The 72089-nt window shown below is 41.8% G+C and overlaps 2 protein-coding genes across 3 annotated transcripts; both read left to right on the forward strand.

Moving 5' to 3' along the window:
* The first annotated feature begins 7369 nt into the window (after window positions 1-7369).
* On the forward strand, window positions 7370-16866 carry LOC308393861 (uncharacterized protein). Of its 2 annotated transcripts, none has more exons than XM_080877884.1 (3): window positions 7370-7440; window positions 13113-13268; window positions 13694-16866. In XM_080877884.1, the coding sequence occupies exons 1-3, from the start codon at window positions 7396-7398 to the stop codon at window positions 13925-13927; spliced, it is 435 nt and encodes a 144-aa protein (XP_080734010.1). In that variant the 5' UTR covers window positions 7370-7395; the 3' UTR covers window positions 13928-16866. The 2 variants fall into 2 exon arrangements, 1 of the variants encoding a protein (XP_080734010.1); XR_013971043.1 differs by lacking the exon at window positions 7370-7440 and adding an exon at window positions 11276-11533.
* A 4486-nt stretch (window positions 16867-21352) lies between these two features.
* Window positions 21353-36292, forward strand: rnd3a (Rho family GTPase 3a). The gene is made up of 5 exons (XM_080879120.1): window positions 21353-21648; window positions 21956-22043; window positions 31511-31620; window positions 32765-32899; window positions 33074-36292. Exons 1-5 carry the CDS (start codon window positions 21499-21501, stop codon window positions 33320-33322), a joined length of 732 nt encoding a protein of 243 aa, XP_080735246.1. The 5' UTR covers window positions 21353-21498; the 3' UTR covers window positions 33323-36292.
* Window positions 36293-72089: the final 35797 nt, after the last annotated feature.

Below are 72089 nucleotides of genomic sequence, written 5' to 3' on the forward strand. Positions count from 1 at the left end.
AACAGGCTAATAAAATACTCAGAAAATTCTTGAATGGCCAAATTAGCCTACTTTCTACTCAAATCTTTTATATACCAGGGTATAAACATGCTAGTTTCAAAGCTAAAGTTGGTCATTTTAGCATGGGAGTCTGTGGGGTTGACCTGCTTTTGGAGAGAGCCTCGTGTGGCCAATGGAGGAACTGCAGTTTTCGGCACTTTTTCATGTTGGGTTCGTTTTTTTGATTTTACATCCCCAAAGGTTGTGGCTGGGTCCTAACTAGAGATGGCACGATACCACTTTTTTATGTCCGATACCGATACCGATATCATAAATTTGGATATCTGCCGATACCGATATGAATCCAATATAGTGTTTTTTAATCAACAAAACTGTTTTTTAAATATCTTGCTGCATTTTGTATAAGTTCATACTCAAGTTTAAAACAACAACTACACTAAAGCTATTCTGTTATACCTGTATGCAAAAAAAAATATTTCATAGTTCAGCAATACTGATCAATCTAATAAACTTACAGTTTTTTACAGATGCTAGGACACATTTCCCAATACTTAGGTCACTTTTGCAAAACTCTTCACACAATCCTCCTAACTGACCGTCGGCTTGGCAAAGCAGTTCATTTCACATTCAAAATGCACTACAACTAAAAAACTCCTACGTAGAAAAAGATCCTGGAGTAGAAAGTAATATTAAATACATTCTAACAACAGCTGATCAAGCTTAAACGTGCTGCTGTTGTTCAGCCGCTGGTTTCCTCTTTCTGGTGCAAAGTGGGACAAAAACAAACAAGAGAGACGAACTCGCGACAGAAAAGCCGATCAGCTGATCATTAAGCAGTTTCATGATTGAAGTAGCAGCAAGAAGAAGCAGTCGCTCCATATATCGCTTGTTAAGCTTAACGCAGGAATGCTTTACAAACATTCAGAGATGGACTTACACACTTGCTTTACTTCTCTCGGGATAACTTTGTCGGAGATGAAATGCCGGGTTGCTAGCGAAGCTCCAAATGCTATCCAGACCACCACAGGTCCCGCATGCCACAGCCGCTCTATCACGTGATGCATACTGCTCCGACGTGCTAACGTTCTGAGGTGAGTTACGGCGTGTGGCAAGTTTTGTGAGGTGCTTTCGTGATATTTAATGGATCGGATTACATTTTTTATTTTTCTCCGATATCCGATCCAGTAATTTAGGTCAGTATCGGACCGATACCGATACGTAATATCGGATCGGTCCATCTCTAGTCCTAACCACCTGAATTTTATTTGAATAGAACTTTAATGAGCTTACCTAGCAAGTTACCAATTTATCTTTTACATAATGCTTTGTTAAATGACACGATGTAAAAATACTTGTTAGTTGGAAACTCAGCAAAGCTGCCAAGTCACCAAAATGAATTTGACATTTTAAAACAGACAACATGTTAGTTTGTCTCTTTGGAGACAGAAATCATATTCTGATCATATAATGATTGTGAAGAAAACTGGCCCATTTAATGGGTTAAACAGTTCACTTTCTGCAGTCATCATCTGCAGCTGCTCCAAAATGATTGCTTGTGCTACCATGTGGGAGATCTCAGTTAGATGCCTCATCTCTCAGCTCCATTAACAGACAAAAGGTACCAGGCATCAGAGGGAAGCGTATTTCTCAGGTGGCACAACGTGGCATCGTGTGATTTGTGGGTCTATAGATTAGTGGGGGCACTCTGTCTTGTTTTAAAGTGTATGTGGCTGTGCCCCGGAGGTCACGATTTTTCAGAAACAGGTCTGATAGTTCACATTTATGTGAAAGCCCCTGTATGGTTTAATGGCCTGGACATTTTTAAAATTGATCCCACCACAGAAAAGGCATCAGTTAGGTCCAACCCTTCCAATACAGATGCTGCACAGACCATGATAGGCTCCAACGGTGGTAATAAAATTTGTGGCATTGTGAAGAGCCAGACCGTGTAATCGCTTTTAATTACAGTGTAGAAAGAACTGCAATGAACTGGACCCCAAAAATGAGAACATTTCACTGTCTATGCCACCCGAAATGAAAATCCAAGAGGTCTCCTTTGATAATTTAAAGATTTACATAACTATACAGACAGCAGATTATGTAAAATGAATCCATGTATAATTAATTAATGTCCATTGCCCTGATTCTTTCTACCCACACCAGAGCTATCAAACAGTTTTGGGTACCTCTGTATTAGAAAGACAATGAATAAATGGATAAGAGAGAGGTGACACCTTATGAGAAAAGGCTGTGGATACATCAGGAGCCTGAAGCAGTAGGAGATGTCAGCATGGGCGTGTTTGCTCCCGCAGGTGTGTGCGAGACAGAGAGAGATGAGAGCATTTGTATTCAGCAGGCATCAGAGATCAGTGGGGAAGATATATGGCACTTGCACATGCGAAATGTAAAGCTTAGACAAAGGACCAAGATTTATCGAAAGTCCACCTCAAGAGAAAACAAATCAGATAAACTAATATGACAGTGAGGTGAAATGTGGTCATAACAACAGGAGAGATGACAGCTAAATATACCAAGATATAAGCTTTTTATATTATTTGATCCCAAAATTCATGGCTTTTTAAAAAAAAATCACCATCACAATAATAATTTTGCAGGAGTTTTCTTACTTGTAATGAAAGCCAATGATTCCCACAGTTAATTGGTTGTGTATTTTACACTAATATTGTCTATCAATCAAATTCAGTTCAATTCAGTTTTATTTCTACAGCACCAAATCACGACAATCGTCATCTCAAGACCCAACAATAATAGAGAGATGACCCCAACAATTAGACAACCACTATGTGCAAGCACTGGAGACAGTGGGAAGGAAAAACTACTGTTTAACAGGAAGAAACCAGCAGCAGAGCCAGGGTCAGGGAGCCACCATTTGCAGTGAATGGTAGGGGGTGAGGGGAGGGAGATAGGAGAAAAAACAGTCTGTGGAAGAGAAACAGAGATTAATAATAACTAATGATTAAATGCAGACTGGTATGTAAACGCAAACAAAAAAACTAAACAAAATGTCAAGAAGAACGCTGCAAAGCATTATGGGAAGCTCCCAGCAGCCTAGGTCTTTTGCAGCCTAACTAAACGAGCGTTCAGGGTCACCAGATCCAGCCCTAACTTTATAAATAGGAACATTTTAAACCTAATCTTAAAAGTAAAGAGTAGGTCTGTCTCCTGAATCCAAACTGGGAGCTGGTTCCTACAAAGAGGGGCACGAAAGCTGAAGGCTCTGCTTTAAAATATCCAAAGAGCCGCAAATAAATGTGGTTTACTTGTGATACGGTGCTACGGGGTCTTTAAAATAAAATGAGGCTGATTATTCAAGATCTTGTTTGTGACGGGAAGACTTTTAAATTCAATTCTGGATTTAACAGTAAGCCAGTATGTGAGAAATATGGTCTCAGTACTCTGACAAGAGCATTTTGGAACAACTGAATGTTTTCGGGGAGTTTTGTTATCTATCATGCACAAAAACTGGTTTCTCATTATCATTAAACTCAGGTACTTCATCATTATTTGCAGAGCTGCCATCATCTAAAGCTTCCAATATCAAGAGAAATGCTGTTCTACACGAAAACTGACAGCCAGCTGCTGCACCATCATGTTACTGTGACAATACCTTAATTAAAAACAAGACTTCAGTATTATGCCTAAAATCAAATGGCAAAACCCCCCAGCATAACCCACTGGCATCTAGCATTCTGCTGTACAGTATACCTTTTTCAGATCGCACTTGGACTCCAATGTATATAAAAAATATTCCAACTCCTAAGAAGCTGACCCCGTCCACGCTGCCTAACCTCAAAAGGGGAGAAAGCACACTGGTTTGATTAGCCTCACTCAAGTCTTTAAAGTCCCCTGGAAATGTCAGCAAAATTATCAAAAGCTCTCGTCTCCTTCATAAAGCCTTGATCAAAGGCATTCTCGACATACTGCGCCCTCTATGTTGTTAGCTCACGGGCAAAATGTCTACATCTGCACAACATTATTGGTTTTATGGGAGTTTTATAAGTGGAGACAAACCAAAACCAGGAGAGACAAGTGACATTTCCCCCTCTTAGCTGCACCCTCAGCCCACCAACTCTCTGCTGCATTCACAGATTTGTCACATGTACTCTGTGTGATATCACCCTTGTTTTACAAGGAATTCCACTCTTAGCTCCAGTTGCCTCCCACATATTACATTACATTACTTGTTGAGCATTTTGGCTTGTAGGGTTGTGTATCCCCCCCCCCCCCTTCCTGATTTCTTAGGGTTTCTTTTGCATATTTGTCACATATGTTTCAGATCATTGAACAAATTGTAATATTAGCCTAAAGTAAGTAGAATTGATTAAAAATACAGTTTTTAAAGGATAATTATATTTATTAAGGGAAAAAAGTTATTCACACCTACCTAATAACTGCAATCAAGTGTTTGCATTGACTGGCAATGAGACTTTTACGTCGCTGATGGGCAGACATTCTCTGTCATGATTTAATGGTAGAGAGCAGAATTCATGGTGCCATAAATTACAGTGTGTCGTCCAGGTCCTGACGCAGGAAAGCAGCCCAGACCATCACGCTACCACCACCATGTTTGACTGTTGGTATGATGCTCTTTTTATTACATGCTGTTTAGCTTTATGTCAGATGTAACGGGACTCAAACCTTCCAAAAAGTCCAAACAATATTTTCCCAAAAGTCTTGGGGACGATCAAGACCTTTTTTGGTAAATGTGAAACAAGTCTTCGTTTGTGTTGGTCAGTGGTTTTCACCTTGGAACTCTTTCACGGATGCCATTTTTGCCTAGTCTCTTTCTTATTGTTGACAACTGAGCTTAAGTGAGGCAAGTGAGGTCTGCAGTTCTTTAGATGTTGCTCTGGGTTCTTTTGTGACCTCCTGGATGAGTCGTCGATGCTCTCTTGGAGGGATTTTAGTAGGCTGGCCACTCCTTTGGAGGTTCATCCTTGTTCCAAGTTTTCTCCATTTATGGATCATGGTTCTAACCATAGTTCACTGAAGACCCAAAGCCTTAGGAATGTTTTTGTAACCCTTTCCAGACTGACAGGCATCAAATACTTCGTTAACTTTAGTGGCTTCTTTAGATATGCTGTGTGAAATCTTTTAGTCTTTTAGGTCTGTCAGTAATAATAATAAGGTCCCCCCCCCCCCCCCCCACACACACACACACAAAAAGCACTGGGGTTAACACAGTTAATTCATGATTTCACAAGGGGGCAATTACCTTTATACAAAGGGCCAGGTATGTTTGGAAAGCTTTCTCCCTTAATAAATGAAATCATCATTTACAAACTGCAGTTTGTATTTACTAATTTGGTTGCTGATCTGCAACATGTAAGGCATGTGAAGACTAAGAAATCAAGTAAGGAGGCAGATACTTTTTTCATAACGCCATAGATGACCAAAACACTTAGTCTAACATGAATGATGTGCAGTAATTGTAGGGAATTATGTAGGGAATCCAGTGCATGAATCAAAATGAATACATACCTGCACATCATACACAAACCATTATCATAATGCATGTATGCAAATCAATGACGGATTTCTCTTGTATTTGGGTTTTTCAAAATATTTTATTTATACCAAGCTTGACTTTTTTCCCCAAATCAAACTGCATTTCTTTATAATTAAACTTCATTCATCCTACATTTTCGTGCTGCTTCACACACATGCAAAAACTGTTACCGGTATTCTTTCTTATGGGCATACTTGCATCACAACCTTTTCTTATAATTCTTGTCACATGATGCCAACCTTCGGCCTCACATGTGATGGTCTGTGTCAGGCGGTGTTGGTGAGAATAAGACAAAAGTGTGATTTATGAATTAAATTACCTCCCATACACACAATCTCATTGAAGTGACATAATGCCGTGTGCTTTGGTGTCTTCACGTGTAACCTCAGTTTTATATTTTGACTGACACACAGACACACACTTCAACCCCACGTGCTTACCCCTCAGCTCCACCCACCCCGCTCATGGCAGCCTGCACACACCTCAGGCCATCACCAAATCAAAGAAATGTTGCTGTCAACACCCGCTTCCTCAAAATCCCACCAACAGCACCACGGTAACACAAAATAACCCCAAAATAAAGTTCTTTTTAACTCTATATCAGCAAGCCTCTCCCCAGCATGCATGAAGACTTTTCAATATTTGTGCAGATAAATGCACACTCACAGATGCTGACACAATCACACCTCCTCCTTCTGTACCCATCCCCCTCATGGGCCCACCTCTCATAGATGTGGGCAGTGTTACCATTTGGCTCACCATGCTGCAGCCTCATCATGTCTGCTGCTGTTTTCCAAACCACAGCACAGAGGAATAACAGTAGGGAGGTAAGCTGTGGAGGAGCTCCAGAGATCACATAAAGATTCCCCACAGTGATGCCAACAAAGAGAAAGAAAACTCCGACCTGTAATGCTCTTATCACTGTGCGGCACACTGCAGTAAGATAAGAGCATTTTCAGACGCTGTAGTGGAAAATCGATTGTCATCAGGGTGCTTGAGTGAAATTTGAAAGCATTTATTTCCGATATGCTTTGACTCTGATCATACTATTTACCCATTACATCACATCCCAAAACCACACCTAAGCAGATGCGAGAAGAAGCAGAGAGTGGTGGTCGGTTTTTTGGTCAAGCTTAAAAATGAAAGAATCAAACAGTAGGTTCCAGATTATTGTGATGTTAATGAAAATTAATGAGAATAATACAAATGAGGAAAGAATAATTAGATCTGCTATGAATTTTAAAAATAAATTTCCAGGGGCTTTTCCTATTGTCCTAGTTTTATTTTGGAGGCTTACATTATTTTACTTTGTATGCAAAAATAAAATAATTTCTCAAAAAACAAAAGTACCAGGTCAAAATGATTAGCCCCCAGATGCTTAAAGTCAGCTGGGTACCCTTTTGCTGGATATCAGCCTGCAGTGTCCCGAGAAATCCCAGTCCATTCTTCTAGGACGAATCTTTCAAGCTCCCACAGATTCGATGGTTTTCTGACATGAACCTTGTCAGTGAGATTGAGGTCTGTGCTCTGTGCAGACCGGTCAATAGCAACGTAAGTTTCGGGTTGTTGTCATACTGGAAGCATTACCAGTTTGGTGGTGGGTCAGTGATGGTGATGGTGCCTAAATGATAGGCAATGGCACTCTAACTTGCACTACATGCTGGTGCTGTGGGTCTTGGGTTTGTCCTAGTGCACAACAATGGTTGGCCTGATACAGCGAGAGTATGTAGGCAGTTCATAAAAGATGAAGATCGATACCTTTCACTGACTGACTGCCTTAAATCCAACAGAACACCTCTAGGACATTGTGTTTTGTTCCATCCAATGCCGGCAGGTTACACCACAGATGGTCCAGGAGTTTGGTGATGCTCTGGTCCAGATCTGGGAGGAGACACCATCCGCTGGCTCAGGTCAGTTGTCAGGCATGCATACAAACACGTGGGAACCTCACAAATTACTGAGTACCATTTTCAGTTTGTGCAATGAAATTCTGGCAAAATATTCTTTTCACTTTTGGTTTTTTGGGTGTCTTGGAATTCATCTCTCTGTAGGCTCTTCATTTCCATTAAACAATATGGCATCCTTTTATTCCTACACATTCTAAATCAGCAGAGATATCCATCATGATTTTTCCCCACTGAGATATGTGACACAGTGTATTTAGACCTGTTTCTTTATGCTGTATGTTAAAGACAAACATTTTCACAGTTTTCTAGGGCAAATAATTATTTATAATCACTTCATGAAATGCATAAAAATGGCCACTAAAAGTATAAAATAATTATGTCGAGCGATAGCTCAAAAGAGTTCAGCATTCTCTAATTTTATCATTTACACTATTTTATTTTATTTGCAGTACCTGCTTTTAAACAAATAGGGCAAAACAATGAGTATACACTGTGTAGGTAAATAGATCTTCCCATATTCAAAGTGTGTCTAGTGTGGTTTTGACATTAAGTAGAGAGTTTACTTTAGAATATCGCTGCCCTGTGGAGGCTCTCAAACCAGCTGGCAGCATGTTTGGCATTTTCATATAGGACTGCTGGAGAGTTAGAACATATATGGGCCAGAGAGATGGCCTGGTTGTTAGCTATATATAGCCAGTTGAAAAAAATGACGTGAAGGCCTTTTGTGGAGTTGCAGGCAAATTTTCATTCAAAGATGCTGCCCAATTTGTCACTGTTACATTGTGTTAACTCTCTAAATCAAATGCGTCAGAAAAAAGGATGATCTTACAAGCTAACTAAAGGTTAAAGAGACAGAAAGCACAGTAAAGAAATATCTGCTTCCCCTACACACCTTAGTAAGAAGTCATTCAGGATCAGATTTCATGCATCTTTTTTCAGCTGGGGCATTGCATACAAACTAAGTTTATCAAACCTTTGTGCAGTTAAACTTTAGCTAGCTGCATCCACACACAGTTTCAGGTTGGAGTTGTGACTAAGCAATATATTTACAGTACAACCAAACTACACGCATTTCAATAAAAATACGCATATATAGATATTAAAAAGAGTCAAGGAAATTTAATTGAAGCCTTAATAAAATAGAAAAGTAATCGCACTTTAGCATGTCAACAATTTTATTATTGATAGCTATACCACTTTAATGCTAACTTAAAACTAGCTTTAAAAACCTAAGCAAGTAGACTTTTTGTAACTGATTCAAATACAGCATATTCTTCTGAACATCCAGATAGCTGTAGCAAAGTCACTAGACAGGGTCACAGAGGTCAGATGATTATAGACAAAATTAAAACCTTATTTTATTCGTTAGTTAGTATTTTGCTAGTTGTAGTAAAGACTTCTAAAACCATTCAGAGAAAACAATAGTTCAATAAGTCAGACAGAATAAAATTATATATTATGTGGGACCTCTAAATAGTAAAATCCTAATATATTTAAATTGACTGTCTTTGTGCTGAGATTTCAATCTGTGCTGCTTTGGAATATAAGATGATGCCTCGGGTCATACATTTGAAATTGCAATCAACTGCTGTCTGTACTTAACAGCTGAGGACCTCCCAAACAGCAGCCCGAGGGCACAGTATGTTACCTCAAAGCCTTGTAAAAGCATATCAAAAACCCCACTCATCATTAAATCAATGGTGGTTATTTAACATTTAATGTGACAATTATCTTTGTCATATTATCTTTCTCATGTATTTGAAAGAGGAAATTGAAATCCTGACATTAAAGTTATTGCCGCACATATGGAGCTTCTCATTTATCATTCCCGTTAAAGCTGGATGACACCGGCGGCTGTTTCCTAGCTGTCGCCCTCATCTTCACCTCACACATCATACGCACACGCACCCAAACACATGCCACCTCAGCTCTGTATTGGGCCTGTGATGTGATTTGAGTCATCAGAGTGGCTGCGGTGGGTCTTGCCTGATTAAAATAAAAAAAGCCACATCCGTGCAGAGCAGCCACACATTTCCAGGGATCATGAGGAATTACAGCAGGCGCTGGTTTGGAAGCCCTACTGGCTGCAACATACAGTGAGAACTTGTCATTGGTGAAAACAGTTTGTTACTGTTACTGTTTTTCAAAGACTAGAACTAAATAGAGAAAAAATGACATCAAAAATACTGGATTTTGGAGTCACTCCCCCAGTTTTTGTTAAAATTGACAATGATAATTGATTAAAAATGTAAGAAAATGGACAATGACAATGACTCAGTTGTAGTTGAGTGCCCTACATGGGCTGCAGACAGTACTGAGGATTGTAAACAATGAAGTCTTTCTCCCAGAAAAAGTTCTCCATTAACTCATCAGCTCACAGTATTTAAGAACCAGCTTGAGCTGCCCCTCTCCACCAGACAGTTGCCATTGTTATGGTGGTAATTAGGCCTCCCATGTCTCTAACTAGTTCCTATGTTTTCCACTCAATCACCCTGCAGTTACCTGCCTGAAGTTTGAGTGACTGCCTTTTTCCCTTGAATTCCTGTCGCCTTGAGGAGTTTAACAGACACTTAGACACAGACACATAGTTTCTTCCACTTCCACTACCACCTAAACCTTCCAGTCAGTCGCTGAACCTGTGTAGGAAAATACTTGCCTTTTACCCGCCTGCCTGCCCACTCTCTCTGAAATCCCGTCTGCCTGCCAGCTGCCTATCTGAATCACCTCTTCAAGATACAAACAAGTAAGATGAGTAAATTCTCAGAATCAAATCATAAGTACTGCAAGATCTTGTGAAACTCACCCTGATCACTTTGAGTTTTATGTGGTTAAGCATGATGACACCTATCATATCTCTGCACAGTGTGATGTGTTCTCAAAACACTGGACAAGTTGAGGCCAAAAAAGACGTGACAGGTGTATCTACAGTGGACGAACAGTATCCAAGAAATAGGATAGAATCCAGCAAAGAGCTGGCACAGGACCTGAGGGATGCATCTGGACCTTCAGCTGATCCATCGACTGATGAAAGAATGACTATCAAGAAGCCATTCTTAAGGAAGGGAGAAAGGAGAACAGTCTAAAGTTTGCCAGAATACACAAGAACTGGACTAAACATCAGTAGTAGCATGTAGGGAGGAGGTTTAGGAGATGGGGTGGATGTGTTAGACAGATAACAACCCTTTAAATTCAATGGTTATTATAAATTCCATGTACAAATTTACAGTCCGTACAGTCAATTCAATTCAATTTTATTTATACAGCGCCAAATCACAACAACAGTCACCTCAAGGAGCTTTATATTGTAAGGTAGATCCTACAATAATACATACAGGGAAAAACCCAACAATCATATGACCCCCTGTGAGCAAGCACTTTGGCGACAGTGGGAAGGAAAAACTCCCTTTTAACAGGAAGAAACCTCTGACAAAACCAGGCTCAGGGAGGGGCGGCCATCTGCTGCGACCGGTTGGAGTGAGAGAAGGAAGACAGGATAAAGACATGCTGTGGAAGAGAGACAGAGATTAATAACAGATATGATTTGATGCAGAGAGTCTATTATCACATGTTGAGTGAGGGTTTGAAAAGGTTTGTTGGCTTTTCCCCAGTATGACGTTATTTCTTCTACCATCTTTATTAGTGTTTAATTCTTGCATACATTTCATTTATGGTTTCTGAGTTATCTCTTTGTCTCTTATAACATCTCTGCTCAAACACAAATCTTCTTCTTTGTGGCTACTAAAATAGAGTTAACAAATGTGCATTGGGTAAGCATATTAATCATAAAAGTTCACTTTAAATCAGGTAACGTGCACTGAAAAAAATGCAATAGGGTGGTTGTTGAATCTGCATAGAATTACTTCATATATCCAGCATGACTAATTTAAATTTCACATCTAAACATATTTTTGTCTTTTAATTTTCACATATTCTTTAAGAATATTCATTCTTTAAGAACAAATCATGTTGAAAAGAAACAAGTTAGTCGTGTTTTACCCTCAAGCTCCGCCCCCTGGAAAGGAAAAATCGGCTGCGCTGTCCGCCATTTTTGTCTCTCGCTTTGGAAAATCTACCATCTGGAGTTTTACACTTGAAGGTAAATAAGATTTTAAAGCTAACACACCAGTGAGAAAGAGTGTAGACCCTTTATATATGTGGACTTTTACTGGGGTATTGTTATTTTACAGGTATGTGGGCTATTTATCGAAAACCATGAAAGGCCAATGTTAGGCTCCAGTTAGCTAATGGTAACCGAAATTATGCGATAAGCAAATTAGTAATTAACATATATAATGTGAGTTAATATTGTTTGTATATTCTTTCATTCTAAATTAACAGACTATTACAAACTTGCATCGGTGTCTGTAGTAAGTGGTGGTACCTGCAGTGTCTTAACCATTAAACAAGCTAATGTAGGGCCGGGATATGACTAGTTTGTTGAAACATGTCTGCTGCCAATGTGACTGCTCACACACGGTAACATTACCAGCACATAGCCACAGCCGCTATAAACATGCTGAAAGGTCAATCTAGCTTCTGTAGTCAGCAGCTGGAAGACTCAACACAGACCCAAGATTCAGTGTAACGGTTATCTAAATGTTGTGTGTCCTGTTTGTAAGCCCAGAAAAAGAAATTAAATAAAATGACGACCTTGAGCTTCAAGCTAATGTAAGCGTAATGCTATAGCATAAAGCGACTAATGCAATGATGAGGTTGTTAAATTAGTAAAAATACAGTAAATATATCCAACATGAATCATTTATATTTTTGGTCTAAACATAATTAAGTCTCACGCCTTTCACTTGTTTTAGAAGGATGTTCAGTCTTTTTAAACCAGTCATATCAAAATAACAGAAAATACTTATGTTTTCTGTTGAAACCCCCCGGTGTGTTCTGCGAGGGAAAATTCACTGTGGCAGTCCGCCATTTTTTGTCTTTGCTTCGTTTACGTTTGGTGCTGAGCTTTACTTTGTCGAGGTAAACTGAAAACTACATGTTTGAGAGGAAACGAAGAGAACATCCATTAGATGGGGAAGTTTTTCTCATGAATTGCTGTTGAGCAACATAATGGAAAAAAACAAGTAATTCCTTAAGTTAACTAACGATAATGCTAGCTTAAGCTGCAGGACAATATTATGTGCATTAGCTTTTTTTCAGTGTGTCCCCAGTCACATTCGCTTGTTTTTTCTCAGTGAATACAGACTAACAAACTTGTGTCCATTTAGTTAACTGGTTGTACCTAAAATGTTTTAGTTAAACAGTTAAATAAGCTAGTTTGCCATGGAGTGGGCTCTGTGTGTGTGTTTGGGGGTGGGGGTGGGGGGGTGAAGATTTGCATATGTTATGTCACATTCTGTAAGGTAAATTTTCTGGAAAGGTCAAATTAACAAATTTAACTAAGTATTAATGAAAGACCTTGATGTGTATATGACAATAATAGATGTAGTTTCTGGGTCATTTGGCAGAACTGCAAAATGGCCAGAAGGAGGCAACTGCTGTGGTTGCAAACAGGCTTTGGGTGGTATGGAAGTAAGGGCAACTATGGAGCTGCTCAGCAACATGGGACCCATAGCTAATAAATAGTAATATGACAAAAAATAACAACTTTGTGTGGATGTAACCTTGTGAGATTTGAGATTTTGACAGCATTTTTATGTGACAACTTCTCTTTTTAGATAAATGCAGAGTTTAAGCGCATTACCACCATGCCACTGCAGTCCAGATTACTCTCGCAGATAGATGTGCTATCTGACAAACTAATAAAGGTCTTCAAAAGGCGAGGAGGACAAATAGAAGGAAGACTGCAGAACATTCTGGAGCCCATGGCCCAGGTAAGAAAAAAAATTAATTTGTGTATACACTTTAGGGAAAATAATAATTTTAACAAAATGCTGCTTGTCAATCTATGCCAGGAGTATGTTGAAAATCACCTGGGATTTTCACAATTTAGCATGGGTGCGTTTTTGTTTTGTTTTTTCTTTTACCTGCATTAGAACTATGTGTGGAGTTCATAGTTGAACACCTCTCTATGCTCTGACAGTATTCTGCTTCTTTGCATGGAGATTTCACTTCATGCATTACCTTTTTAAGCATTCTGAGGACTCAAATCACATGCTGTAATGAATCCATTTTTGTTCACCTAATGTGTTAATGTTAACATTTTTTGGAATAGTGACACAGATTAAAATAAGATTTGGTATAATGTTCTTTGACCAGTGTTCTGTTTAATTAAATTTTGGAATTCTGCATTTTCTAGGCCACAGATGAAGCCATTATCCAACGATCTAATAAGGAAACAACCATGAGAATTTACATCATAAAGTCAAGAGATGCCAATGGCAGCCCTGAGGACATCGGGATAGTCCTTGAAGGCCAGAGAGTCTGGCAGGATTTGGATAACTATACCCTAGCAGCTACAATGCTGTTTGGACTAATGTACACTTTGAACCTCACCTACCCACTGGAAAAGTATACCTTCGAGGTATTATAGAAACTGGTTATGGAGCTCAAAAGGAACAGCCTTTCAAAGAAGGCCCAGGTTTTCAGGACCAGACTGTACGATTGAACAGTTTTCCAGTTATGATGTGGGAACAACATGTTTACCTCTTCGAATATGTACCATCCTTTCTTTTAAGCCAGCACTGGTAAAGTTGCAGTACATAGTGAAACTTATTTTTCTGGCACTTTTCAACTTGGGGCCTTTATTACTGCAGTTTTCACTTTTCAAGCCATGGCTCTTTTAAAAAAAAATTCTAACTTTGAATTTCCATTTTTCTCAATGGAAATGGTGCCTTGCACCAATTTCACCAGTTTGCAATTTTTTTCCCAAGGTGCACCACTACAAACAGATTGCATCGTCTAGTATTAGTGATTGTGATGTTTAGTGATAGAAGCAAGCCAATACTAATCAGTTTAGGTCTCTTGGTTTTGTGCTTGTGGGTTATAATGTTATTTTAAGTCTCTTCTTTGTGTCTTTTTAATAATTACACCCCTGTTGCTATATTACCTTATGGCTCTTACATTTAAAAAACTATTTTTTACATAAGCGCGATGTCATAAGGCCCCACAATGTTGAATTCAGGTTACAGCAGATAACTTTGTGGAATGTTTTTCAAGAGATGCATTGTACAAATATGACTCATGTATATTTTGGAAGCCTGAATTGAAAGTCCATTGTTACAACTGTCATTGTTCAAAAATGTTTTGCTTATTTCTTTGATTGAGAGAAAGTGTACAGTACATACAGTAAGATCAGCCTTAATTTAGTTTTATTTATTGAACACTCAATTATATATTAGATTATATATTATATATTAGAAATTTGTTATAAAATAAAATAAGTTTACCATAAAATAATCTTGTCAATATAACACATAGTAGTCCAATACAATTAACACAAAAAGTTTATGTCTGATAAACAAGTGGTTTCTATAAATATTTGACCGGAATGAAAAACATAACAACAACATAAAAAAGTCATGTTCGTGTTACCAGAAAAATGTGTGCAGGTATAACATAAAAAAACTATGGTTAACCAAACATAACTTAATTTCGTGCAACCGCTTACAATAATTTTTTCATGTTTATCCCACTGATTATTTTTTTCAGTGTGGGATTAAAAAAGTAAATGTAGCATTTTAATGACTTTTTTACTGTCATCATAATGAGTACTCGCAGACTTCCTTTGTTCTTGTCATGTAGCTGACAGATATGATTATTTTTCCATCATGAGCTTTATGCTAATAAAGACATCATTTTATGCGCCATTAACCTCCACACACGCATATATTCAGCCACACACATGCTCAAACTTCCCTGAAAAACCAGGTCATCCTAGAAACAATTCATCCTTCTGTCAGTTAAACACACACACAGACACAGAGAGTGCACACGCTGCCTCGTGGCAAGTGTGCGTATCCATGCCTGAACAGACCTAATGACTGATGGGAGACAGTTGACAGAGTTCCTGTACTCGGTCTAACATATTACTGCCATAGTGTGTATGCCGTGCCCTCTTTGCCCTACAGTACATTCATCAGAAGATATTAAGCTAATGGTTTACTAACAGAAAATGTCATGTGTTAGTAAGCCAAGCAGGGAGGAAAGGGAGACGACGCTTGTTAGGATTCATTAGGGGTTCCAAGTTACCACCGTTTCATGCACCAGAAACCCCAGAATGTAAGGCTGGCTCTATTTTTTGTCATTTGTTGGATTTTGCATGTAGTGTTAGTCTGGCCTGCTGGCAGTTTACCTTTAGCTCTAGGTCCTCCTTACTAATGTTTTATAACAGTAAGAGATGGCAGGTGACTCACAGTATGTGGTAAAACTGTACACTCCCATCAAAGGCTTAAAAACAGACTGAGCCCACATAAGTTACAACTACTGGTACAGGAGATTAAAGGATCTCCAACAGTAGAGTAACAGGTAAAACAACTTGTTCATTCCTCCTTAATGGACAGAGTGAACTCTGAAGGTTCCTGGAAACAGGAGGGGAAAATTTCTCAAGAGATTTTTTATACTAAAAGGAATTTTGGAAATCTTCCCAGAAGTGTTCGGTGAATGTCTCCATTCTTCTAAGCAATACATGAAGTAATGTAGAGTACAGTGATATCATCAATGTTCTTGATACAGCAATATACATATTTGACTGATGAATTAGAAGTGGCACTGACGTCACAGAAACAACAGCAACATTATGGAAAACCCGCAGCTAGAAAGAGTCACGAGAGTGGTTCTCAAACTCCATGAATCCATACATTCAATCACATTGATCCCTCTTTTGCTACTTGCTACATAAATAATATTCATGTTGGTTTCACTCCATTTTATGTTCACTACTTTTCTAGCTAGCTAGCTGACAGAACTGGTCTCTCTCAGAATACACATGAGGAACCTGCGCTGTGGTTTTTAATATGAAATTATCTCTGTTATTACTGTAAACTACAATGTTGTAAGTTGACACCCAAAGCAACAGTATGTAAACTTCAGCTTAGTGAAAGATAAAGGTAAATAATGACACCACTAAGGCGGAATTACAGTAACTCCAGTGATTACAAGGGATGATTATTGCTTTAAGCATTTGCTTTTTTCACAGGATTTGCAAAAAAGAAAAGAAATCTGTGTTCACACAAACACATAGACACACGTCGCATGTTGGGTCACTCACAAGCTCGGCTAGTGTGAAATAACATCTGTCCTGGTCCTAAAAATGGAGCCCTTTTAGGCTGTGACCGCCTGCTGTGAGCCTGAGATCAAGGCTGAGAATCTATCGTCTCGTGTTCAACAAATTGTATTTTATCTTTTCCGAGACCCTTTGAAGCAGGTGATTTAAAGGTTATGTCAAATTTATGTTCGTTTTTGTCTAAGAATGTATGTGATTAAACCTCTGACTGCTAGCAGTAAGAATGTCCTCTTTATGGATACCGTGACCCACGATGCATGCACGTTTTTTTTTCCAATAAAGGAGAAATAAAGTCTATCGCTATTTCTCCCTGAGTTGTTCTGAATCTGCCCTTAATTCCCCAGTCACAATGACTAACCATCGAGGAAACCCCTCTCAAGCTGAAACAACCAAGCGTACGCTGCCGCTGCCCTAGCAGTAAATGTCAGCGGCCCCGCTGATTGAATGCACGTCGACAGAGATAACTGTGGGGCAGTCGGGGCAGAGGGGGAAGAGACCCAGTGACCTAGACTACTCACACACCTCTAGCACTGCTGGCCTGCCAGCTAAAACCAAGTCATTTCAGACCTGGATCCAATTCTATTCTGTTACTCACTGTTGATCTGTTAATTTGCAACCTGTTTTTATCAAGCGGTTCCCTGCGATTGCTCAACATTTCTGGAAGTCATTGCAGCCTTTTGGGAAATTCCTCTTATTCAGGGTTCTGAGAAGTTTTTCCCAGCAGTGATATCCAGCACTGGTGTGTGACCCAGACCTAAACTGTGCTGGATATCACCAATAGTGATGGCTTCTTGGTGGAAATGGGTTTAATCAGTGGAAAATACAGTTTTGGTGCTCTGAGGTATTTTCTCTATGAAGGTAAACATGTTCTGACCTAGTTATGCAGTGAATGAAGGTCAGGTATCTAAAACATTAAGCACTCATGTGTATTAATTATAATAATTCTCATCATTATTTGCAATAAAAAACCCTATTTAGCCAGTATTCAGACGTAATACATCACAGCTACAGCTGCATTCACAGAAATCCGTTTTCTGTAAAACGTTTTATCCTAATGTTACAGCCAGTGCAGATACTTAAGTAGCACAGATATTCCCAAAGGAAAAACAGAAGGCAGTGTCTGAGCTTATTAATAAAGGTTGCCTCGACCTCATCACTGAGGCACATCATGCTCATCATGCTAAGCTACCAGTGTTGTTTAATTATGGATTTTCTTTTTTCTGTTATGATTAAAAATGTAAATGAAAGTTTAAACATGGAAAGGTTGTGGAAAATTAGCTGTGAGCAGCCCCTGTGGAAATACACGAGATCCGCTTGATGCTGACAGCACCATGTGACCAGAAACAGGTGGTACCCTCATTTCTATTCTGAGAAGCATGTACAGTATTTAGGCAACTGTACTTGTCTACCAGCCCAGTTTGCTGCACTGCGTGCATGCTTCGGGTCTGTATCGTCATTTACGTCCAGCCAGCCAGTGTCATGTTTAGTGTTATTCACAGAGAATGACTCGAAACGAAACATGTTGAGTTTCTCGACCATGGTATGACTCTTTCCATTACCTGGAAGCGCTCGGGCACTTTTATTCTCCATCTCTGCGGTGTGTTGTGGCACTACTGTACAGGAAATGTAGGACAATACAAAGAGATTTTAAAATGATCACAGCAGCCCCTGAAGGCATCCACTGTTACAGGCTGATGCTGTCTCGTATATCAGTTTACCTTTAAGATGTTTCTGCATGATGTCACCCTGCACGGCCTCACTTTAGCCCAAATGTGTGGCTGCACCCAAGTGAGACTGGCAAAGCTTCAGGCTGCAGCAGAGAGCAGCGCACACAAGCACAGACGAGACAGCCTCGCTAAAGCTGGAGAAGGGCACCAGGGCGCAGTGTGTAAACAACTCAGTTAATGTGGTTTTGCTCGCCATCTCCTCTGACGCGTCTCCACTGCAATCTCTAAAAGGCTGGGTTTATTTACTGATGTAGAGCTGATAAAGCTCAGATGAGGGGAAAGTGACGAGGTAGGGAGTCACCACAGAAACAACGGTGTTTTTTGCAACCTAGGCAGGTAAAGCCTCCATTATCTTCAAATTCTGACAGAATTTGAATGAGGTCAAATGCATATGGTACACAGATAGCAGCCAAGCAGCCCCCACCCTGCCAATCCCCCCACCCAGTCCATTCTCTCCTGGCAGTGTTGTGTCCTGGAGGCAGAGCTCCCACACAACAGACGGGACTCCCACTGCACAGCCTGCAGGGTGGAGCTGTCCCACTGTAAAAACGCTGCCAGCAACTCGCAGTCCAATCACTCTGTGGCAGAGGGGAGAGCTGCTGTAGAACGCCGCTGTTCCCCTCATTTTTGTGAAAATTAGCAGTGACACTGTGCTAGGGAACAAGTAGCCTGAAGGCACAGAGAGGAGGCCTTTAAACCAGAAGGGTTCCTGTTCTGAAAAAGACACAAGAAAATGTGGTTCTGACACATTATTGATCCCATCGGGAAATTGAGTTTCCACTTCTTCTAATAAATGTCTGGAAGACAGCTGATATATTTTGTGTGGCTGTGCATTTTACTGTAAATATATGTATTACTCACAGATAATGAGGGGAATCCTCCATGGAAACGACTAATGCTGTGCATTGGAAATAAGCTGCATGTGCTACTGGGTTCACTGGGTTTATTGTTTTGGTCATGTGGCAGAGAAATGAAAATCCTTCTGTGAAAGGGCTGAGTGAAATGTGTATGAAACAAAGGACCGTAATAAGTTGTGCTGCTGTGAGTAACAAAAGGCTCGATTAGAGTGCGCCGACCATTTGAAACTGAATCACACACTGTTTAAAATGTGAGGGGCGGTGAATTCATTATTTAATAAATCATTCCTAACACTTCATGATAAACAGCACGGAGTTTTAATGCTTAAAATGCAGCAGCAGTTTTACAGACGAATCAAAAAAGTTATTATTTTGGTGCTCATTGAGCGTAATTAGAAATTGTTTTCCAGCTCAGTTTATTGATTAATTTTAGCTAGATCTTTCTAAAGATGAAACTCGAGAACTGGCATAGTTTTGGAAAATGTGAAGAAAGGTATAAATTTTTGACTTTTTTTTTTTTTTTTTACATTTTTTGACTTTTACCTGTATTTTGTAAAAACGTTTCTACTGATAAAAACCTCTGGGATCATTCATGAAGACAGAAATGACTTAATATCAGACTTTTTCTATTTACTACAGAAATGTTTACTTTATCGTGCAGAAAAACTGAGACATGCTGTTGAATTAGCACTTATTTTTTCTTTTATTAAGATAACTGAGGGATTCAGCGCGTGGTTAAACTTCTTTACACTGAAAGGCGAGTGTCACTGGTATGCCCCACTTAAGGCCAAAGTGGCCCACGTTGTACAATGAGCTTCACATCCCTGCTCTGCACCTTTAAACCTTTTTTATGTGGTTTCCTCCACACTGATCTTGTAGCAAACACTATAACAACAGGGTGTTTTAAGAAAACTCAACTAAAACAGCAATGCTGGGCTCAAATTGCACATTATATTTTGTCTGTTAGAATAGTCACTGTGTCATATTAGACAATTATAGAATCATAAATGTTTATTACCCTTTGCCTTTTAGTCACTCATGCTAAAGAAAGTAAACAGACAGTGTGTGTATGAAGCGCCTTGAGGCGACTTATGTTGTGATTTGGCGCTATATAAATAAAATTGAATTGAATTGAATTGAATTGTATATCATAGAATGACTGTGACGTGTTCCTTAACTCCAGGGTCAAAGGTTGTGTTTTATTACACAGATGTTATTGATATTAATCTGTCTTCTTCTTCTACTCTTGTTCTTTTCTTCTTTGTTGAAGCTTAAATGGAAGCCCAGCTGTTCATGACAGTAACTCCATTATCATTTGTGCTAGCGACAAAAAGCCTGTATGAGACTTGGATAATAAAGGGTTAATTCCACCTAGTTACAGCAGCAGCAAGGTTATTTTGATTTTTGCTTGCCCGTGTTTAGTTACAAGGATAACTGAGTGGTAACTCTAAGCACACCTATCTTCATGACTGCCCTACAAGCACTGATCATTTCTTGATTTGGGCTACATTTACTTGCTTGACTCCATAGTCACAGCTGAAGGACTTAACGGCTGAACTGTGGCTATAAAAATAATAAATATCTATATTTTATAGATGCATTGATGTGCTGGGTAAGTATCAGCACAGGCCTTGTTGACTTATATTTGGTATATTGGCAAATAAATAGCAAATAAAATGTTTGCATGTATCTGCTGTATTCCATCAATTTTAAAACTTTAATACAGTTTTATGCTGTTATGTTGCAGATTTCCTATTTCATAGTTTCAAGACAGGCCAGTCACTATTTTATAAAATCATGTTATAGTATATAAAGGAAAGGCAACATAAATAGTTTGAATTGCCTTATACTGGCGCTGTTCTTCTTGTAAGTCTAAATTTTGCGCACAATTCACTCTAAAAAACTGGCAAATGGAAACTATAATCTGATTTACTTTACTGATTAAAAAAATATCTTAGTTTGTGTTTTATTGTTTTGATGTTGAAGCTGAGGTTTGTGTGTAGTCCAAACGGGGGCGCCATCACGGTGCCTGGCCCGGCGTGCGTCTGTGTGGAGGCTCGCTGGACGAAGGGAGGGACGTGCCTCATCCCGACGGACGGAGAGCTGCTGCCATTGGCTCCTGCGACGTTATAAATGTAGGCAAATGGAATTTACCGGCTCAGAGCAGGCGGAGACACCGGGGGAGGAGAGCAGGCGCGCAGGCTTGGACGCACCGAGACCAGCTGCTTCTCGACGGTTCACACACACCCACCCACCCACCCAGGATTGGACTCATTTTTAAAAACGATTCAAATCAATGAAGGAGAGACGCTCGTGTCAGAAGTTATCTCTGAAATCCAGCATGGATCCCAGTCAGAGTGTGAAGTGTAAGATAGTGGTGGTGGGGGACAGCCAGTGCGGGAAGACTGCGCTGCTTCACGTGTTCGCCAAAGACTGCTTCCCTGAGGTGAGACCCTGCAGCCTGCTGGACATGATGCATGTTAATAACACACACTGATACCACGACCAGCGCATCTCATTGTTCTTCTGAACCTGGCTGTGTCACGTGGATTGTTCCAGTAGTGATGAAGGACATTCATGTTGTAGTGCTTGATACGTGTTGGGATCTGAAACCTAAACGTAGTAGTACCAACACCTTTGTAGTACACGATCGTGGTAATAGGGTAATAAATCTAACGTTGCTCAGTTTCTTCAAAGTTTAAAACCTGGCAGGCTTCCTCCCTGACCTCCCCTCTTCTAAATGTTTCCTGCAGAGCTACGTCCCCACTGTGTTTGAAAACTACACAGCCAGCTTTGAAATCGACACGCAGAGGATCGAGCTCAGTTTGTGGGACACCTCAGGTAATCCTCACTTCCAACAACCTCTCTGTCTGACTCATGCTCCAAGTGTCACCTTGTGTCAGTTGTGACGGTGGTGTGGACATGTTCTAACATGCATCTCTGTGATCAGTCACTCAGTTGCTGATTTGAATGATATGGAGCTAGTTTATTATTAACTCTGTGGGGTAGAATTCACCCATGTTTGACTGCGTCATAAATAAATAACAGGTTTTAGCCCAGAATGTCCAAATCAGGAGACAGGAGAGTCCCAGGGCAGCTTTGTTTTTTCTCAAATAATGAAATTAATCTCTGACCCATTTTAATCAATGTAGCACAGTTAATCCTTTCCCATAGTCTGGAGTCGCTGTTCCTCGAAACCGCACGTTTCCCCTCAGATTAGATCGGGGCTTACCTTTTACCTACATGGAAACGTTCAGCCTCGTAGCTCAGTTCGAGCGCAGGAACGCCTCAGTGGAATGGATCTGATTTATGAATTCCTCCCAGCTGAGCAAAGCTTAAGTGGAAACAGGAAAGGAAACATAATGATAGGCTGAACGAAGCTCATATTCATACATCTGGTGAACACACTTTGAAATTCATCCTGCTTCCTGTGCTTTTCGGGAAGGTTGAGCAACATTGGCTCAGCAGCTTTTTTTCTTTTTAATCTCCTGCGGGTTAGACTTTGTGTTTGGGCTCTGAAAACCAGCATCGTGTGTGTGCGTGTGCGTAAACAAATCCATTTTCCCATCGATCATTGCCTGAGCACTGAATAGCACAGCAGCGAGGTGTATGTTTCATGTGTGTGAGCATGTGGTGTTTGTGTGGGAATGAGAGGAAAATCCCTGGCCTGGAATTCCTGAGTGACGTTTGGGTAACTTGAAGACCGAGGTCAGCTTGAGATCTTTCTTTCTTTCTGAAACGTCAGACCGGAAAATCCAACAGCAGCTTCTTAAAATCCAGATTTCTGAGCTGTTTTATACTTCAGAGCAAATGAAAGTAAAAGCATCTGCAGAGTGGCGCTCCTTTGCCGCCTCAGTAACTCTACAAGAAAGTGAAACAAGGACATCAAATTGAAAATTCCTTCATCCCTCCAGTTTTGTGTGTAAATGTGGAAAGGCGAAGAAATGAAAACTGGCCCGAGTGAGAATTTTCTTTTATTGAATTGTGTTGGCTGCCTGCCTGGAGCCATTTTTCTTTTTCTCTCTGTTTCATAAAAGGAGGGTTGGGGGTGGTTTCCTATTAGATCATTGGATTTTAGAAGGTGCCAGATACCCCTATACCAACCCACCCCTACCTTCACTCCAAACCCACACCCAGCACACGAACACACACACACAGTGACCAATTGATGCAGCTTTCAGCTTGACTGGTCCCTTTTTTTTTTCTCCTTTTTTTTTTTTTGAAACCCCCATCTGCCACAGCCAATCCAATTGATCCCTTATTTCCTGAGGTGTGTGTGTGTGTGTGTGTGTGTGAGACCCAGGCCTGCACTCTGACAAAGACCAACACGGAGGGAGGAAGACAAACATTGTGGACTGCCACCCGCTCTTCCCCTCCCTCCCTCTCAAACACACACCTCCACACACACACCGAGGTGGTCTTTGTTCTGCAGTGATGAGTGGCCTAATGAGCAGCCTGCTGTTTATGTGTTTGTGTTTAAAGGGGATGGTGAAGGCAGTAATTCGGCCCATTAAGGTAAATTCCTGCCAGTTATACAGCCTTCCATTTGCCCCCCTCTCCCCAACCTACTTGTCTGCTCTAGCATTGCCACCCCAGTCTCAGGGTGAGGTCCGCCGGGGCCAAGGCGCGAGCCTTTGATGCTTCTTTCACCAACAGGGGAAGTGGTTTACGTTGTCTGCCTGTCTGCCTCCGTGTCTGAATGAGCAGGAAAAGTGCTTGTTTGAGAGTCAAACAGGAGGATAGGAAAACCGTGTGGGTAAACAGAGCAACCCCCGTGGCTCAGCACCTGCATGCCTTAGGTCTTTTCTCGTTTTACAGAGTGGAAATGAGCATGGATTATTTTTTTCAAATCAGAAAATCCACCAACCCCACAAAACATTAAAAAAAAACCCCAACTCAAGCATCAAATTCTTAGATTTGGAAAGCAACCACCAAGTAGGAGTTACCCTTTTTACAAATGATGGCTCCGACTTTTTTCCCTTATTCAGTGGGTTTCATTTTTAACTCCTTGGTGTTGGAACAACAAGCAAAAAAACGAAACATTCACAGAGCTTTGGTTTAGGTGACCCATTTCTACATACATTATATTCGCTCTCTGTTTTGGTCTCCATCAGCTCCTGCTGTGACCACCAGCTGCTAGCCAATCTGCTCTGCTGTGGCATTTGTTGTTTTTAAAAATGTATCCTTTCTCTGAAAACAGCTGCTCGTTGCACCTGGAAACAGTCATTAAGAAAGACCAAGACTGTAAAGCTATGAGCAGTTAGACCAAAACAACAAGCTGAAAGATGCTAAAAGGCCAAGTAGTAGAGCTAAAGGAGACCGGAGACTTTCTTTGGTCATATGACCTCTTTGTTTATATTAAAATGTCGATGAAAGCAACTTCAAAACTGCTGTCGTTTCTAATCGTTTCTGTACTAATCCGAGGCTCACAGAAGATTGCTTTAAACTGATTTTGCACTTTTCACAGTTGAAATATTCATAATATACTTATGCTGGAACTGAACTGCAGGAAACGGCTTAGTATTTTCATACTTCTGAAATTGGTCTTGCACAGTTGTTCCAACTGTTAGGCAATTTCCCAAAGCTACAACAAATACGTTTTCGAGCTTAACAGGAAAAATAAAAGAACTAGAGGAGTTCAGACTTTTCCAGTTCTAGAAATCCCAATGGGAAACATCAGACCCAGTGGATCTCATTTGACAATATTTATCACAGGGAATATATATATATGGGGAAAATTAGTTGTTTTTTTTTTTGTTTACTGCGCACATTCAAAGTTGACCCACTTTGCAAAATGGGAAGAAAGACAGATAAAGGAGTTGTAATGGAAGATGCATAAAGCAGAGCTTGGTCAGAGCAGACAGATCATCTTGCCCTTCTATAGTTACTAGAGCATATCACATGTCCTGTTTCCCATGTAGTGCAGGACAGCTTAACTATGGGACTTTTGCATGCACTCAGTAAGCTCCTCTGCTACTCTCTCTGTGACACACACACACACACACTCCCCCCCCCCCCCCCCCCCCCCCCCCCGATTCTTCAGTCTGTAACCATTGTTGGATTGGATCACATTTCTGGGTTCAGCGAATTGGAGCCGCATGTCTGGCATTCCTCAGACTAAAGGTTTCTACTTCCTCCACTACAAAGACCCCCTTTGTACCCAGCAGGCCCAGATCCTCAGCCAGTGAAAGAGAAGTGGTGTGGATCACTAAAGCCTTACCTCGTTTCCAGAGGGGAGAAATCGAATCACGGTAGAATTTGCTGACCGACAATGGGATGGTGATGGTGAAGCAGTGTATGAACTGAAGGGCAGTGGGATCCTGGTAGAGATTAATGGACTTCCTGTCTGCTAATGTCATGGAAGGACTTTTTTTTTTTTTTTTAAACACCTGACATTAAAATCCATGTCCGGCCTTCACACTGAGCACTTTGCATTCTTGGCTCCCCGTGCATGTGTCCTGCCAGCCCATCACTGAGAAACATCTGACTGTCCTAAATGCTTCACCAGCATCCTGTTTGGCCCAACTCTTGACTCTTACCCAATTTGTACTTTGTTATTGTGGCCAAAGTAACCTCTCGAAAGCTTGTATAAGTAAAGTTTATCATATCTCAATGTCTTTTCAGGAAGTTTCTTTCAGCTGGATTACACAATTTGAGAAGGGAAATAGATTTCCTGTTTTCAGCCCTTCTGGTGGACTTTCTTCAGTTACTGATTTCGAGACTTTATCATGGCTCATGGAGTGCCATAAGATAGTATTGTATCTTAAACAAATTTAGCTACACTGCAATCGATCCTAGTGTAACGTAATGTGCCGTGATGTACTGAAACGGTACAGTATAGTGTAAAGTACCAAGCAGTAATCTTGAGCCACCTCTAGCTTCTTTATATTTATTGAAACATGAAGAAATATAAATCCAATATACGGAAGAAAACAATCAGTTTTTACAATTTCATTGGAAATTGGCAACATTTGCTGAAGTATTTGGGAAGTTTTTTTTGTCTTTCAATTAAGTAGTCTTCAGGAATAGTTCTCCAGGCTTCTTGAAGTATTATGTATGTATTATGACACATGACACACATTTATAATGCTAAATCTTAATGGTTGCTCACCTATTATATGTTGCATAACTTTCAATAATATACTTTTTAAGGTATTAGAGCATGTTGTAGTGCATCATAGTGAACTTTAACATAACACACATGCACAACAGGGGCGACAGTGGCTCAGGTTGCCCCCTACACATCCAGTGTGAGTGTGATAAAAGTGCTAGGCTATGGGACTCGTAGTAGAAAGTGCTTTGAGTGCTCAAACTGAGTATAAATGTGCTCCATAAGTACCAGTACATCCAGTTACCACTTACATGTGTTAACACAACATGTTACAATGGTATTGCTATATTAGATTTGGCTATTTAACACAGTACACACTGAATTATTAAATTGCGTCCAAAGATATCTTTTGTTAACCTGCTATATTTGAGCATATTTTGTGATACCAAAGGTTACTTTATTAATCCTTCATGTCCAGATTTTAGATTTACACAAACAAATATCATGGTAACCACAGCAACTACAGCAGATAGTCATAAGTGTATAAGTGCAAATTGTAGTGCGTGTGCTTGGCAGGTGAGCCGTATAAACTTGATAGTGCTGTATTTCTAGACGTGCCTGTCAACATCTGTTGTTTCCACAGGTGTCCCCCAAAGGCCTAATGCCTCTTTTTATGTATTTATGCACACACAAGCTCACCGCCCAGCAGCTCCGTTCTGCTCAGCTATGTTAGCTATGCAGTAAACCAGCAGGCCTGCAGATCTGTTGCTATACATCCAGACTGTAGACTGTCAGCCACAGCTGGCTTACCTCAGGTCTGCATGTGCTTGTGTGAGATAAAGCAAAAGCTGTTATTGTGTGAAGTTGTATGTCTTTAACATTATGGAATATTTTGAGATTGCATGAATAGACCAGAATGTGTTTTCCACATTATTTCATGTAGATTCATTGCATTAATTGCATTGCATTTATTTATTTCTTGATCACAACAACAGTGAGCATTTAGTGGCATTCTACAGTTTCCGCTTATGTCATTGTGCCCAACAGCAAGACACAAGACAGGCTATGGTTAATAGGAGGCGAGAGAGGATGGAGGACATATCGAAAGGACAGAATAAGGGAGGACAGGGTGTGTGTCTTTCTTCCAGATTTAGAGATCCTGTGGGAGAACAATGACAGGAGCTAATTAGATGACAGTTACCAGGTCTTTGTGTGTGTGTTAGCTGTGGGATTTCCTCTTATCTTTCCATTTGGCAGGAAGATGACCTTAAAGCAGAGGCTGGTCTCAGATGCAGAGCTAACGCAGTAACGACTCTAAACAGCTAACAAAGAAGGAAACATCTGCTATTAAAAGTTATTAGCAAAACGCTTCCATAGAGGGTCGAATTTTAAATGCACCATGTTGAAATTGCAGTGGATTTACGTTGGATTTATTGCTATAAATGCACTAACGTGCAGGTAAATTCACAGAAATATGTGCAGACATAATAACACAGCAACTTCACACTGCAGCTCAGATACGCATTTCCTCTCATTAGGTTAATAAAAACAGTCTATTCATTGTGAAATGTCAACCGATTCTACAGCATGCCCTTTTAGTCGCAAGGTTTTATTTTTCCACTGATTTGTTCCAGGCTACGAGCTCTGGAATAAAAACAATCGAACAGCCCATTGTGGTCATGATCGATTGCGAGACGGTCATGAAAGAAATAAATTCTTGTGGTCTTGTGGGGGATACCACCTTCCTCCTCGCCTTGTATTTGCTGTGCTCCCTTGATAACAGTTCAGCATCTGGTCTTTTGTTTAGGCGGTATCACCTATCAGGCTGCTTTCCAAAACACTCAGAGTTCCCATCCAAACTACACTGTTTAGATCAAGACATCAAAATAATTTATTCAGTTCATTCCAACACTAGATTTTAGGAGCAGGTACAGATTAATAGGGAGCAAAAAAATTCAGGTTATATGCATCAATGCAGACACGTCTTTGATAGGCCAAGATCATAATCATAATCCTTTTTGAGCCAATATATCAGACTGTATAAGTTAGCTCGTGAAGTTGAACTTTTGTAATGGTGATACTGTGGATTTTACTGTTAAGACTGGAAATACTTCGTTTGTCCCATGTTTGGGAAAGGCGACCGCCTTCTTGGGAAGTCCACCACAACTGTTAAGGAGTTGAACGGATACACACAATATACCGATGAGGGTGATAAATCTACTGCAAAAAAAACCTATCCTGAAAACACATGTGGCTACCTCGACATGACACTGGATGCGACAAGAAAGGTGGCTCTGACTGAGAAACCACATGCTTATTGGCTAACGACTTGTGATTGACAACTACCAATTGACCCAAAACAAGCCATGATCTCACCGGGAGTGTCCACAAAGGTCAAGACAGGTCCCAGACTTGTTAACCCTCTACTGCATAGCGTTGCCCTGAGGCAACAAACCACATTTTCATGCCTTACACTGGCCCTTCAAAAAAGAAAAACGTTTTTTTTTCGGAAATAATGCTACCAGGCACATCTCTTTCCAATAAAACGATGAGTTGAAGGTGGTGTGACTTTCATTTGGGGGGGGCAGGACCCCTTTCTGCAAGCTGCAGTACATGAGAGACCTCTCCATTAGGAGGCAAGATAAAGATCACTATTTTACATGTTTATAGTGAAATAAATGTATATTAAAAATACTTGTATGTGCATGAATATGTTAAGAAGCATATTTGTTTGTTCTACTTTTTTCAATTTATTTATACAGTAAAACTTAATTTTCATTCGTTGCCTCAAGGCAACACTGCGCAGTAAGCCTGATATTTTTTCCTTTTTTGTTTCAGGCAATATAATGCATTTGCATATGTGTGTAGAGATGTGTTTGTGTGCATTTATATATGATAATAGTCAATGTTTTTTTTTTACTTTACAATCTACTCATAGTTAGAGGACATGGATGTAAATACCTTTTATGGAAGGAAACCAAGGGAATGTGCACTTTCTGTCCTCAGAAATGAGGAGTGGATCCCTGAATGAGGTTTGAGGGACACTTAGGAGCTCAGGGGTCAGTTGGTAAAGTAACTGTGTCTGTGTGTGTGTTAGTGCCCACACATCAAGCAGGTCTGGCCAGGATCTGGTATCAAGTCGGCACTGCTGGCTGACTTCTGACATGATAAGACGTATGTCATCCAGGCCTGGCATAGATGGCACTGTCTATGTGATGGCATGCCATTTCTGGCTTGATTGTGGCTTGGTTTATGTGGCCCAGGCCTACAGAAAACAGGTCTGGCCCAGATCTAGAATCAAGCTGGCACTTCGGACTGACTGGTGTTTTGGCAGAGTGTATATCAACCAGATGTGTGCCAGGTCTGGCAATGACGCCACTGTTTATGCAATGGCATGCCATATCTCAGGTGGTAGAGCAGGTTACAAACTGATCGGAAGGTTAGTGGTTCGATCCCTGGCTCCTCCAGTCTGCATGTCAAGAGTGAGAATGTGTATGAATGATTTGAAGCGTTCAGTTAAGCGAAAGTGGGTGAATGTGGCATGTTGTATAGAGCACTTTGAGTAAACTGGGAGAGTAGAAAAGCGCTATATAAAAATCAGTCCATTCACTGTCTGAACAGAGTTTCGGCATGTTACTTTTGCACTGTTTTGCATGTTCTGGCACATGTTGTCATTGCATGGCTTGATTAAGGTACACATTAGGCTGACATCTGGGGCCAGAGCTGAAACTGTTCTGGGCCAGCAGTGTGTCTACAACTGGCCTGTGGCTGCACATCACCTACAGATGGCCCACATACTGCAATGAATGACGGCCCTTTGGTGGCCCAGATAACTTGCTTATGAATATTTCAACTGTGAAAACTTGCTATTCATAAAGCAAATTAGCAAGAACTGCTAGCAATTCTTGCTAACAATTGAAAGGAATTAAAACATTTAGCAGTTGTTAATGACTGACAGCTAATGACAGAAAATGCAAAATAATGAAGTGCAATGTCTCAGCAGCTTTTCTCCTCAGTCTGTAAAATTATTGCGTTAGTTTACACTTTAATGTAATTTTTAGTGTAATAAAATGTGTATATGTTGGCTAAGATCATTTTTTTGTAAACATTGCTAAATGAAAAGCAGTTCTGCCATTAGCAAAGCTTAATGTGCAATTTTTCATGCCAAGTGTTGAATTACATGCAATATTAATTCTTGTGTAATTCTATATAATAACTGGGATCTCCTGCATATACATGGAGTGGAACATTATGGACATGGATATTTGAGATGTCTGTACACACACTTTAGTCGTGCTTTGTTGTGTGGGGCCCAGGCCTGGAAGCATTGTTTAAAACGATGTCATCTCCCATCCAGACTGTTTAGATTAGGAACACCAGCACTGTGTGTGTGTGTGTGTGTGTGTGTGTGTGTGTGTGTGTGTGTGTGTGTGTGTGTGTGTGTGTGTGTGTGTGTGTGTGAACCAGTGCATTCCAGAATTTTCTCTGCAGCCGTGTTTATAAAAGACTTCCCAAGGGAACCTAAAGTTACCAAAAACAAAATTCCCCAGATTCTTGGCAGCTGCTTGTGTGTGTGGTCACTTCTTGCTTGCCATGTGATCTTGACTCACCTTGACATGACGGCAAGCTCCCCTCCCCCCATGTGCAAGGGCGTCGCCCTTGCACATGGTTTCAATTTGAGGAGGGAGTCATTTCCTCGCTCTGAAGTTCTATTCCTTCAGAGAGATTTTCTGTTTCAGTAAACGATCTTGTTGTAGTCAGCACATTTTTTCTACTGATGCGGCACTATTTGTTTTTCTCGCCTAGTTGCCATGGATTATGGCTGAGCTGCAATCATGACGTATGAGAATAACTATCTGTAGTGCTCAAGTGATAATTTGGTCTTCCTTGTGCTTTCTTGAAACAGACTTTGATCCTGCCCCTCACTCGAATACTGTTATTTCATTTGTTTAAGCAAAAGCCTTCAATGCTAGACATATTTCAGGTCTTCCAATAAAAAATGAAATCTATAAAGTTTTAAATAAGAACACCTCAAGTTTCTTCTGATGTCCCTTGAGCTGGATCCCTGCGAAGATTATCCAATAATAGCAAAACTGCAAATTAAATCAGGAACATTTCTTAGCCTGAGCTGGCCACGTGTTTCTTTGCTGTCTGTTGGAACAAAAGAGGGTGCTCGCACAGTTATGCATACAGCAGTTTTGTCCTTGCGCAACAGTGTGTGAATACAGTTCAAGTTTCTTGTTTTCCTTTGTTTTAGGATCTCCATACTATGACAACGTGAGGCCCCTGTCCTATCCCGACTCCGATGCTGTGCTCATCTGTTTCGACATCAGCCGCCCAGAAACGCTCGACAGCGTAATGAAAAAGGTTTGTTGCTCCTCTCGGGCAAATCCATGCAGGAAACACGTCTTTAAGCTCTATTTTTAAACATTCCACTCAAGTACTTTGATTTTTGTCTGAACTGGTGACAGAGGCCTGGATCAAAGGTCTGCAGTCATTTCTTTTTTCTGTGATCTCAGTCATGTGAAGTCGTATAGCTGTAATGTGACTTCAGTGTCAGGTCAAAACCCTGCAGTGGCTGGACGTGTCACTGGCTGATTCTCACATGTCCAAACGTGTGCTGTACATCAAGCAACACAGGTGGTGTCAGTCATCTGACTGGTGGAGAAACTACAAAATGTAAAAGTCATTATCTTCCCACATTAAAACCCACCTGGCATGTGCTCCAATTTTTGCAAGGCATTTCCTGTTTTTGCGCTGCTTTCTGCCAACCTGGAATGTTTTTTCAAAGCAACTCACGTTTACCAGAATTAGCGGTCGAGACAGAAACAGTTTTGTCTTGCTCATTAGGAACAGAGATGACCTCAGATGCACTGAGATTTTTTGTCCCTTTCAGTCTGCCGCTTTGATGGGTAACATTAGTTATCTAACCATTTGTTGTCTTGTGTTGCACACTGTAATTGAACCTGTCGTGAGTAATTGGGAACACGTCATATACAGCTAATTGCTAAGCTTGAACTGAAGTTTAAAGTGCTTAAAGCTGTGCTAGTCGAAGAATGCATTTCAGACGATGAACGTCTACATGAGACTTAACCTCGGTTTAGGCTTTTAGGTTGTTCAGACACATTTTACAAACAAACTTCCTCCTCAGATGTCAATGAACTTGATCCCCTGACCAGCCAGACAGCCAGCCCTGAGGCACATTAGCCTCAGATTAAAGCCCCAAGAGAAATGCCATTGATCACAGAGCGTTTATTGTTGTCAGGGAGGAAACATGGAGATTACTTCTAGTTCCTTTCTAGGGTTCAAAGAAATGAGGGGCTTCAGGAAGTGGCAGCTTTAACCTTTGTACTTAAAGGGCAGGTGAGGGGGGGATTTCATCAAATTCTTTATTACAGCAACAAACATTTGAACACACTCACAAGAAAAACATTGTTTTAAAACACAAAATTTACTTTATTTTTATGTCAGAACTCCTGAATGATTGAGGCTATTTTGTCTTTCTTCACAGTGGAAAGGTGAGATCCAGGAGTTTTGTCCCAACACCAAGATGCTGTTAGTCGGCTGCAAGTCGGACCTGCGCACCGATCTGAGCACACTTGTGGAGCTTTCCAACCATCGACAAGCGCCAGTTTCTTACGACCAGGTTTGTAGATTAAAAGAACATTTTGAAATGATAGATGGTTCCAATTTCCTGACTCTAATCAGGTCATTGCCATGTTTAATTGACCCCTGTGAAAGTGTGCAAATCCTTTCGTTATTGACGCAAGCTCTTTACAAAAAACAGAATCTCAGTAAGCCTGAACGTTTTCCTTCTTAGGGTTCCAGCATGGCCAAGCAGATCTCGGCGCCCTACATCGAGTGCTCGGCCCAGCAGTCAGAAAACAGCGTCAGAGACATTTTCCATGTGGCCACGCTGGCCTGCATCAACAAAAACAACAAAAACGTCAAACGCAGCAAGACCGCCCGTGCTAGCAAGAGGATTTCACACATGCCTGGTAGACCTGACCTGGCGGCCGTGGCCTCGGACCTCCGGAAGGACAAAGCCAAAAGTTGCTCGGTCATGTGATTGCACCGACCAAATCAGATCAGACTGAGGAGAATGAGGACAGAGCACAGTGCAAGCAGGAAGTTATGGGGCAATGCTCCCTCCTGCATGCTAAAGACCCCTTATTTGTCTGGAAAGGGGTTCTATAAGCTTAATTCATGTACATGTTACTGGAATACTCTGCACCAATGAAAACTCAATGCATAGTAAGCATCCCACTCAACGCGGCCCCCACCCCTGCCCCACCAAAAGAGGAAGCTATCTATCACCTGCCTGGGGATGTGACCTGCTTCCTCTGGGAGGACAAAGCGGATGCAGTCAAGGCTTTCCATGCTAACAGGAAATGAGCAGGGGGAATGATGTCATTAGGAAATGCTCATTTATAAAAAGATGCGTAGGAACATGTGGTCTCCTGAATAAGAGCGAGAGCCGGCAATGGGGTGGTAGGTAGGGGGGTGCTGCCTCAGGGGGAGGAAATAAAGAGGAACTGCTGTTGTTTGTGCTGGATCAAAGACTTCTTCCTCGGAGGGCTTATACAAGAACTCGTCACTGTGGTTTGAAACTGATTCACTCCCACCTCTACTCCTGTAACTGTTAGTCTGTGTGCAGAACAGATTAGAAGAATTTCTTAATTTCTTTCAATGGAAACATGAAGCTGAGTGTCCCCTGTCTCTGATATGTTGTCGGTGTAATGTGAAGTCATTGGTGTATAACTGTGTCATTGCTTTATTTTCATCCTGATGAGATTGAACCAATACTACATTCTCTTACATCAGCAACTATGGATAGACTCATGAAAACAAATGCACACTGCAACAGTGCAGGTTAGCCTTTTATTTTCTCCAAAAACAGAAATGGTGTACTTTAACCCTTTTGTTGGGCCCTAAATGGGTCCAGTGAGCTTTAGCTTAACAAAAATTAGCAACCAAAAATAGAACACTGTATATGAAATATGGACATAGCCACTGTGACTTATCCACAACCCTAATGCTAGCCACAACCATGTTGGGTTTTTTTGAACGAAAAGTTACATTTTGGACAAGAAGATGAAGTTGTGACTTAATGCTAACGAACTTTGTTAGCTAGCTCCATTTGAATATAATACACAAATGTCAATTGACTGATAAAATACTAGAATTTTGCTCCCAGATCTGAGCTGGATGAAGATATATTCGCATCCAGATACGTAACTTGGATTAACAGAAGCAAACCACAGATAAAAGATAGGTGTAGCAAGTGTGATTTCACCTACTGATTAGTAAGCTAGTCGGCTGCCATCTTGGTGATTTGAAATTAGATTTGAAGCGCAAGAGGCAGATATGACTGAGATACCAATGGAGACCATGGAGACTGTATATTTACAGGTTGTTAGCTAGTGAACTAGCTAACAGTTGTAGTTAGCTATATCCTTCATTCTATAATGAGGATCATTACAATTCTTTCTCATTATGAACCAATTCTAGCAATTGAGCATATAAAATCAGAAGGTCGTCACAGAACAAAGGAGCTGAGAGCCGTTTCACCTTAGACCTACAACCAGTGTGTTTTTGCAGCCAGAGAAGTTTTTCCTTTGCTGGCTACTAAGAAGAATGCAGGTGGACGAGTTATAAAAACTGTTAAGAGGTGTCATCAAGGTTCAAACTGTTTCCTGTACCAGCCTGCAGATATTATTATTTTTTTGTTTAATAAATGCTGTAAATATAGGCATTTTAATATAGGAGTCTCTGGGGATGGACTTGCTTTTGGAGCTAGCCCCAAGTGACATTAGAAAAACTGGAGTTTTTGGTATTTGGCTTACTTTCTCATCTTCTGGAGGATCCCCTCGATTTTAACAGGCTGGAATCTTTGCGTCACGAATCACAGCACATTAAAAGAGGATTCAAACAGAAGAAGATCAACAATAACTTACCCTAAATGTCCAAATTGGAGGAAGCTGTGGTCGATTAGCTAGACTACGAAAACCTCTGCAGGAATGAACCATCCCATGACAGGAACAGTTTTTGTCTCATACGGTAAATATCTGCAAACTGGATTACTGTATTGGTCACTGAATAAACGAGCAAGACAACCAAAGGATGAAGAACTTTGCTGATATGTGGTAAACTTGCTAAAGCTCAATTTAGACTTACATGCTGAGTCTACCATGTAGCCTATGCTAGTGACAGATGGTATTGCCACCATTTGTACCTGTGTGGGCTATGTTGACTCAATGTGTAGGTTACATTTTTAGTACATTTCTGCACTTCAGTTTATCACGTAGGGCTTTAGAAGAGTTACATCATACTTATGGCGCAGATTTAATGCAGAAACATACATTCACTGTAATTAGAAGGACTTTGCCCTCTTCAGTATTAAAAGAAGAGATTATCAGATATTTGGAATACCATAAATGCCACAATACAGATTACATGTTTTTTTTTTTGTTTTTTTTTTAACTAGTCCACTTAGCAGTTAGCTTGCTAGCCCTCACTGCACTGCACGTTTCGCAAACCTCTGGAGATGAATTTTGCTGTTCGACTTTAAGCTGTGACCAGACCTTAACTCGGAAAGGATGATTGTATTTTTTTTTCTTCCTTGGGTCATTTCAGTGTTTGAGTATCATGACCTCCGCAGTAATGTCACATAATGTAAGAGATTTGTGTCAATTTCAAAATTAGTCTTGAGAAACAAGTGTTTTTGAACTAGTGTTTTTTCCTTCCTCTCAAACAACAGTGCAATGACGCAGCTGTTTAAATATCAACGGTATTGATGCACTTTTAATGTGACCATCAGTTTCTCAATTAGCTTGTTCAAATGCCAGTGCTGTCACATTTGTCAGCTCAGCGCCCGTGTCCCTATTTTCTTTTCCCAATCCTTTCTTTCCGGTGTATACACACGTTTTCTTGAATGTTGATGTCACCTTCAAAATGTCTTTGTCAATGTTGTTGCCATAATATTTATTGAATTCTATATTTTTCCCTTTAGAATAAATGCCAATAAAACTGAAGAGAAGTGTGTTTGTGTTCATTAAGGGAAGAAAGAGATCTCAGTTCATAAGTTCAGTATGTAGTTTGATCATCCTTCATGGATGGTCACGTACTGTTAAATTATGCCATGCAGACATTATAAGATTTATTGTGCTTTGAGTTCACAAAGGGAAGCTCTGATTTAGATCCTCTTTTGCTTTAGATTTCCAGCAGACTAGATGCCTCATGGCTACACTGACAATTCCAATAGAAACAACATCTACAAACTCCAATGCATCTATGGGACAACCTCATTTATGCTTCTGTAAGAGAGCAATGTGCTTCGAGGCATGAAGTGTGCTAGAAATCCATTCAAAGAACCTAAAAAGGTGGCTTCAGCTATTGTGCTTGTTAAGAGAGATTCTGTACAGTCATTTATTTACTCTCCCATCAAAAATCCAAATCTCATACATTAAACTGGCAGAAGAAATAAAGGTTGATGGAATAGAAAGGGACACTGGTGAAAATATTGAAAGGAATAGTAGCTCAATGTTTTTAAGAGCAGTGGAAGAGAAAGAGATTTATGACATGGTTAGAGGACTTAAGAACAAAACCAGTACAGACTGGAATGATATTGATATGGTAACGGTAAAGACAGTTATTGATGGTATCGTAAAACCATTAAAATATATATTCAACTTGTCGTTTCAAAAAGGAGTTTTTCCACAAAAAATGAAAGTTGCTAAAGTTATTCCCATTTACAAAACCGGTGAAAGACATCATTTTACAAACTATAGACCAGTGTCAATACTCTCCCAGTTCTCTAAGATACTGGAAAAACTCTTCATAAAAAGATTTGACAGTTTTGTGGAAAAATATGAATTAATGACAGATAGTCAGTATGGGTTCAGAAACAACAGATCAACAGCTTTGGCACTGATAGATCTAATGGAAAAGATAACGGAATGTATGGATAATAAGAGGTATGCGCTCGGAGTTTTCTTAGATCTAAAGAAGGCGTTTGATACTGTTAATCATGAAATTCTATTAAAAAAACTGGAAAAGTACGGGTTTAGGGGAGTGGTTTTGGAATGGTTAAAAAGCTATGTAGGGAATAGGCAACAATATGTACAAATAAATGAATATAAATCTAATTTGATGGATATAGCTTGTGGAGTACCTCAAGGTTCAGTACTGGGTCCAAAAATGTTTATTATGTACTTAAATGATATCTGCAGAGTATCGGAGATTTTAAAGTTTGTAATATTTGCAGATGACACAAATATACTGTGTGCAGGTGGGGAATTGCCACAGGTTTTGGAAATGATCACACAGGAATTAACGATATTAAAGAAGTGGTTTGATATAAATAAATTATCATTGAATCTAGATAAAACCAAATTTATGTTGTTTGGAAACCAAAAGAAAAACATCGAAGTAGAAATATGTGTTGACAATGTATATTTAGAAAGAGTAAATGAAATAAAATTTCTTGGGGTGATCATTGACCACAAGCTCTGTTGGAAGCCACACATTACTTATGTTCGGGGGAAATTGGCACGGGGCATTGCCGTCCTGGGAAAAGCAAAGCATATGTTGGATCAGAAAGCACTGCACATTTTATACTGTGCTTTACTACTGCCATATATGAGCTACTGTGTAGAGGTCTGGGGAAACACATACAAAAGTAACACACAAACAATAACTATAATACAGAAAAGGGCCATTAGATTAATAAATAATGTAGGGTACAGGGACCATACAAATGCACTCTTTGTCAAAATGCAAGCTATTAAATTCCAAGACTTGGTGAAGCTTAAAACAGCGCAAATAATGTATAAAGTCAGAAATAAATTGCTTCCCAAAGAAATCTGTAAATTGTTCATAGAAAGAGAAGGTGGGTATAACTTAAGAGGGAAATGGAATTTAAAAATACAAAGTGCTAGAACAACTTTAAGAACTATGTCAATCTCAATTTCAGGAGTTAAATTATGGAACAGTCTAACAGAAGAAATAAAAGACAGTCAAAACATAAAACAGTTTAAAGTAAAATATAAAAACCTAATTTTAAATAAGTATAAGAATGAAGAAAACGGGGTTAACCCAGGATGGTAATGTTGCTGGTAATGGTGTTGCGGTTCTTTTTTGGTTGTTTTTTTGTTTTTTTGTTTTGTTTTGGTTTGTTGTTTTTCCATAACTTGTGTATCTGCAAATATACACATTCTGTATTTTTCATATGAAAGAAACTATACTGTGGTGGGGCTTGCTAATTTCTTGTTTTTGATTTATGTATGTTATGTTTTGTTTTACTTCATATGTTTATATGTTTCATATGTTGTTTGTTTAATTTAAGACAAAAAAAAAATTAAATGAATGAGAGGTAAAACTTGAGGGGGTAGGGACAAATAAGTAAATACTTCAGCCTACTCCTTTTCAAACAAATAATGGAATGATATTTTGTAATGATTGTGAAGGCACATGTTTGAAATGTTTGAAATAAAAATGAACTGAACTGAACTGAACTGAAAGATAACCAGCTTATTGTTCTGCAACCAGACTGTTACGATCCCCCCATACTCCAACCCTTCCCAAAATGCATGTGAAAGTATGACCAATGTGGCAGAAACTTGACCCCATTTCAAGGGATTAGTCAGCAGGGGACAAATTCTAATCAGAATCAGGTTTTCTGTAAATAGTTTTAGAGTTTTCTGGTACACAGTTGCTTGATTGCTGTTTCTTAAACATTTATTCCTAGATACAGCAGCTTCACTGTGATGCCCATGCAATCATTCTCATTTTCACATACTCAGACACACTGTTTTGACAGTAAACCAAAGATGTTATGCAAGCAGAGGGGAATCTGGCATAGTAAAAACACACTTTATACCAAAATCAGATGCGGACACCTATGGAGGCCCCCCTCCATAGGTGTCCCTTCATTCCAGCTCCATCTGAGTGTTTATATGTAAACAGATACCACAGCTATCTGAAGGAGCATGAAATGACTGTACCTGTTCACAAATCATATGTTTATCTCTTCTATTGATATATTCAATCATTTTGTACTTTAAAAAGTCAATAAATCTCAAAATTTGGAATTGAATCTATAATAATTTTAATTATTAAGCTATTAGACATTGTAATGTATGCGACTTTACAAAGTTTACATTTGTGGTTGGTAGCATTTGTTTTTGGGTTTGTTTTCCTTTTTCTATGTGATGACCCACATTTAAATTTACTCACCTGGGGCATTTTCATCCTGAAAATGGTGCGCACTTTTTCCTGCTGTCTGGGTTGATTGGCAATCTTCCTTGAGAACAAAACAGCAACAGGCTTTTTACTTTTGTCTCTTTCGGTAGGTGCGTCGGGAGTGGCGTGTAAATATTTGACAAGGCACTGCACACAGACGACAAGCTTCCATATCTTGTGTATTATAAGAGTGGTCTTTAATGTACCGCCATTTCCGTACAAATAAATGTTTTGCTACATTATTTCAGGCCTGGACAAAAGGCACACCTGTGATCGGTTGTCTTGTTTGTACAGGTGCAGCTTGTGTAAGGCCTGCTCATTTCCTCCACTCGGAGCGTTGCAGCTGAAATGTGAAGGTGGCTTTAAGCTTTTGTTTGCTGTCTCTCATATGTGAAACGTACAGAAAGACTGGGATTCAAATCTCTTGGAAAGTATAAATATACATCCTTTCTTCTGGGGATTTATGAGTGCTTACTGTTAAACTTTACTCTGCCCTCTATTCAGGTTGTTTAGGGAGAAGAGTAATCTTTAATCAAAAGGAAATTAAATGACAGAGAGGTCTGAGGTAACTTTGGGTGGAGAACCTGCACCACCTCAATCCTTTTCTTTCTACAGAGAAAACTGATGCAGCTCAATTTGAATATTTAGACAGAGCTGTTGAAATTATCAAAAAGTCCACGAACCTGGCCGTAGTCTCAGCATGTAATGGATTATTTATATCTTATATACAAATAAAGTAAGGAAATCCCTGTAGACCTCCAACCCTGCCCCCTAAAAAAAATAAAAAAATCATTTGGTCAGATAAACGGGGGATGTGTAGATTTTCATTCAAATAAGTCACTTGTCCTATAGTCTAGCCCTCATTCACATGGATGCATTGGGTGCAGCACAGGACTCAGTATCTTGTCCAAGGACACTTCGAGATGGGATAGAGCCACCGACCACTTGAGCCGCCATCTTTGCTTTACAGCAAGCTCACAAGGAAACACTTGATACATTTTGTGCTGCTGCTGCAATATTGCGCTCTGGCTTTTGTACTTATCTTTGTTACATAGACAAACAGCAAAACGTTAGCGCCACCTTTAAGTTCATAGATACAACAAATTGCCATTTTGGAAACCTTTTCTTCTGACACCTCTTTGTCAAACATCTATGAGGTATTATGCTCACCAGGCAAGAAAAGCACATTGGCTCTTTTTCTCTCTGATTAAGCAGGTCACGAGACATGATGCCCTGTGCATGTAGCTAACAGCTTCTCTACACTACATTGTAGCGTGTTATATTTACTGATGACATTCCAAACAGGACTAAAAAAAGAATAATGGATCATTTCTATACAGCCTGTGTTGATTGAGTAATTCACTCTTCTGAAAATTTGTTGTGTTTTGTAATCTCATCTAATTTTTGGAATTTCTGTTAAAATTCCTTAGGTGCACAATGATGTAGCATTACAATGCTTTCTTTTTATCCATGATAGACTGTTATATGATTGCCAACTATAATTTAATCTCAGTATCCACTGGTATTCGAGACAACTTGATGCAATATGAGATAATCGGGGGAGTTAAAGGGGGCGATCGTGGCTCAAGAGTTGGCAGTTCGTCTTGTAATTGGAAGGTTGCCAGTTTGAGCCCCGGCTCCGACAGTCTCGGTCGTTGTGTCCTTGGGCAAGACACTTCATCCGTTGCCTACTGGTGGTGGTCAGAGGGCCCGGTGGAGCCAGTGTCCGGCAGCCTCGCCTCTGTCAGTGCGCCCTGGCCCTGGGGCGGCTGTCACCATTCACACACTGCCATCACCAGTGTGTGAATGGGTGGATGACTGAATGTAGTGTAAAGCGCTTTGGGGTCCTTAGGAACTAAGTAAAGCGCTATACAAATACAGGCCTTTTACCATTTAATCAAATACCCTAGCTACTAATCTACACTCAGAAAGGCCCCTCCTTTGTGACAAAGCTCTCAACATGAGGCTTTATAATATGACATTCCTAACCAGTGGATGATGTTGTGGTTATGTCCATCTTTTTACTGTCTGTGTTGTTTAATTCAACTCAATTACATTTTATTTGTATACCACCCAGGTAAGATAAAGAACCTGCAAGACCCTACTCTACTCCTAGAGAGAAGGCTTAGGGGTTAACCTGCTCTGGCTCTCATTCTACCTTTGAAAACTCTTGGAACCACAAGTAAGCTTGCAGACTAAGAGCAAAGTGGTCCAGTCTATAAGTTATAAATGAATAAAAAACTCGTTTTTCAGCATGACTCTTATACAGGATATTTCCAATTTTAGAAATAGTGTTTTATGTATCATCTGACTTCATGGATAAATAAAGCTGCGTGTCATCTGCATAGAAATTAAAATGCATGCAGTGTTTTCTAATAATATTACTCAATTTACCAGTCGATCTACGTCCCTACCCTCACCTATGGTCACGAGCTGTGGGTAGTGTAAGCCATACAGCTAGTTATACAATAAGGGAATACTAAGAACACTAAGAATATCATCTGCAGCCAATTCAAGAGAAAGTGTACATGATAAAGCATGTGCTTGTTACAGCATAAAATAAGTCGTATGTAAACGGTTGGAACTGAACTGCACAGTTTAAGCTACAACACCAAGTTAGCTTGGTGGTGGCAGTTAGCACTGTTGCCTCACAGGAAGAAAGTCCTGAGTTTATCCCCACCATCTGGCCGGGGCATTTCTGTGTGGAGTTTGCATGTTGTCCCTGTGTTTGTGTGGGTTCACACATAAACAAGTCAGTTCTCCATCAGCATATAAAATAAGTAAAAAGACAAAAACAATTTAGAATAGTTCAGTATTTACTCATAAGTGTTAACATAAATCTCTTTCAATTTGACAACAGTCTTGGTTCAGAAAAATAACTTTGACTTGAGTCCTTGACTGTCTTGACACTCCTGTGAAAGCGGGTTTTTGTAACAGTAAGAAACAAAAACGTCTCTGTGAGTCAGACTGCACTGACTCGTCTGCTTGAAAAGCTAATGTATTACTGGAAGCAGGCAGCCATGTAGGGCCCGTGGTAAATTCCCAGAGACCGTCAAGCATGCAAACTGCTTTTCCTCACATAGCAAGCCTATATATCATGCAGTGACTTCATCATATGCATGAGGACTAAGATGTATTAGTTTGTCAGTGACAGGAAAACGGGCTTGTCAGGTGAGAAATAAATGCCAGAGATGAAAGACACACAACTGTGCTCCTGATGGCTGCTTTGATGAAAGATCTTTCCAAGTAAGATGCATTGATGTGAGATTTAAACCTTCTTGGCAACGTTTTAAGAGGGGACCGACGTACTGCTAAGGTTATAAAAAATGTTGATTTGACCTCTGTGTTAACATTCATTCTGTTTGATGATACATTACAGGAAATTAATTTATCTGATGTTTTTTGCTGACAAATAAAATCTAAATGAAGTCTGTACAGTGAATAAAAAGCAGGAAGATGAGCTTAGCTCTGTTCCCAAATCTCATTGTTAAATGGTCTTAACTGGTGAGCTTGACAGATGTAGGTGGGCAGATTTTAAAAACAGCAAAGCTTTTTATTCCTGTGTAGTCATTATGCCAAATTTATAATGCTAACTGATAGTTTATTTATCCTGTTTGTTCTATTTATCTCTAATGGAAATGAGAACAGGAGTCTTTCCAAAAATTATTCATCTTTAGTGATGATTATTACTATTAGCATTATTTCACTGAGCTATGGTGTTTCTGATTATCCATCAAAAATGTAATATGCTACCCACTGGTGTGGAATACTCTACTGAAGCCTCGGTTTGAGGAGGTGGAGAGAGTTTGTATACACAGAGAAAACAAACAAACAAACAAATACAATTATTAAAAAAACACAATTATTTCTGATGTTATGTATTATATTAATAACATAGTAAAATAATTAATAAGAACATGATATTATCCTTTCCTAGTGCTGTAACATTGCAGTGCCCCTCTGCATCTGCAAATCTCTCTGTGCTTTCAATGGGCCGTCCACTGCGCTCTGTAATCATCATTATTTCTGCTGTAATGAACTTTAGAAACTACAAACTGGTTACGTGATGCCAACATTTCTTCTGCTTATAATTTGATAAACTGCAACATTATAAATTGGTGACATGACAGCCTTGCCCCAGGGTTAAAATAACAAGATAACCATGCAGAGACTTTTCTTCAGCCCTGCAGTAATGTTAAATAACTGCATAGATACAATGTATTTTACTAAAGTAACCATAAAGTTATATCAAAGTCAGTGTAATGGTATTATATTACACTATCTGGCGTAATGTTTTTAGAATTTAAATGTCATTTGTTTTTATATGTTGCTATCCGGTCTTTAAGTCCGACGTCAGTAGCTGTGTCTGGACCCAAACTCCGCTTCAGGTCCCAAAATCAAACGATGGCTGCGGCATCATTGAGAGTTGAAAAACTGTCCATATTATTTTATCTTTAGTAAAACAATCAGTGTGGCTGCTCTACCAGGTGCAACAATTAAGTTTAACATCCAGGCATCCATGAAAACAGAATGAAATGAAATTCATTGACCTCATAAGGGAGTAGTCTATAGAGTCCAGTCTAAATAAATGAGAATGCAGTGCATGTAGAGCAAGGGCGTAGGTTTGGTTGCAACTTGGCAGAGACACATAGAAACCTTTACATGGTCTCCATGCATGTTTTATGTGATTGAAATAAATGTAATAATAATAAAGATCTTACTGTAAATGTTGTAAATACTTTGACCTCACAGGTTTTCCCCCCTTTTTAACATTGCATGAGACACAAGAGAAGTGCTCTACTTGGGACCTAACAAATGCCAGGAATGCACTGTGGGTAGAGGGAGGCAGGGTGGGAGAAAAAGCAAACCGCAAACTGAATTTCAACACTTTATCACCAAAGTAACTCCTGCAACATATTGCATTAAGAATGGGTGTGTTTCCCTCTAAATGCAAAGTACAGAGACAGCTACAGGCAGAGCATCCCTCACGCTAACATGTCCGACGTGCAGCTGTTTAAACCATGAAACACTATAATAGAAACACAGACTGACACAGACCCTTACAACGAATACATTTAACCTTAATTCTGCAGCTGGGTCCTGATGATAATTCTGTTTAGCCTCACCCAGACTGTGTAATAAGAAAGGAATCCCACTAAAGCAGAGCGCCTGGGCGGAGCTCTGGTTAGACAACACTATGTGGAATTAGCTGGCAGAAAATCAGGCTCTGCAGTCCACCCTGTCCTGCACTGTATGCTTTCCTCAACGCTTCATTTTACACAGGCATGTCCCAGACATATGGAAGGTAAAGTGAACTAATCCACTCATTGCACACGTTATGCAAGTGATTTCCACTCTTATCCCAAGGTTGTGCTCTTATGATTTGCAGCTGGTTTTGTATGTTTTTTTTGTGCCCATCACTTTGGTCCAGAATTTTAAAAATAAACATTAAATTCCAAGTTTTTATATGAGCTGTGATGAAATTTCATACCTATATTTTTGGTCCTCATTGAGTAATTGGTTCTGATGATAGACTGATTGTACTCGTGGTTTCCAGAGGATAGCTCCTTACAACTTTGTCATCGCCTGAATTTTAATCTTTGTATCAGCTTTCATTGTTGATGATCATGGTTCCCATGTGATGAGTTGCACTAACGAGTTACCGTTTAGTCGTCCTTGGACTTTTCCTTTCCTCCCACCCTACTGTAGCATTAAAATGTTTAGCTAGTCTGTCGTCATGTCTTAATCCAGACTTTTAATCAAAAGTCACCACCAACTCAAAGTTCACTTGTCCATAAAAATCAATAAAAATTCATGATCAGAACATTTCCTGCAGAGATGCATGCTTTCGGATGATGAACCATATCATTATTTTGGTTATCCATAAACTTCTCCTCTGGTGCAACCCTGGGGTTAACATTTTTAACTTTTAATGAAATGTCCCAACAACCTTGAGACTGCACAGTCAGGTCAAAGTTCACTTGGTTAATTAATATATGAATGCATCTTATTATAGGGTCTGTAGCTTATAATATAAAGCTCCTTGAGGCAACTGTTGTAATATAAATAAAATAAAATTGAATTCAAATGTCTTGTCATTTAATCTGTTCACACCCATTTATTTTTCAGCCACCGTTTCTCTTTAGAGCTGATGATTCTTCCTGGCCTTGTGAATCAGCTGACTTTCTCTCTGGCACAGACACAACTCACATATACATTCAGCAGCTGTATGAGAAATGTGACAACGCTTCTCCTGTTTGGCACGTGAAAAAGAGGAGCTGCATTGTAGCCTTTAGCAAGCCAGCCCCGAAAGGCAGAAGAAAAGAGATTAGTGAATCTTGTCTGAATTTTCCTTTGTTTACACCTGCCTCCCCCTCCATTACGCTGACAGCTGACAAACTGGGTGCTTGGAAACATCGCTGGAAGGGGTTAGACTTTTCACACAAAGCCACTCTTCGGACATTTTTCTTACTTTCACAGCACAAAAGCTCGAGTTTTAGTCATTTTTATTGCTTATTTGATTTTGAACTGAAGAGCCTTTTAAACCATCACTCTGGGTTTCCCGTATATATGGTTTTGATATATTGTTTTAATATTAAGCCAAAGAACCTTTTCCCACTCTCCAGTGCAAAACAGAATAAATTACGTAATCCGTCAGCAGTAACAGGCTTAGCAAGAGAAGGACACTATTTATCACCATCTTTGTAGGGCTCAAGAAGCTCCTTTTTTCATCTTGATTAGGAGATGAAATTGCCTAGACGAACTGTTCTGGTGAAGCAACAGCTTTATTGAGCACGAGTAATAATCGATCAGCCACATATTGGTTTTTCGCCACTGTCTTGTCTAGTATGGAACCCATATGGAAGCTCAGCCGAAAGTAAGCTGTTACGTTTCATATGTTTGAATTTTCTCACACTCTCTGAGTTCACTGAATTTAAATCTGCTGGCTTCCTCAAGTTTTTCATGTAGGCCATATGTGAGGACCCCTACCAACCCCCACTCCACACAGTTTCCCTATTTTCCTGCAGTACCAGCTGGGACGGACACAGACTGGAAGCGTGTAGATCAATAGATCTAAACTGGTGGTGCATTGTTTCCCCCCAGTCCTCCTGCCTGAGACAATCAGTCATGCACAGCTGTAATGTTGAGAAAGGCTGAAAGCAAAACAATAAGGGGATTTTTTTTTTTTCAGAAAAATGCTGGACCCAGGCTGAAGGTCTTGAGAAAAGAGGATGAAGAGAAGAACGTGTTCCCTGTGGCTCTGAGGCGTGCAGACGGCTTGGGCTTAATGACAAGCCTTTAGTTCATTATGAATGAACTGGTGGCAAACATGGGGCTTAATCTAAAATGCTGACACAACTAGGCAAAGTAGCAGCGCTGAAGCAACGCGTGAGTGGTTATACTCAGATATTGCTTCAGCTAAATTTTATGAAGAAATAATCACAGTAAGGCCTGAAATGTGCTCAGTGTTAAAAATGTGTGCAAGCTCAAATGAGAGCTGTAGATCAAAAAACACCTTATGTAGCACTCCTTTTCTGGGACAATTTAAATTTAAGAGTTCTTGAGAAACAGCTTCATTCCAGAAGCTGTGAGACTTCTCAATGCATAAATGGACAAGAAGTGATATTGTAGCACCTTAATCACTACTGACACTCACTGACACCGTCACTTTATCAATGCTGGTCGTCGTGCCCTTTTGCTGCTAAAGTATTTATACCTGCATTCTATATCCATACTTCATACTGGTACTCAGGTTGTTGCACTCAATTTACTGTATTATTCCATTACTTGTTATTCTGTTTTGTTTTAAAAAAATAAAACCCAAAATTATTTATTTATTACTTTTTAAAAATTCCGTTTCTTCGTCCTTCAGTTTCTTTTCGCTCCGGGACCGTGTGTACATGTAAATATGTGGTGCGAATGACAATAAAGCTCCTTGAATCCTTTAAATTCAATGATGCAATGATTTAGGTGCATCCAGGAGGAGGATTGGTAGTCTATCTCAGTTAATGATCTAATGACACTGTTTTTATCTCCAGTTTTTTAGATAATAATTAAGCAAAATTTGGATGTCAATGGACAGATGCACTATTCCCCATAAACTGTAAATAAATGATGGACACAGCCATGTGACCTTTTGGTTTGTGAACTCATTTGAAGCATTAGCGTTAGCATTTTGGCTCGAAAATTTGATCCCTACAATAAACAGACTCGAGTACATGCTAACTGCCGTTAAGTAACTGATGAACGAAATCCTAGTTTCACTTACCAAAGTTGAAACACACCCCTCTAGTACGGCCTGTACCTCTCAGCAGGTACACATTATTTTTTTAATAATTCCAAAATCAACTTTAAATCCTCACAAGAGAAGCTAAAATTAAACACACCAGACTGTAAACATCTTAATTTAATGTGGCCTTTCCCCAAGTGGCCAGTGGGGGTACTACGCCCCCCTTTTTTTGTTTTGTTTTATTTTTTTACACATTGGCTTCATTGTTCAGGCCTAGATGGTACCATTTGTTATTACTGTTTCATTTGAGGAGGTTCTCACATCTGTCGTTTTCGTTTTTTTGTTTGGTTGGTTTTTTGAGTTACAGTACATGTAATCACTGTAGATGTAGTCAGTGAAAATATATGATTTAAGTTCCTCAGTGAGTACCATTAAGTTTGAGTCATCTGTCAATCCTTGTTCTTATAGTTACTATTTTTTGAGTGGACTGGTGCATTCTTACAAATACACGTCTTCCTGTTTGTGTTGATTTTCATTATTGTAGAGAACCGAAAGCCATATCCGTCATGACAAATGAAGCCCTGAACATTAAACAGGGGACTTTTCTGCTAATTTACTCTGTCTTTCCACTCCAGCATTCATGAAATCAGCTCATATTTCAATGAAACTGGAAACTTGCTGGCTCACCGCTGCTCTCCGTGGGGGAGGAGGACTGTGGGAATAACAGAAAAGATCTTTGCACGCTCCTCGTGGGGATTTTTCTGTGGGGAAAGTTCCTCACTCCTGTTTTACTGGGGTGCAGAGTTTGCCAGCACTGGCGCTACAGCCAGGTTTTTCAATGGATTTTGACAAGAAGTGAGGTTAGACAAGAAAGCTTAAAGTTGTTTGGACTTAAACATTTTAAATGTTTGATTTTTGATGCAACAGATTTTCTTTATGTTCCAGCAACCTGGATTCCCATCCTTTCCTCTCCTTCCCAGTCTGCTTTGCCATATGCGCGATCCTCACTGTGGGCTATATCCAAACCACTGACCTCCTGCCTCTCTGCTCTCCTTGCCATCTGCTCCCCCGCCTTGGCCTTTTTGGTCGGGGGCCAAACATCGACTGACTCAACACATGTCTGAGCATGTTGTCAGAAGAGTCTCTGTTGCCTGTTTAAGCTCTAAAAGTATCTGTGTCATAGCAATTATATCATCTAATGGTCTACTGGGGTCACATGGATGATTCAGTTATTGCAGCGGATGCTTTGCTTCTAATTCTAGTTTAGGATGTAAACTTGTTGACCTCATGAAAGGGAAGCAGAATATAACACAAAAGTACCCCATTTATTTTAGTCATGCTAGAATGAGTCGGCAATCTCTCAAACTATTCAATGGACTGCCATTGCATTTCATATAAACACTCCTTGTCCCGAGCAGTTGTACCTTAACTTTGATTAATGTTTTAATCAAAGTAAGATAACCACCATGAGGTGATGATGTTGCATTTTAAAGTGAAATGTTTCAGAAAATGCAGGAAGGATTGCTGTGAAGCTGCAAAGCCCCTCGGCCTCATTGTTTACTGATGTTTTGGATCTCACCCCAGAACTTTTCCTACTAGATTTCCCACTACTGCTACTCCAGCAGTTGTTCTCTTCTCATCTGTTCTAGTGTCATCTCAGCAAAACCCAGAAGTTCACCTTCCAGACAAGCAGCCCTAAGGCTCTGGTCTGTGAGAGGGCTTGCTATTGAGTTTCCTACAGAACATATTGCTTCCTCTGCCACAAGACAGAGCTTCACAGGCCCCTTATGGTCACCTAGCACTAGTCTTATTGCCGGAGCCCATGTCTGGCCATTGAACAATCCCAAAATCCCCCCTGGAAAAAGGAGCAGCCTGTCCAGATCCACCTCCATCCTCCGTTCTGTCTTGGGTATCTGAAGTTTTGATGTTGGATTGTTGGATTGTAGTATAAAACCTCCTATGTTTTTTCAGACAACTGTGGTACTCCATGCGTCCACACGATTTTATGATAGGCTTAATAATGTGATGAAGGACATTACTGACGTCTGCCGTGTTGAAATGTCTGTAAAATGAACAAAAAAAAAGTCACTTTCAACACTTCAACCCAGGTTGTTTCAGCTTTTACTTTCCTTAAAAATTCCATTACTACGAGCACTGAAAACCATATCTGTCACGTCACTTGTCACTGTCAAGGTCCTCTTCACAAAAATGCCTTCAGCGCACAGCGTATTTTCCTGCTGTGCTCACGGTCCGCTTTGTTTAAAATCATTAGCCTTTCAGTGCGACTGCAAGACTAAAAAATCAGCTCGGTAAATAGTGGAAGACAAAACTTTGAAGAAGATGGTTTTGGAAACCTAGCAACTGTAAATTACTGTCTGGCTCGCTTCCACAGGTGCTTCTTTTGTCCTTTCTCTCTCCTCTCACCTCCCCCCAAACCACTCCCGGCAGATGGCTGCCCCTGTTGGAGGTTTCTTCCTGATAAAAGGGAGTTTTTCCTTCCCACTGTTACCAAGTACTTGCTTTCTGGAGGTTGACTCTTGGAGAAGCCCTTCTAAGATATAAAATCTCTTGAAGCAATTGTTGTTTTGTGAAGTATTGACCACTGCCCCCACCCCCCAAACAAACAAATAACATTTTTTAGTAAACAGTCTGAATGCAGGTTGGAACTGTGGGATGTCAGCATTTACAGAATTTGACCAGCTTATGTTGCAGCTGTCACACAGATAGTTCCAGGTTACACTTGGATATTTCAGAAAAATGACAACAATTTCCTTTTTTGCCTTCATACTAAGTCTGAACCATGGGCTGGGTTCCCTTATCTAAGGCATGTCCACTCTAACTGCTTCCTGCCTCCTCCTCCACATCTTCTTGCCAACTTCTACACCTGATCTTCAACCCGTCCATTCACTTCCTGTTGCCATGTGCGCCCATCAATCTGACCTCATCATTATTAAATAATTAAGGCTGTTATGTTCTCATTTCATAAATAGTGGACGTGCTATTCTGTGACAGAATTTTCTTTGAAATAAAAGTGGTGCAAAATCTAAAAATACACTCTCCCTGCTCTCTGAAACACTAATAAAACATTAATGAGCCATTTTTAATGCTTTTTAGACATTTTAGATAGATAAATGGTTCAAAAGTTAGAACAGACACTCATTACAAGGAGGTCTTTGGGTCATAGTGTAAAGTCAGGAAAAAGACAAGCATGTATGAGTTACTAGCAATAGCACCTTTATAACCTCAGCTATGACTTCCTCCAGTCTGGCAGTAACAGACAGGGAATTTGGCACACACACACACACACACACACACACACACACACACACACACACACACACACACACACACACACACACACACACACACACACACACACTTGGATCACAGTTAATCCAAATTCCACCCATCCACTAACAGTGGGTTTGTTTATGTGTTAGTTAATTTGCAGTGTCCCCATGAGTCGAGGACCCCCGAAAGATTAGAGAAACAAGAGTATCATTTTGTGTGTGTGTGTGTGTGTGTGTGTGTGTGTGTGTGTGTGTGTGTGTGTGTGTGTGTGTGTGTGTGAGAGAGAGAGTTTCTCTCCCTTCTGCTGAGTGTGTTTACTTCACTGGTGAAGAAAAGAAGCATGCAGGACTCCCACCTGACCTGATTAGCATTAATCATGCCCACCACCCATCAACACCCATACACACGCACTCATACCTCCCCACCAAAAACCCCTGCTGCGCCACTGATGCTACATCAAGCCAAAGACGCTTATCAGTTGTCAGCCACTCCTGGTGTGCTGCTGAAACCCTGCGGTGTGTTTGTTTGCTGAGCTGTAACTCAATCTGCTTAAAAATCTCATCCTTTGTTGTGTCTCCTGTCTCAGGCTATTAAATCACAATTACAGCCCTGCTGCGGCTGTTTGTTAATGGACTGTAATGTATTCAGCTGCATTAGCTCAGCAGAGAGCCTCTGAAATAGTTTCTGTGTAAAGTGGGGACAAAAAGACTCTGACGATGGGGAGATGGAAGATAGCAACAAAAGGGAATATCATCACGTGGAGTTTGAATTCAGGCAGAAATTACTGGTGAAAAATTAAGATGTACAAGTATAGCAGCTTCACCTGGGGACAATTCCTGGTTCAGATTGTCTGGGTTCCCTACTGATGGAGCAGAAGATGGAATTGCAGTATCATTAACATAACTGTTTACAGAGCTAATCAACTTAATATGGACTAATCAGGTGGCTCAATAATTATATTTAAGCTCCATTGTAACTCTTTTTTTCCTTTCTTATTAGCTTCACACTTGGCCAGTGTGGCTGAAACTCGCAAAAAGAAGGCACTGGGTAGACTTACAGACTGTAAATAAAAGACAGAAATAGCCAGCTGCCAGCAATAACAGTTGCTTTGAGCTGGAATCAAATCTGTTTGGGGAGCAAGCTTGGCTAACAAACTGCAGCAGTAAGCTAGAGCTACCTCTATCAACATCTACCTGTCAATCACAGTGGCCACACCCATAACATTAAACCATGAAGTTTAAAAGGAAGAATTATGAAAAATATTTATCTTTTTAAATATTTGTCTTTTTTTTTTAAATATTTGTTTTTTTTAAATATCTATCTTTTCTTAAATAACACAAAAATATTTAAGAAATAATGAATATGTCAAGCTTTGTTATTTGACATAGAATAATTTTTTTGTTAAAAAGGTCACTTTTTTTGATCACTGTGGGGTTAAAAAAATAGAAAGCTGAATTTTTAAAGTCTTTTTGTGATGCAACAAAGACTTCAGTTTTTGGCACGTCCACACTTTCTTCATTTTTTTAGCATAGGACATTGTTCACAACATGACAGCTTCCACAAAATACAGCCACTATTCCATATTAATAGTGTAAGTGGAGTCCATTTACCCCTTTTGTTTGGTTTCTGTTTGTTTAGGTATCAGTAGCCAACAATAATTGTTTACTATGTCATCATTCCTGACAGCTTTCTCTTTCCTTTTGTGTTTCTCCAGTGAGATGATGCTGCATGCAGTTGGAGTTAAACTGCTACCAAACAAACGCATTTTACATTTAGTTCGAGGCACCTGGGGTTAAACGCTGCCTCACAAAGATATTGTGAAAGTGCAACCACAGTAGGAAGCAGTGCCCTAAAAGCACCATTAGCATTCAGTGTCTGCTGCAATTGTAATCATGTTAACCTCACACTGAAACCCCAGAAAACACAACTGAAGTCCACTTTTTTAACTTCTATTTTGCACGAGGCACAACAGTTGTTGTTCTTGTTTTTCAGCTGTTGCTATTCTTTCAATCATCACGTTAACAGCGACTTAAAAGTCAGCAACAGTGAGTGAAATGTAGTTCTTCCGTAAGCTAACTATTGGTTAACCGCTTCTATGTATGACCATATTCAGTGAGCACTGAAGTAAACCTCTGTCTTTATCAGATGGAAGAATTTGCATTTTTATTTTTAACAGCAGGCTGGAGTCATCAGCAGTAATCTGTAATGTTAGCAAACAGCTATGAAGGTTACCTGTGTACCTTTGCTACCAGATGGGTGAGCCTTATTCTGTGTTCATCCAGCTGCTGAACACAGCTGCTCAGCTGGAGTAGATGTCCGCAAATTCTGTTACACAAGCTTCATCAGGCCATGCATACATACATTCTCAAATTAAGGGAACATTACCAGCATTAACAGCTGCATAAAGCTAGCTAAACCGAACAGGTACTCTGAAATTTAAATAACTTTATTTCTCAGTCAGCATCAACACTAGGGATGGGTACCGGTGTCCGGTGCCATGATGGCACCGGTTCTGACATAAACGGTAGTAACCAGACCGAAAAGCAGCGCACATTTCGGTGCTTTATTTCGGTGCTTTTTTTTCCTGAGCTGTGATACACTTCTAGCCAATCATTTTACGTTTCCGAGGATAGTAGGCGGGGCCAGGTACGTACGTTCAGTTAGAGCAGAGCTACAGATTAAAAATGTCCAAGGCGAAGCGGTCAAAAGTCTGGCTGTACTTCACAGCAAAATATGCAAACTCAGCAGCCTGCAACAAGTGCTTTAAGCTGATACTGTGATACTGTCAAAGGAGGTAACACCTCGAATCCGATGAAACAGCTGGCGACGCATAGCGTTTTTTTTAAAAGCCGAGAAATGCGCCGTATTTGATAGCTTGCTGCGAGACCTCACACCGTGCACGTCGGGTGGGTTGCCAGTTATCGGACCCGGAGCAAAATCCCCCAAAAACCCGAAGAATAGAGTCCTGGCCCCTAGCCCTGCCAGTGTAGCAGAAATGATGACTGATGATGATGCAGCAGCAGCCGTTCTTCTCTGCGTGAGTAGCTTCATGTTGTTCGTGTGTAATTTACGTTGAGTAGGCTAACCACGTTATTACATTAATGCATGTAAGGTGAACTAGCAAACATCATCATAGCTACATGCGGCTGCCCTCTTGTTTGATGGCAGATACTCCCTTCACCCTGGCCAAAAAGGCTAAAATGACCAAAGAAAAAGTGGGAAACAGTTAAACATGAGAGGGTTTAAGTTTGTGTTTTTTCCATTGTTTAAGCACTGCTTCCAGCCAAGAGTGATGCCATATATGCCCCATAGCTGCAGAAAAGGCTAACATTGTTATCTTTTTACAAAAAAAAACAGCTGAACATGAGAGGTTTTTGGACAAAGTTTGTTCTCCATTCTTTAAGCACCGGTTCGAGCACCGTTTAAGCACCGGCACCGTTTCAAAAGTACCGATTTGGCACCGGTATCGGATAAAACCTAAACGATACCCATCCCTAATCAACACAGCTCTAATTTTAAAATTCAAGCAGCTCCCAGCAGTCAGTAAATACACCTGCAACCCAATCTGCTGATTGAACTCTGGGGACAATGGACAATATTTAAGGCTTCTGGTGCAGACATGGTGTCCACATAGCAACAAACAACTATAAGACATCCTGTTCGGCACCATTGCTACAACTTGACTGGTCAATACCATCAGACTACAAGCAGATGACACATTGAACCCAGAAAGTTTACAGTAACAAAAATATTGTTCACACTGAGGAATCTGTTTATTGCGAAGACTATAACACCCTCATGAAACAGCCACATGCTCTGCTTAGTGGAGAACTCTACTGTCTAACCACAAAGACCTTCAAAGCTTTGTGTGACATCAAAGTGGCTGCTGTCATCTTTTATATACAGTCTGTATTTCTGACAACATTAATCAACATTAAATACCCTAAACTATTTGTAGCACAGTATCTAACTAATAATGAGCCTTATGACCTGTTGTAGGATTCAGTAGGATCACTGCATGCTTGAACATGTTATAGTTTCAAGGGTCAACACAGTAACTCTGTCTTTGCTCTTCCAATGCACTAGAAAGATAGTATCTCTGTAGAGTGGCAAAAAATGTCAAGGTTAGGTGGCCTAGGACACACACAGACAAATACACACAGAAACCTCTGGAATCAAACTGACTGTGGAAATTAGAGGAGAGTCCACGGGGTTGTGCAGACTTGGCTTATCAGCTATGTGCAGCCTACTGACTCTTAACCTATCAGTCATCTGTGAGCAAAGCCGCAGATTGACTATGGATTGCAGATGGAAGAAGCCACAGCCACTCTATTATTAGAAACCTTCTTAGCAACATTCACATACATGCTACTGCACCAGAGAGGCCGGCAGCTTACTGAGCGGAGAGTGCATCGTTGACTTTGGTTCAGTCAGACATGTTAAAGTCTGTTGGCAATGAGCATGCTCATTCTACCCAAGGTGAAATAAGAAATCTGCAGTGCTCCTTTCTGTACATGAGGAGATACCTCAGGCGTGAGAACAAAAACCACTGGAGGAATATCAAGGCTGTCTTTCAACACTAGAACACAAAGAAGTGAAGCTTCTCGTTTTTCTTTTCAAGCAGCATTCGAATAGAAGAAAAGGTGAATTTGTGGGCAGGGAAGCAATCGTGCTAACAAGCTAACAAGCCATTTAAACAGTTTTCTGCTATGTAATCATTATAAATTATGGGAGCTGCAAATGTAGCATAATTGCCTCGTTAAGTTGAACTCGCAAACAATATAGCACAAAGGCAGAGGCAAGGTTTGAGTACACTCTCAAAAATGATGAAAATTAACACATTTGACACTCTATTAGCACTGCCACAAATTAGAATTGGTGTATCCGTGGCACACTTTGTTTAGAAATCCACTTAGTGTGTGCATGATGAGTGAAATGAAGCCTTTTAGCACAGTGAAAGTGTGTCTGAGTACCTCCTAACGCAGGAATTCTGTCCAGCTGCCAGTTTTCCCCCCGAGGTGCTCCACAGCCAGAAGCAATTAAAACTCAGTGAGGTTATGGATGACTCAAAGTCCCTGTGAGGTGTGGGCCCCAAAAAGTGAAACTCGATTAAACAAGGGGGGAGGCTGTACCTCCACTGTCATTCTGCATATTTCACGGCGAATGCTCGGGATTTCCCAAGCCATCTGGAAAATTAAGAAGTAACCTGACGAATGTTCCCAGAGGTGTTTTACAACATGCCGCATCATTTAATCACAGGTTCTTCAAAACACCAGAAACAGCATGTGTAGGTCATTCAGAACCCCCCCCCCCCCCCAAAAAAAAAAAACAACAGATGGAAAGTAAGTGATGGATACGGACGCTGATGGGAGGATTTCCCATATAGCAAAAATCAAACCTGTTGTAAAATTTTCACTCTGTACAAAAACCAGACAGCTGCAGCTGCGAAATAATTCACCTCCTCTGCTCCCTCGGGCCACAGAGAGGAAATCTGGGCATTTAATATGATATTTTAATATTGCATGAATGCTGGGTGATGACGATTTTGATGCAAATGTGGTGTTTTACGGCAGGCAAGTCCCAATCTGTTGTCTCAGCGATCTACGAAGATACAATCATTTCCAGTTTGATCAAAGACTGCAGGAAGTGACAGCTCTCCATTCTGAAATCGTCTGACCTTTTGTCTGGATTGTTCCCGTGGTGTCCTTTGCTATTGTACTGCTTAAGCACACCAAGTGCAATTTACTGAAGTCACTTTGTTGTATTTCTGGTGACTAAACTCATTACATTTCAAGCACTTATCTCTCAGCTCCATTTGCGGCTGCCAGCATGTGAAATTGCCTTGTGTTGCTTTAATGTTAGACATTCAAAAAGGTCCCTTAAGAGATCTGTTAATAGTCCCATTAAATGAAAAATGTTTTTCTGTGTTGTTACCTTGCGTCTCTGGGTGAAGGGTTGTACTATCAATGACTGCATTCTAATAGCATCCTGAGAAAAACACAGATCCTGTTTTTTGGTGTTGTTTTATAAAATTCCACCTTAACTCTGTGAAAGATTCAGGTTCACCACCAGTGCTAGGATTTTTACCTGGTTGGAAGATTTGTAATCTAAAACTACTATAGGATTAGATAGCTGCCAGAAAAACTAAATTCTTTCAGTTTTTTGTCCTGAGAAATGCCAATTTGGCGCATTGTACATACGGGAATTCAAAACACACATTAATCAAATACAGCTTAGTTACATCAGTACAAATGTTACCTCTTCTGCAGAATTGCTTTTAGCCATCTGCCATGACGGGTTTGGGGTGAGGGCAAAGAGGAAAAAGCAGAAAGAGACAAAGACAAAGGCAAACTGTAGGGGAAAGAGTCTGGGTTTATGATTAAATACCGCAGTGGTGTATAAACATGCAGAAAATCAAAAGCTGCCTCCCGTTCTACTTTTAAACTCTAGGAACCGGAGTCTGGGAGTGAAGCGCTCTATTGGGGTACTATAGTACTATGGTACTACAATGTCTTTAAAATAAGATGGGGCCTGATTAGTCAATATTTTGAGGAGAAGGATTTCAAACTCAATGCTGAATTTAGCCGGGAGCCAATGAGGAAAACACAGTATTTGAGAAATATGCTCTTTATTTCTAGTCCCAGTTAACACTCTCTCTGCAGCAGTCTGGGGCTACGTCCACACATACCCGGGTATTTTTGAAAACGCAGATTTTTCTATGCGTTTGCACCTTTCGTCCACACGTAAACGGCGTTTTCGGTCACTGAAAACTGAGATTTTTAAAAACTCCTGCCAGGGTGGATATTTTCAAAAACTCGGTTTTTGCGTTTACGTGTGGACAAGGTAAACGGAGAAAACGCAGTGTCAAAGGTGTGCGCATTTTTTGACGTCACACTGTGTGCCACGTTATTGTTTCGGTGAAATAAATTTCTACAATGGCGGACGTAGACAAAATACTGTTACTGTTAATTGTACTCTCTGCAGCGTTTAAATGCTTACATACACACACACAGTTACTGTCCCTCCACACATAGAACTCAGTTCTGCTTCTATGCGCCATCTTTGTTTACTCTTTCCCACCCAGGCTTATTGACTTCTGATTGGCCAACATTTCTACTAGGAATATATCGCCACCTGCTGCTTTGGCATGTTCCTAGCAGCGTTTTCCTTCGTTTTTAGTTTTTATGTGTGGACGGGATTTTTTTTATAAACAAAAACGGAAAATCTTCATTTTCAAAAATACCCGTGTACGTGTGGAGGTAGCCTGGATCAACTGAAGGCTTTTCAAGACGTTTTAGGCCAGGTTGATGATAATGATTTACAAAAGTCTGGCCTAGAAGTAATAAATGCATGAACTAAACACTCTGATACAGCAACCTAACCAAACCTTATTAAGCTTGAAGAGTACGTCTACCACTGTTGTAAACTGTGAAGTGTTGTGTTCTCCTCTTGTACCTGGTCACAAATGCCTGACTCAAGTGTCTTCAGGTAGACAGATAATCCTAGAATGTCGATTCCCGGGGTTGTTTTACGGGCTTCAGTGACAGCGATGAACTGGTCAAGGTTTCATTTTTCTTACCAGTGATGTTTTTCATCATCTGTCTGTGGGAAAAACATAAAATCTTTTTCTTGTTGTTGACGTTGTAGATTTGGTTATTAGCAACTTCTCCAAGATTTCACTTGATAGACATATCAAGGTTTTTATTTTAAAGGACTAGCAGGGTTGACATTATGTAGTTCATAGTGGTTTTAAAGAGAAGAGAGTGCAAACACTGCAGTAGTGATGACAGAAAAATTACAAAAAAAAAATTCAATTCCATAGAAGCATGATAATGATATTGATCTTTCTAATACCTGTAACATTATTCACCCCCATAACACAAGCCAAAATCATCACTCTTAAAACTTTTTCTAGGCTATTTGCCAAGGACAGTTTCTCTCATAGCTACTGCCAGTAATATATGCTGTGTGCACAAAAAAATCCTCAGAGGAACCTGTTTCCATCTCCTGCACACACACAACATGCCAGAAATCAGTACTTCGACATCATTAATAATGGATCAAAGACGGGCCATGAAACCAGGCAATCATCCATGTTGTTTTTCCATTGATCCATATAAAATACCTCCTACATGAGGAGCATCGATACGTGACCTTGGGCTCAGCCTCAGTCTGTCCACTTTTATGTGATACATGACATATGACATGTTCTCAGATACATTAGTTAAGAAAAAAAGCTAGAGTTGGTTACCACAGTTGGTTTTCATACTTAGTTGCTGCTAAAAATAATGTTTCCCACAGACTGATATGTAAAACCGGATTCATGATGGAATATTTATAGACCACTTAGACTTTCAGATTCATTCACGGAAAACTGCTGTTTGGTACTGGTGTTGAGCCAGACCCCAGGCTTTATTATCAGCGATGACACTTGACAATCAGAGTTGGATTAGGTTAACTAAGCAGTTATTCTTGCTTCCTTTGGAAAGTTTAATGTCTAAATTGCAGATGGAAACATGCAAGTGGACTTCCGTAGAGCTGTTCTAAAGTTCCAGCTGTAGTGAAAGAGGTCTAGAGGTTGTATAGAGGTAATATAATAATTTTACCCCCTCAAGGCTTAGTGTATCATAATTGATACATACAGGCTCCAGTGTGTCAATTTGTCTTTCAAGTCTGTTTTTGCTAGCCAAAAATTGCTACCCATCAAATGCCACAGTAACTAACTAACTAAGCACTAGCCCATGCTAGGCTTAAAAATAAATGTTAAAGCAAAAATTCCATTGTTGAGGTTTCACAGGGAGACATCACGGCTGCTATAGCTGCTCCATTAATGATAGTTTCAACATCTGAAAGAGGAAACGCTAAGGTTATACCTGAAAACAAGTTTGTCTGGCTAATTAGCCCCCAACTTTATAATCAATCAGAATAACAATAAGAATGGGAAACTGAGAACCGGTACCAATCATTTTTAGTGCACAAAAGAACAAGAGAGCAAAGGCAAACTGGAAACAGCTTCATTATACTGGTAACACAACTTCAGCTCTTTCTAAACAAATGCATAGGCATCATGCTAAGCTAACCAAGTACCTAGAGTGATAAAGCTGAGTGAATGCTGACCCCAGCTCAGCAGCCACACTTTGACGTCTCTGTGGTTTGGTTTACATCTTTGCTTTGTGCTATCGGAGAAAGATCATATGTGTGTCCTCATTAGGACAGGGATTTGTGTTAGTGTGTGGGACTGTAGCCTGCAGGTTTTTATTCCTTAAGACGGTGTGTTTCAGGTCATTTTACAAATAGAATGTAAATGTAAGTGTGCAATATGTGCATTACTTTTTTTTAAGTAATGAGCCCAACACTGATCACAACAAAGAAATACCTCCAACATGCACAAACATTTGACCACACAGCATGCAGTTAATTAGCATGAATGTAATGTATTTGCTATGCTGCTTAGAGTTAGTCCAGCTCTCAAAGCGGAGTCAATGAGAACCGATAAGAAATCAAATCGATATGTGACATTGATAATGGAATTGGAATCGTTAAATTCTTATCAGTTTCCATCCGTAATGATTGGTCTGCCAAAATACTGGATTTTGTAAAAAGAAAGATATTTCATCATGAATGGTTTATATGTAAACTTTCTTGGAAAAAAGAACACACTGTGTTTGTGTGTACATAAATTTCCCAACCTTTAAATGACTGTCAGACTGTAACAAATTATGAAGCTGCTTTTCTATGTTTTTTTTTAAATACGCTGGTTCTTGGATCTGCATGAAAGGTTAAACCAAGCTTTTATCTTAATGGATTTTTGTATTATATTAAGTATTTTATCACTCATCGATTCTGTGTAAAGTTGTTCGGTGTTTTCTTCTGGGAAGCTCCCAAAGAGAGTTAAGGAATACCATTTGGAGAAACAGATACACACTCACAGGAATCAATAATGCTACTTCCTCCATTCAAATCCTCCTGAATCTCCTGTATTAGATGACAGTAGTTCACCACACCCTGCTCGGATTCATTTCATCTTCTGGAAAAGAAGATGAAAAAACAGGAAGGAAGAAAAAAACTGGAAAACTTTTGTTCTAATTTGATCATCTGTAATAAAATATTGATTCATTTTTACTTTTTGCATAATTGTTTTTAAATGTCCTTTGAACTTACTTGGTAATCCTCATAAAAAAGACTGTAAAAGGAAAACTCCAGGTAACATCAAGAGAACGGGGTCCAACACATCTAGCCGTTGTGGTGGCCCTTTGATAACAATTGATCTTTGCAGCAGTGTGTGTGTGCACGTGTGTGTTTATGAACTGAGCTCATCTTCCAGATCCGAAACTCCTGGAGGTTTCACAGGAAGTGCATCCCCCTCCACCACCTCCCATCCACTGCCCCTCCTCCGCTCTACTCTTTCCTCTTCTTTCTCTTCGTCTTTCCTTCCTCTCAGCTGGGACCGATGCTGACTCAGTTCAAAGAGGAAACAGAAAAAGATTGAGAATCAGGCAAAGAGAGATGCAGGGAGGAGAAGGAAGGCTAAGCTCTCTAAACATCCTAGTAGCTAACTTCCCTTCAGAATACAATTGATGACATCTCCGGTGTATGTTTCCCAGTGTGAATCCACCCAGCAATGTCCTGAAACACAACTCTCTGCATTGCTGCGGCTTTGTTTCATGAATACAATAGTTTATCTCAAATATTGTTATTGTTACTTCAATACTGTCTGTACCTCTGTTATAATTTGCACTTTGAATATATATATATATATATATATATATATATATATATATATATATATATATATATATATATATATATATATATATATATATATATAAGGCTAGACCCCCTATGCTAAGCAAGCCTACCGCAGACATGAGCGAGACAGATAAATATGAAGGCATGCCGGCTCGGACGTCGCCCGGATCAACAAGGTCCGCGTCAGGTGTTGAGGAACCAGGGCACCCTGGCGAAAAGTGGGCTACTGGAACAAGAAGGCATCGGTGGGCAAGAGACGAAAACAGGGCGTTGTTGGAATGCTACTACGCAAGTAACCCCGGCGGAAGGGGCTACATGAATAGGATGACGGACCTATGGATTCTTCGATACCCAACATCCACAATGACGGCGAAACAACTAGTAGCTCAGTGTTCCAACATTCGAAAGAAGGGACTGCTCTCACAGCTAGAGATTGACGAGGTACAACACAAATGCTACGGCAAGGAGGAGTCAGGACGCCAGGTCAGGGGGGAGATATCATCACCCCCACCCGAGATTGGGTACATAGCCCCAAGTGCGATAGGAGAAGGATCGTTGAGTGCGAGAGGAACTGACCTGAAAAATAGGATAATGGCCAAGCTTGAAACCTGGATACCCCGTAGCTGGTTACCAAGATTACGTGAAGTACCCTCAGAAGGTCTGCTAGATGATGTTAATGCAGCACTACGGGCAATACCTACAACCACGATTACCGACACTAACAAGCTGATCTACAATACGGCAGCAGTGATCAGTGAGATGCTTGGCTACAAGTTGAACAGCCACAAGGGGCAGTACCCTCCATGGAGAAGGAGGCTAGAGGCCAAGATCAAAGTAGCACGGAGGGAGGTTAGCCAACTAACAGAGTTGCAGAAAGGTGCGACAAAGAAGGTGCATAAGAAATACAGCAAGCTGTCCATACCTGAGGCCTTGGAAACTGCCAAGCAAAGACTCACAGCCTTGGCCAGCCGCTTGAGGAGGTACACCAGAGAGATAGAAGGCAGGAGAATAAACCAGCTGTTCTCCACAGAACCAGCAAAGGTGTACTCTCAGTGGCAAGGGAACAATAATAAGAGAACAGCACCACCAAGGCTGGAGACGGAGCAATACTGGAAGAGCATATGGGAGAAGGACGCAACCCATAACGGCAATGCTCAGTGGCTAGTGGATCTGAGGGCAGACCACAGCGACCTCCCTGAACAGGGTCCAGTAACCATCACAGTGGCAGATATCCAAGAAAGGGTCTCCAGTATGAAGAGTTGGACAGCACCAGGGCCCGACATGGTTCACGCCTACTGGCTAAAGAAGCTGACTGCACTCCACGAGCGTCTGGCAGCACAAATGAACCAGCTGCTAGTTAACGAGAGACACCCGGAATGGCTAACCGAAGGTCGGACGGTCCTGATCCCCAAGGACCCCAAGAAGGGACCGGTCCCCTCCAACTACCGACCAATAACCTGCCTCAGTACTACATGGAAGCTCCTGTCAGGCATCATATCGGCTAAGATGAACAGGCACATGGGTCAATACATGAGTGGGACACAGAAAGGAATTGGCAAGAATACCAGAGGCGCAAAACACCAGCTACTGGTAGACAGAACAGTCAGCCGAGACTGCAAGACCAGACTGACCAACCTGTGCACTGCCTGGATTGATTACAAGAAGGCCTATGACTCAATGCCCCACAGCTGGATACTGGAATGCCTAGAATTGTACAAGATCAATGGGACCCTAAGAGCCTTCATCAGGAACTCAATGGGGATGTGGCGTACAACACTAGAGGCCAACTCCAAGCCCATAGCACAAGTCACCATCAAGTGCGGGATCTACCAAGGAGATGCTCTGTCCCCACTGCTGTTCTGCATAGGCCTGAACCCCCTCAGTGAGATCATTAACAAGACTGGCTACGGATACCGACTACGGAACGGAGCAGTTGTCAGCCACCTCCTGTACATGGATGACATCAAGCTGTATGCCAAGAGTGAACGAGACATCGATTCACTGATCCACACTACCAGGCTATACAGCAATGACATTGGAATGTCGTTCGGACTGGAGAAGTGTAGTCGGATGGTAACAAAGAGAGGGAAGGTAGTCAGAACTGAGGGGATTGAACTACCAGAAGGCAACATTGCAGACATAGAGGACAGTTACAAGTACCTGGGGATCCCGCAGGCAAATGGGAACCATGAAGAGGCCGCTAGAAAGGCTGCAACCACCAAGTACCTGCAGAGGGTCAGGCAAGTCCTGAGGAGTCAGCTGAATGGTAAGAACAAGATCCAGGCCATCAACACGTACGCCCTGCCCGTGATCAGGTACCCTGCTGGGGTAATAGGCTGGCCAAAGGAGGAGATAGAAGCCACTGACATAAAGACAAGAAAGCTCCTTACCATGCATGGAGGGTTTCACCCCAAATCCAGCACCCGGAGGCTGTACGCTAAGCGGAAGGAAGGGGGCCGGGGACTGGTGAGTGTCAGCACCACAGTCCAGGATGAGACAACGAACATCCAAGAATACATTGGGAAGATGGCCCCAACTGGCCGAGTGCTCAGTGAATACCTCAGGCAGCAGAAACCCAAGAAAGAGGAGGGAGACGAGGAACCATCATGGAAGGACAGGCCCCTGCACGGTATGTACCACCGGCAGATAGAGGAGGTGGCTGATATCCAGAAATCCTACCAGTGGCTGGACAAAGCTGGACTGAAAGACAGCACAGAGGCACTAATCATGGCAGCACAAGAACAAGCTCTGAGTACAAGATCCATAGAGGCTGGGGTCTATCACACCAGGCAAGACCCCAGGTGCAGGCTGTGTAAAGATGCCCCAGAGACAATCCAGCACATAACAGCAGGGTGCAAGATGCTAGCAGGCAAGGCATACATGGAACGCCATAACCAAGTGGCCGGCATAGTGTACAGGAACATCTGTGCCGAGTATAACCTGGAAGTCCCGAGGTCAAAATGGGAGATGCCCCCAAGGGTGGTGGAGAATGACCGAGCTAAGATCCTGTGGGACTTCCAGATACAGACGGACAAAATGGTGGTGGCTAACCAACCGGACATAGTGGTGGTAGACAAACAGAAGAAGACGGCCGTAGTGATCGATGTAGCGGTTCCGAATGACAGCAATATCAGGAAGAAGGAACACGAGAAGCTGGAGAAATACCAAGGGCTCAGAGAAGAGCTCGAGAGGATGTGGAGGGTGAAGGTAACGGTGGTCCCCGTGGTAATCGGAGCACTAGGTGCGGTGACTCCCAAGCTAGGCGAGTGGCTCCAGCAGATCCCGGGAATAACATCGGAGATCTCTGTCCAGAAGAGCGCAGTCCTGGGAACAGCTAAGATACTGCGCAGGACCCTCAAGCTCCCAGGCCTCTGGTAGAGGACCCGAGCTTGAAGGATAAACCGCCCACAGGGGCGTGCTGGGTGTTTATATATATATATATATATATATATATATATATATATATATATATATATATACAGGGAGTGCAGAATTATTAGGCAAGTTGTATTTTTGAGGAATAATTTTATTATTGAACAACAACCATGTTCTCAATGAACCCGAAAATCTCATTAATATCAAAGCTGAATGTTTGTGGAAGTAGTTTTTAGTTTGTTTTTAGTTTTAGCTATTTTAGGGTGATATCTGTGTGTGCAGGTGACTATTACTGTGCATAATTATTAGGCAACTTAACAAAAAACAAATATATACCCATTTCAATTATTTATTTTTACCAGTGAAACCAATATAACATCTCCACATTCACAAATATACATTTCTGACATTCAAAAACAAAGCAAAAACAAATCAGCGACCAATATAGCCACCTTTCCTTGCAAGGACACCCAAAAGCCTGCCATCCATGGATTCTGTCAGTGTTTTGATCTGTTCACCATCAACATTGCGTGCAGCAGCAACCACAGCCTCCCAGACACTGTTCAGAGAGGTGTACTGTTTTCCTTCCTGTAAATCTCACATTTGATGATGGACCACAGGTTCTCAATGGGGTTCAGATCAGGTGAACAAGGTGGCCATGTCATTAGTTTTACTTCTTTTATACCCTTTCTTGCCAGCCACGCTGTGGAGTACTTGGACGCGTGTGATGGAGCATTGTCCTGCATGAAAATCATGTTTTTCTTGAAGGATGCAGACTTCTTCCTGTACCACTGCTTGAAGAAGGTGTCTTCCAGAAACTGGCAGTGGGACTGGGAGTTGAGCTTGACTCCATCCTCAACCCGAAAAGGCCCCACAAGCTCATCTTTGATGATACCAGCCCAAACCAGTACTCCACCTCCACCTTGCTGGTGTCTGAGTCGGACTGGAGCTCTCTGCCCTTTACCAATCCAGCCACGGGCCCATCCATCTGGCCCATCAAGACTCACTCTCATTTCATCAGTCCATAAAACCTTAGAAAAATCAGTCTTGAGATATTTCTTGGCCCAGTCTTGACGTTTCAGCTTGTGTGTCTTGTTCAGTGGTGGTCGTCTTTCAGCCTTTCTTACCTTGTCCATGTCTCTGAGTATTGCACACCTTGTGCTTTTGGGCACTCCAGTGATGTTGCAGCTCTGAAATATGGCCAAACTGGTGGCAAGTGGCATCTTGGCAGCTGCACGCTTGACTTTTCTCAGTTCATGGGCAGTTATTTTGCGCCTTGGTTTTTCCACACGCTTCTTGCGACCCTGTTGACTATTTTGAATGAAACGCTTGATTGTTCAATGATCATGCTTCAGAAGCTTTGCAATTTTGAGACTGCTGCATCCCTCTGCAAGATATCTCACTATTTTTGACTTTTCTGAGCCTGTCAAGTCCTTCTTTTGACCCATTTTGCCAAAGGAAAGGACGTTGCCTAATAATTATGCACACCTGATATTGTCATGGTCCTGCGGCCATGACTCAGTGACTTTGTGTTTATGTTCTTTATTGTTATTATTCTCTTTATTATTCATGGCTGTTTTGGGATGGTTTGTGTTTTGGGATTTTAGGTACTGGGTTCTGAGTTTGTGCTCCCTCTATTGGTCCCTGGTGTTAGTGTTCCCCTGTCTCGTCAGGTTAATCAGGTCCAGCTGTGTCTCCCACCTGTGTGTGATTTCCCAGTGTCTCTCTGTGTACTTATAGTGTGTGATTTCCTCTGCTCCTCGTCGCGTCGTCTGTGTTCATACCTGGTGTAATCCCCTGCGTGCTCTCCCTGCTGTTCTCCCTTCATGCTCAAGTTTGCTATTTCTTTGTGTAGTTTCTCCCAGTTAGTTCATCCTTAGTTCTGTTTTACCATCCCCACTTTATATTGGATATTATCAATAAATCACCCTCACACCTGAATAAGTGCTGCGTTTTGAGTCCTCCTTCCGCTCTCCACACAGCCGCTGCCCCGGACCGTGACAGTACGACGCGACCACAACATGGACCCAGCAGCGCTTAACCCGTCCAGGGAGCTACGGGAAAATCTCATCGATGCCACACAGGAGCTCATCGACCGGTGGCTGGAAAACCCGGGTGGCACGTCCCAGCGCGCTATAGAGAGGCGGCTACAGCGTCTGGTGACCGGTCTCCCATGGCTTCTGGGCTCGCTTTGTTCGTGGGAGCGGGAGTTCCTCCTTTTGGACCTCGGACTTCACCCCCCGTCTGCTTTTACTTTCGAGCAGCCCGAGGCGGTGAGCGAGTGACATGTTCTGGCTTCCCCAGATTCCGGGACTCTGTTTTCTGGGGCTATTCAGAGCGGGATGAGAGACAGTGTAGATAGCTTACCTACCTTCGTGGTAATGGATCCTTCGCAAGTGGGCGTCTACAAACCCTCTGTAAAACCGAGAGACTGTTTCTCTGCCGCTCCTTCTGAGCCAGGACTTTATCACCATTCTCCGGCTCAGTTCTGTGTCCAGCCACAAGCTCCCAGGTCTGTGGCTCAACCGTTAGCCTCCCTAAGGGCTCAATTACCCCTTCTGCCGCCGCTCCAGTTAGCCACTCAGCCACCACCACCGCTAGCATCGCTACAGCCCACAGTTCCGGTAACGGCTGAGCCACAATTTTCGCACTGTTTTTCCACCGCTGTTTCTGGGCAGGGAGACAAACTGTTTCGCTACGGACCTGTTCCTCAACAGCTGGCAACATTAGTGACTGTTACTCACTCCGGGGCTTCCCCAGAGGCGGGGTTACTGCCCTCAGCTTACTCTGGACCCCTGGTGGCCAAGATGCCAGCTGTGAACTGCACCGGGCTGTCACTGCCTGAGCAGGGTCAGTGCTCTGCGCAGCTGCAGCCCTCCTTATGTGTGCCAGAGGCCCACGTGCCTACTGGTTTTGCTTCATGTGTGCCAGAGGCCCACGTGCCTACTGGTTTTGTTTCATGTGTGCCAGAGGCCCACGTGCCTACTGGTTTTGTTTCATATGTGCCAGAGGCCCACGTGCCTACTGGTTTTGTTTCATGCATGCCAGAGGCCCACGTGCCTACTGGTTTTGTTTCATGCGTGCCAGAGGCCCACGTGCCTACTGGTTTTGTTTCATGCGTGCCGGAGGCCCCGGTGCCCGCTGGTTCTGCGGCTGTTTTCGCTGGGGGGCCCAAGGAGCCCGTCCAGCCTCCTGTTTCGCCTGCTGGGGGGCCCGAGGAGCCCGTCCAGCCTCCTGCTTCGCCTGCTGGGGGGCCCGAGGAGCCCGTCCAGCCTCCTGTGGCTGCTTCTCCACCTGTGGCTGCAGCGCCACCTCCTGCAGTACCACCACCGGCAGTGCTACCGCCTGCTATGGCCACACCTCAGCCTGAGGACGCATCCTCACCTGGCCCGGCTTCATCCTCGCCTGGTCCAGCTTCAGTTTCATCCTCGCCTGGCCCGGTTTCATCCACGCCTGGCCCGGCTTCATCCTCGCCTGGTCCAACTTCAGCTTCTGCTTCAGCCTCGCCTGGCCCAGCTTCAGCTACAGCTTCGTCCTCGCCCGGCCCGGCTTCAGCTACAGCTTCTTCATCGCCTGGTCCGGCTTCATCCTCGCCTGGTCCGGTTTCATCCTCGGCTTCATCCTCGCCTGATTCTGGTCCAGCTTCATCCTCACCTGGCCCAGCTTCAGCTACAGCGTCAGCTTCGCCTAGCCCAGCTTCAGCTACAGCTTCGTCCTCACCCGGCTCGGCTTCAGCTACAGCTTCTTCATCGCCTGGTCCGGTTTCATCCACGCCTGGCCCGGTTTCATCCACGCCTGGCCCGGTTTCATCCACGCCTGGCCCGGTTTCATCTCCAGCTTCATCCACGCCTGGTCCGGCTTCGGCTTCTGCTTCAGCATCGCCTGGTCCAGCCTTCGTGTCTGCATCCTCGTCTGGTCCAGCCTTCGTGCCCGCATCCTCGGCCACAGCATCCTCATCTTCACCCACTGCGCCTGGTCCAGCCTCCGCTTCAGCGTCCTCATCAGCCTCGCCTGGTCCAGCCTTCGTGTCTGCATCATCGTCTGGTCCAGCCTTCGTGTCTGCATCCTCGTCTGGTCCAGCCTTCGTGTCTGCATCATCGTCTGGTCCAGCCTTCGTGTCTGCATCATCATCTCCGCCTGCTGCGGTCCCGGCTTCCGTGCCCTCAGCCTCGCCTGGCCCAGCCTCGTTTGGGTCTGGAGCTAAACGGCCGTTTTCTGGACCACTGGCCGGGCTACTGGCCGGGCGCCGTTGCCTGACTGGCCGCCGTTGCCTTCCGCACGGCCGGCCCCCGGACCGCCATTGCCTGAGCGGCCGCCGTTGCCTTCCGCACGGCCGGCCCCCGGACCGCCATTGCCTGAGCGGCCGGCGTTGCCTTCCGCACGGCCGGCCCCCGGACCCTCATCGCCTGAGCGGCCGCCGTTGCCTTCTGCACGGCCGGCCCCCGGACCGCCATCGCCTGAGCGGCCGCCGTTGCCTTCCGCACGGTCGGCCCCCTGAACTTTTTGCGCGCCGTCACGGCCTTCTTCGTGGCCGGCCGCCTGAACTGTGCTTCGGACTCGGCTCCCCTATGAGTTTTGTGAACGTTTGTTTGGGACTCTGGGGCCTTCGTTTTGGTCATGGCCCGGTCCCTCCGTCCTGGGCCCCCTGCCACCCGCCCGGGTCTGGTGGTGTGTTTCTGTGGCTGTCTGGGGCCAGCCCTTGAGGGGGGGGGTACTGTCATGGTCCTGCGGCCATGACTCAGTGACTTTGTGTTTATGTTCTTTATTGTTATTATTCTCTTTATTATTCATGGGCTGTTTTGGGATGGTTTGTGTTTTGGGATTTTAGGTACTGGGTTCTGAGTTTGTGCTCCCTCTATTGGTCCCTGGTGTTAGTGTTCCCCTGTCTCGTCAGGTTAATCAGGTCCAGCTGTGTCTCCCACCTGTGTGTGATTTCCCAGTGTCTCTCTGTGTACTTATAGTGTGTGATTTCCTCTGCTCCTCGTCGCGTCGTCTGTGTTCATACCTGGTGTAATCCCCTGCGTGCTCTCCCTGCTGTTCTCCCTTCATGCTCAGGTTTGCTATTTCTTTGTGTAGTTTCTCCCAGTTAGTTTATCCTTAGTTCTGTTTTACCATCCCCACTTTATATTGGATATTATCAATAAATCACCCTCACACCTGAATAAGTGCTGCGTTTTGAGTCCTCCTTCCGCTCTCCACACGGCCGCTGCCCCGGACCGTGACAGATATAGGGTGTTGATGTCATTAGACCACACCCCTTCTCATTACAGCGATGCACATCACCTAATATGCTTAATTGGTAGTAGGCTTTCGAGCCTATACAGCTTGGAGTAAGACAACATGCATGAAGAGGATGAAGTGGACAAAATACTCATTTGCCTAATAATTCTGCACTCCCTGTATATATATATATATATAAAAACACCCAGCACGCCCCTGCGGGCGGTTTATCCTTCAAGCTCGGGTCCTCTACCAGAGGCCTGGGAGCTTGAGGGTCCTGTGCAGTATCTTAGCTGTTCCCAGGACTGCGCTCTTCTGGACAGAGATCCCGGGATCTGCTGGAGCCACTCGCCTAGCTTGGGAGTCACCGCACCTAGTGCTCCGATTACCACGGGGACCACCGTTACCTTCACCCTCCACATCCTCTTGAGCTCTTCTCTGAGCCCTTGGTATTTCTCCAGCTTCTCGTGTTCCTTCTTCCTGATATTGCTGTCATTCGGAACCGCTACATCGATCACTACGGCCGTCTTCTTCTGTTTGTCTACCACCACTATGTCCGGTTGGTTAGCCACCACCATTTTGTCCGTCTGTATCTGGAAGTCCCACAGGATCTTAGCTCGGTCATTCTCCACCACCCTTGGGGGCATCTCCCATTTTGACCTCGGGACTTCCAGATTATACTCGGCAGATGTTCCTGTACACTATGCCGGCCACTTGGTTATGGCGTTCCATGTATGCCTTGCCTGCTAGCATCTTGCACCCTGCTGTTATGTGCTGGATTGTCTCTGGGGCATCTTTACACAGCCTGCACCTGGGGTCTTGCCTGGTGTGATAGACCCCAGCCTCTATGGATCTTGTGCTCAGAGCTTGTTCTTGTGCTGCCATGATTAGTGCCTCTGTGCTGTCTTTCAGTCCAGCTTTGTCCAGCCACTGGTAGGATTTCTGGATATCAGCCACCTCCTCTATCTGCCGGTGGTACATACCGTGCAGGGGCCTGTCCTTCCATGATGGTTCCTCGTCTCCCTCCTCTTTCTTGGGTTTCTGCTGCCTGAGGTATTCACTGAGCACTCGGTCAGTTGGGGCCATCTTCCCAATGTATTCTTGGATGTTCGTTGTCTCATCCTGGACTGTGGTGCTGACACTCACCAGTCCCCGGCCCCCTTCCTTCCGCTTAGCGTACAGCCTCAGGGTGCTGGACTTGGGGTGAAACCCTCCATGCATGGTAAGGAGCTTTCTTGTCTTTATGTCAGTGGCTTCTATCTCCTCCTTTGGCCAGCCTATTACCCCAGCAGGGTACCTGATCACAGGCAGGGCGTACGTGTTGATGGCCCAGATCTTATATATATATATATATATACTTGGTGGCCTCAGAATCTCACCTCTGATTTTTGCGGATGATGTGGTTCTGTTGGCTTCATCGGGTGAGGGCCTCCAGCTCGCACTGGAACGGTTTGCAGCCGAGTGTGAAGCAGCGGGAATGAGGATCAGCACCTCCAAATCCGAGGCCATGGTTCTCAGTCGGAAAAGGGTGGAGTGCCCACTCCGGGTTGGGGATGAGTTCCTGCCCCAAGTGGAGGAGTTCAAGTATCTCGGGGTCTTGTTCGCGAGTGATGGGAGAAGGGAGCCGGAGATCGACAGACGGATTGGGGCTGCAGTTGCAGTAATGCAGACGCTGCAGCGGTCCGTCGTGGTGAAGAGGGAGCTGAGTGTAAAAGCGAAGGTCTCAATT

This window comes from Rhamphochromis sp. 'chilingali', assembly GCF_963969265.1.
Source record: "Rhamphochromis sp. 'chilingali' genome assembly, chromosome: 3".
Lineage (NCBI taxonomy): Eukaryota > Metazoa > Chordata > Actinopteri > Cichliformes > Cichlidae > Rhamphochromis > Rhamphochromis sp. 'chilingali'.

Coding starts and splice junctions, on each gene's coding strand:
- LOC308393861 (XM_080877884.1), top strand. CDS start 7,396: ATGCTCTGGTCCAGATCTGGGAGGAGACACCATCCGCTGGCTCAG. Junction 7,441..13,112: donor GACACCATCCGCTGGCTCAG/GTCAGTTGTCAG, acceptor TTCTCTTTTTAG/ATAAATGCAGAGTTTAAGCG. Junction 13,269..13,693: donor TTCTGGAGCCCATGGCCCAG/GTAAGAAAAAAA, acceptor TGCATTTTCTAG/GCCACAGATGAAGCCATTAT.
- rnd3a (XM_080879120.1), top strand. CDS start 21,499: ATGAAGGAGAGACGCTCGTGTCAGAAGTTATCTCTGAAATCCAGCATG. Junction 22,044..31,510: donor CAGTTTGTGGGACACCTCAG/GTAATCCTCACT, acceptor CCTTTGTTTTAG/GATCTCCATACTATGACAAC. Junction 32,900..33,073: donor CGCCAGTTTCTTACGACCAG/GTTTGTAGATTA, acceptor TTTCCTTCTTAG/GGTTCCAGCATGGCCAAGCA.